General features: G+C 40.0%; 1 long non-coding RNA gene across 2 annotated transcripts; it reads right to left on the bottom strand.

Annotated features, from left to right (window-relative positions):
• Positions 1-13361: 13361 nt before the first annotated feature.
• On the bottom strand, positions 13362-71041 carry LOC118250301 (uncharacterized). Of its 2 annotated transcripts, XR_004779411.2 has the most exons (11): positions 70896-71041; positions 50672-50794; positions 49464-49511; positions 42496-42670; positions 42319-42397; positions 27595-27699; positions 25902-25995; positions 24492-24618; positions 15863-15999; positions 13998-14087; positions 13362-13719 (listed from the first exon to the last, which is right to left on the bottom strand). It is a non-coding gene; the product is annotated as an uncharacterized LOC118250301 (long non-coding RNA). The 2 variants fall into 2 exon arrangements; XR_004779410.2 differs by having other exon boundaries at positions 13362-14087.
• Between the last annotated feature and the right edge of the window lie 1048 nt (positions 71042-72089).

The raw sequence follows: 72089 nt of genomic DNA, 5'->3' as shown, positions 1-72089 counted from the left end.
CCCTCAGAAAGTGGTCAAATCACAGGGGACTAACTGCTCGTCAGCACGCCCAGGGTGAGGATCCCCCCTCCAGCCCAAATCTGGGGCCACCTGCTCTTGGTAGGGCAGGACATAGACCTGTGCTCCAGGTGTTGTTCCCTCCTAGTCCCTTTCCCCTCCTTCACCTGATCTCTTCAGGTGATTCCAACTTCATATTTGCAACCCTCCTCCAATTCACTTCTACCACTTCTATTTGTTTTTCCTTTGCTCTAATGTGGAAAGTAAGCAGGCTTTGAAACCTCATGGTTGTCCTCTGATCAGGTTGAGCTGGGATGCTAATGTGCACCCCTTACAATACTGGGAGAGATCAGAAAAGCACCCCAAAATGTGGACTGTTTATTCTAAGCTCTCATTGCTAAAACTAAGCTGGAAGCACAACAAAACCAGGTTCTCACAACAAAGATTATGAGAGAGATTTCTGTATTTGCAGCTTTTTAACGGACTATAAAAAACAAGAGTTCAGCCTCTCCTGTGGCTTCAGAGCATCAGTGTCCAGGTCTGCCAGAGACCTGGGCAATCTGAATAAGCAAGGGGAGAGAATTAATGAAGCTAAAACTGTTCTGAATCTAATTTTATATTCAACACACTACTAGCTTTCCTTGTTTTGGCAAGGAGTGCTGTGTGTGTGTGCATGTGTATTTGTGTACACTTATGTGTGTTTACCTTGCAGTGGTTTCACTTGTGGTGGGAATTGTAAATGTGCTTGCTCATTCCTCATAGTTTCACTGTGCAAGACGAATGCAATTGATTTAGAAGGAAAAAGCCTTGCCAAGGACAGTAGTAATGGCTTTGTGCTAAGTAAATTTAATACAGTATGCTTTAGCCAACAGCTGCAGCTTTGGAAAGAAGTGATTCACCTTCTCCCAAAATAACCATGAGAAGCTAAGTAGCTGGCTGAGAAGCTAGTTTGTGCACAAAAAGAAGTGAAGGCCCGCAGTGGTAGCTAATCATATCAAACAGCTATCAAAAATCATGGCCAGCTGAACGGGTGAGCCCCAGGAGGGAGGAGGAGAAAGGGGGAGAGATGAAAAGTTGTAGGAGTGGTTTTCTCTGTATATTGGATATATACTCTTTTATTCTGGGAAAGAGAAAATGAAATAAAAGTGTCAGAGACTGCTGGCTTTAGATATTAAAATATTTAAAGAAATAATCATTATGATATTATTCCAGAAAGTATTATTTCATCTAGCAGAGGTTAATATATTTCATGGATTCTAAGGCCAGAAAAGGCTATTAGGATCACCTAGATTAATATAATTCAGGTTCAGAAATAGATGCAGAGAACTATTCTGCCAGGCATGTCTGGAGACATGAAGTTATTTTATGACTCCAACAGCTTCCCTGAAGCAGTGAGGTCTGTTCTGCAGGACTGTCCTGACCCCTTTCAAGCAGAAGCCAGGCTTTGCTAAGGATGAATAGCACCTCCTCAAACCTCACCTATTTTCTTGCAGCATGCAGGGGGGGGGTCCTCCTTTCCTCTCATCTCCCCCACCCACCTCCAGGCCAGGTGGCTTTTGGACCAGTCACCACCAAGCAGAGTCCTCTGCAATCACTGTCCCACGCAGCCCTTGCCATTTCTTCTCCCCGTTGACCCCTCCGGAGGCTGCAAGGGGCTGCAGAGCAGCTGGGCTGGCTCTCCCACGGCTCCATCACACACAGCCGCCAGATAACTGAGCTGGATAGCACTGGTGGGTGGTCTGCCTGCAACCTGCGGCTCCTCGCAGCACGGAGCCAGATACGCGCTTCAAAAGGCGGTTGTGTAGGAAGCTGCCCCCGCCACTACCTGCTGCAGAGATGGGTAGATAGGACGCAAGCCCTATCCTCCCCTGGGCTCCGGCACCTCCCCTGAGGCTGTAGGGACGCACCGGGTATTTTTATTTCCACACCAAGCTTACCCTGTTCACCTCGGGCTTAAACAGAGGAGTGTGTATGTTTTCCAAATTTACTTTCAGGGCTGTTTGTTCTCTAAACCTGTCCCTGTTTTGGTAGAAGAGAAAAAGGGTTACAAAAAAGATGTGGCTGGGAAACTTGCCCCGGTTTATAAGTGGGGAAAAAAAAAAAAAAAAAAAGTAAATATACAAACAGAAAGAATCACTTTAATTTTCACCACAAAAGATGTTTCGCCATTCTTTTTCCCCAGCAGGTCGTTGCATTTACTACACAGACTACAGATTGCATTTACTGCACCAAGCTGCAGGTACTGCGGGTCTCTGCTCTTCCTCCTTTTGCCTTGGGGCAACACAGAAAGAGCAAAGGAGAGACAGCAAGGCCACTTCTGAGCCTTCTGTGTTTGTGTCTCACCCATGTGAGAGAGCTCAGGTGACTTTGTTCTCCAGCTTCATTTGTATGCTTGGAGCCAATCCTGCCATGGATCTAAACACCAATCATTCCTATTGATTTCATTGTGAATTGCCATGTGGAACAACAGTCATAGGAGAAAAGGTTGTCTTATAGGTAGAGCACACAAAAACAAGACCGAAAAAACAACCCACAACCCAATAATAAAAGAACCCAGAACTCTCCTTTGCTCTAAATAAGCATCTTGGCATGTTAAAATTACCTTTGAGCACCTCCCACTGAAAATTAAAAGAAAGCCTTGGTTTTGTCACCAAAGCTGAAAAATGTTATTATTTAACAATGGACTGTGGGCATTGTTGGTGTTATAATATATCTCATTTCAAATCATAACAGATGAGTGATCTCTAAACTGTAGGTTCAAATGAGATAATACTCTATGATGTTTTCCTTTGCAACACAAATCTACATAACTAGCACAGTACAAATACAATCCTGGCTGGTATAAAAGCTTAAAATACTATTTCAAATCCTACAAGTATGGCTGGCACTCAAATTGACAGCTCAATGCTCTGTCAGTTCCCACTGCCAATCTCATTATGGAAGTAAATGGCTCTATCTTATTTTATCCCGTTCTATACATGATGCACTTAAAGGGACTTAAAAAACCTAGTAAATGGAAATATATGGTACAATGAACAGTTAAAAATGTCAATTGAATTAGTTGGTTTCGTGATGTCTTTTCAGCATACAATGTGAACACAGATGCTGCCTTTTATAAAGGTTTATGCATACGAGGAACCTGAAGTGGAACAAATGAGATTTGAATTTTATTATTCTTTTATAGCATTGCATTGCAGATAGCTTTTTTTAATTAGCTCCTATCTCAACACCTTTGGCAACTCTAAATAATTCAGAGAATCCTGTCTTCTGTTGTTGTTGCTGTTGCGGCAGTTTCTTTCGCAGAGAAGTGGCCCTCGTGAATGGCAGGAAGCTTATCTATCACCTAGTTTAATAACGAGCCTCCAATTACACAATTAATCGCACAGGGAGTGTGTTATGGCCCACTCAGGTTCTTAAATCAGCCACTAGATGCATGGAGTGACCAATCTATCCCAAACCCTAGGAGGTGCCCAGATTGCTAAAAGTTTGCTCCACTTCCCTTGAGATTTCCTGCACGCTCCACCAAGTGGCAGGCACATAGACGTCGGTTTAACAGAGCAGGGCTGGGGGAGCCAGGTCCCCGTAACCCCACTCAGGTCACATACAGAGGGACAGGAGGGAGCCCGTGCCACCACACAGCTTCATGAACCTGTTGCTGCCTCCTGCCCTGGTGCTACACCCTTAGCAGTAAAACGAGAGCTGGATATAAAACAGGCACGAAACCCATCGCTCCCAGGACTTCAAAGCACCGGGTGGTATTTCAGTTCAAAATAACTAAGCAAATGCACATAGACAGAAGCTGATGTTTATGCTATGCTGCACAGTGTGTGCGTGTGTTGGGGGGGGGAGGCGGGGAGAAGTCTGCCCAGCTCAATTTCTAGACAGCACATCTTTGCACAACTTCTTTGTTGAAAAACTTCAGGGACACGGTGTCTTACAAGGATTCCCTCGGGCTCCCAGCCTCTCCCTCGCTTCACAATGTGTGGGCAGGATACAGCTGTTCAGCTTCACTGCATGGTCTTCTCATCCAAACTGTTCACATAATGCAAAAATTACGTCCCTCAAGGCACTATGGAAATTCACATCCTAACACAGTTTCAAATGCCTATTTATTTCACAGCCTAGTGCAAATATTACATCTGCTATGGAGTCCACTGTTTCAAACGATACCACAGTGCCTCAGATTAAGTCTGCGGAATTTCTTTTGTACCTAAAAGGGACAAGGAATTCTTTATTCTTTGCAGGGGAAAAAAAAAAAAAAAACATGCTGACATCATTTTCCTTCTGGTTTCTTTCAAGGTAAATCCAAAGTTGAGGAAATTTCTGAATTGCATGAAATATCATTCCGAGAGCTTGGCCCAGCTCTACCAAAAGGAGGATTTGGGGTTAGGTATTGCACTATAGTCTGCTCACCTACTGCAGCTGAGCAGCCTCCCACATCCAGAGGAGAAACAGAAAGGATTTCTGCTGCTCTACATCACAGAAATGCAACATGATATGAAATGTTTATAGGCCTGGATTTGAGAAATTTCAAACTTAAGCTTTCAGTGATGACATTAGCTTGAAAAAAATAGCCCTTTGGTATGTTTTTGGCATCCGTTTCAAGCCTGGGAAGCAAGCAGAGCAGAATGAGCTCTGCTCAGGGGATCTCAGGAACCTCAGTCCAGTATCAGCCCTGGCCCAATCCTTGTGTGGCCCCAGGGCAGTCACACAAGGCCACAGCCACAAATGAAGGGGCTCGCGTGTGCTCCCACTGACACCGAGAGCTTAGCTGAGCCCTGGTTTTAGGGGGTGATGAGGCAACTCACAGCTAGGAGTTAGGTGGTGTCCAAGTCTGTCCACAGTTCTGATGCTGCTCTCTTTAGGACACCTGAAGAGGACACCTTTTGCCATAAAGAGGACACCTTTTGCCATTGCCAAAAGCAACATGTTTGGCTAACTTGGGAGAAAACTACACAGGAAGCAGTCAGAAAGGGGGCTACAGCTTGTCAGGTTGAATTGCTTGGGTAGGTAAAAGCATATTTTCTGCACTACATAAGTTCATAAGATGGACTTATAATATGACTTATATTATGACTTATTATAAGTTCATAAGATGCACTACATAAGTGCTAAGATGGCTGCCTCTGTGACATTTCCCCCACATCCATGTGACACTCACATTTCCTGCTAGGCACAGCTACAAACCTTCACGACTTCTGGAAACTTCATCCTAAAGCTGGGGAAACAAAGGGAGACAGCCAAAGCTGGGACGAGCTTCACCTCTGTTTGCTCCTTACCCCCAGCAGTGTTGTTCATATGTGTCCTTCATGTGGCCACTGTGGAAGGAAAAACACACTTGCCAGGCTAAGAAATAGGGAGTATGGGAAAAAAAATGCAATCACAAATCAAAGCTACATGAAACAGTCAACAAATAGCCCTGGCACAGGCACCCTGTGTTAGGCCCAGAATGTAATTCAATCCAACAGGAAAAAAAAAAAAAAGGGTGGGGGGTGGGAGGGGTGGGAGGGAAGAGGATAAGAGGCTGGCATTCTGGCAGCATCTGCCTCTTCACAGGACAGCAGGTGCTGCCAAAATATTAAGCTCTCTCATCTGCTTTCCTCATTGCTTTTGTGATGGGGGGAATTAAATCCTATTGTTGCAAGTGAGTAAATGTGCCAAGGTTCCTTCGTGATAATTGGTGATTTTCTGTATCTCCTTTTCTGAACATGTCCTGTCCCCAGATGCCCATTGTCACTCCAATTAGATCCTGCAGGTTCTGCTTCTGTGGTGCTTTCCCTGCTACAAGTTTCATTTCCACTCCAGGTTTGTCTTTTCTTCAGGCTCCAGCCGTAGTTCAGAGGTTCACTGGTCGCTCACCTGAACTACCTTTTAATAGCGGTTGTTGTACCTGATGCCCAGTCCTCTGTGAATGGCTGCTTCACCTCTGCACCCATTGAGTGTTCTTGATGGCAGAGTGAGTATGAAACAGCAGCCCTGGGTTAGACCTGGAAAAGGAACTTGGACATCATGATACAGCGTAGAACGTAGGTACCTGGTTCTCAAGGAGTTGGAAAAACTTAAGGATTCACAGAAACACAGCACACTGCTGGAGATCAGCCATTAGCAAGCACTGCTGTGAGGTGAGCAAGGCACCACACTTCTACCAGGCAAAAGTACCTAGCCTCTGAGCTGGGGTTGGGACACCTCTATGACTTAAATCCTCCTCTTCTTTACATGTCCAAGTCATGCATTTAAGGTCACAGGAAACAGCATGGATATTTCATGCTATTGCCTACCTTGTGGTTAAGTCATTGCACAGGAGGACAAGTAAGAGGAACCCCAAGCCTGGTGCCTAGGGCAACCAGTTAAAAAGGGGGGAGCTGAATTTCCAGCTCCTGTGTTATGAATTTTCTAATGATTTTCTAATGTAAAGGACAAGGACTACAGCAGAAGCCTTCCCTCTCCCATATGACAGGCTTTCTCACTTGCCCAGAGTTGCGCTCTCTTTGGCTTGCTCTTGAGGTAGTCCCATAACTGTTTCCTACCTGGCTGCAAAGTTTCCTAGCATCAGCATGTTGTGCGAAAAGTGGTTTTGAATGCACTTGGCTCTCCCTAGCAGCGTGGTAGATGTGTTCTGAGCATGTTTAGTGAACCAAGGCCTGCAGGGCAGGAGATTTTGGAACTGAGAAGTCTCTACCTGTAAGTCCAAACACACACAGGTAGGAGGTAGACACCCTCTTCTCTTGGCCAGGATGCCAGTACTCCCACTCTGGAGTACACCAGCAGCAAAGGCATCTATAAAAGGACACTTACATTCTTTTAGGGTATGTCAGGTTCTGAGCTTCTAAGGTAGAGATTTGCTGGTTCACTAGGTTTGAGAGAGGCTCTAGAGAGGCTCTTCCTCCAGAGTAGTCAGAACGTGATGACAGACATGGTGCACGCTTTGTGAAGAGGCTGGAGAAGGTGCTGTAGACAGACTTCTCCGTGGGAAGTCTGAATAAAAGGTGGTACACTGTGAGGAGGATACTGCTTAGAACAACCCATATCAGATGTTAGCCATAAAATTCCCCTGCCCTGCAAGCTGCCAGCTGATTCCTAGGATCCTGTGATGGGGTTTGACATTTGCTGCTCTACTCCAGCCCTCAGCAAGGAGAGAAGTTTTTCTGCTGGCCAAGAGCCCCTCTGGAAATGCAGGCAGCTTCCCTTTTGACTTCCTTTCCCTGGTTCCCTGCCCTGTGTTTTCTGGCAGCAGACGTGGCAACTTTGAAGCAAGAGGTGGGAATGAACTTTTAAAAGGTAGGCACACAGTCGCAGCCACATTAGCAGCTGGCTATTTCAGAGAGCTTATTAAAAGAGAGGGGCCTCAGCAGCAAGGGATACATTAACAGCTACAGGGTACTTGCAGTGCGGAGAGAGCAGCCTGTTCTTTATTTATCAGCTGCCACGCTGGTAACTAGCTTTGGCAGAGTGGCAGACTAAGTCAGGAGTCTGGGGAACAAAAGAGGCAGATTTCTTTCTGCAGTGTTTAGATTCTGCATTTGCAGCCCATCTTGCTAAAGACACAAAGAGCAGAGAGATTATGGCTGTGATAATCTACAAAGTGATGCGAGGTCTGGGGAAGCTGGATTCCAGTTCAGCTGGGGCGAGGGAGGTGATCATAGAAAGTGTTTGGATAGCAAATACAGTGCCCAATTTTACTGCAAGTGCACAGGGATAGAGCGAGACAATGAGCCATAAAGTAGTGACAGATACTGTGGAGGGGACAGCACAGGAATAAGGACTTTTAACAGCTCTGGGTGCTCGGGGCACACCCAGCTTTTCTGAACCCATTCAGCATAGCTTCTAACACGATTATCATAGGCACATTTTCAAGCCAATGTTATGTCAGGAGCACTCAGTGTATGGAGCTCTTTGGAAAATTGGCTCCTACTTTTTGGCAGTAATTGAAAGCTGAGCTCTTAGGAAAATGGGAGGTCTAAATGCTTGGATGACATTTCTCAACTTTGCTCACAAATAGGAGAACCTGTAAGCCACAAAGGCAGTGCCATCAGCCTTCCTTTAAGGACATAAGCCTCAGACTGACTATTATTAAATCCATTCTTCTATTTCCTACTCATGAGAACTCTAAAGACAAAGTTAGCAGAGTGACAGACCGCTAAAGCATTCAGATTCTAACATCTCCTGCTTTAATACACAGCTATATCTAAACACTGATGTGCATGTAGGTAACCGTATGTGCAGTGCATGCCTGCTCCTTTAAATGAAAGTAAACGCAAGGCAGTTATCTCCATCAGATTTTATTATGTGACATAGGATGAACAATTACATACTGTGCAATAAGCTAAGTGAGGTTTTAATCGCTGCCGCATTTATGGATGGTTTATCTTGACCTTTCATAGCCTTAAAAACTAATAACTGAAGCAAAACGAAGTTTACCAGCTCCTCTCAGAAACTAGCCATGCGAGCATAATCAAATCCCAGGCATTAGTAAAGCCTGGATTCCTGAGCTGGTGAGGAACTGAGTCACCTCCCATGTCAGATGAGAGCACAGTAGCAATGTTTTTATGGTTAAGGCCAAATCATCACCTGAAGTAAATTGCAGGATTTTCAGCTTTCATTGTCTGCATACTTCATTTATAGGACAATCACAACTGGTGTGATATCCCTAAGGAAGATATTTTAAGATATGCAATGTAACTAAGAGTAGTTATAATTGAAATAATGCTGGATTAGATAAATGTTTTGCTGAAAAGGGAGGTCTGTGTCTCACACAGATACCAATTATATGGAAATATCCTGCTAGGCAAAGAGATTTGATGAGGTCCATGGGCAGGTTAGTAGCAGAGCTGTGAACAAAACCCAAAGTCCCACCTTTTTCTCCTTAGCCATTATACCACCATGGCTTTCCAGAGGGGTGAATGAAATGACAAAGTATGAGAGAGAGTATTTAATGCAGTTTTCAAATTCACATTTTTCACCTCATGTCCTGAAGACACGCCATTGTTGGGACTCTCATATAGATTTGCTCCATTCCAGAGAATTTGCAGAAAGAGTTGCCTTCCCTTCCCATGTCCGTTGCATGACATTGATTTACAGACTGTCATGATTCCTGCAATCGTTGTGCTTTGCAACCCCAATGAATCCAGAAGGTGATCATTTCAGGTAAAGAAATAAAGAAGCAGTACCACTAAGGTAACTAATGAAATCTCTTTTTTTCGCCATAGCCATGCTTGTAAACATAGGAATGCAAAGTTTCCCCATTTCAGCTTATTTCAGACATGAAGGAAACAAGATACTCTGACTCTCTTTTTCCTTTTTTAGTCTCTAAGAGGGAAGGCACATTTGCAAATCTTGCCTGCAGCAAGCCCTGTCTACTGTGGTCTACTTCAGAAGCGTGGCTTTTCAAGGCCTCTCGTAGGCTACCTCATTCCAGGCTTGGTGACAAAATTGCCTACAGCAACACTTAGCCATTTTATTTGCCTCCCTCAGCTGCAAATGCAAAGGAGCAGACATGCCTCAGATTAGACTTGCCACAAACATTCGGAGAAGTTAATTGTTATGATCCGACCCACAAAAGAGAGAGAAAATGCACATATCCGATGAGTTTGCCAGCATCGCTCCTTGCAGCTGCACAGCTGTCCTTCACACATGAAAGAAGTGGGACTGGCTACCAAACGTCTCTTTCAGTTTTTCCTTCTGTACAGCCACGTTCAGGTTTCTCCAAACCGCAGCCATGTACGACATTACAGCTGCCTGGGCCAGGTTCTCGGCAGTTGTAACCCAACCTGGCTCCCGGCTCCTGGATTTCAAATGCCTTTTCCACCCACTGAAGAATCCGTCTGCAAGTTGAAAGGACTTCCATCTCCTCCCTTCCCCGCCCGCCACACAAACATACACACGCACATCCACATGCATGGTAAATGGAATGAGTCCAAAAAGTTTTTCTCAACTCTGGTAGCATTTTTTTTTTAACTAACTTGGAAAGAAAACCTTGAACGCTTTCCAATGCAAGTGTTCCTGGGGCAAGAGGGCTGAATGTAAACAATAGCTAAGGCTTGGTTCTGCAAGAGCTTTTAACGTGGAGTCCTAAGTCAAACATCTCTTCTTCCTCCTCTTCTTTACCTCCTACAGCTCATGTGTACTGTACACACTTGTGCATCGCTCCATCAGACACTCCTCACAGCTGCCAGGTCAGTACATACATAGCAGCTTCTGCCAGGGAAGTACAAATGTGCTGGTCTGACATTTTTGATAATGATTTTCCCCCAGTGACTGGTGGGAAGATAGCCATTTTCCCTAGTTTGTGTGGTTTGCTGAGGAACAGGTAAGAGAAGCCAGAGAAGCATCTCCTCTTCGACTATGTGGACGTGCAAACTGCTGGGAAAACCAAAGAGAAAGGATCCTATCTTGCAGTAATTAGGGCGGGGGCTGGGGGTGGGGGGGAGAGAAATAGAAACTTTGGTCTCTGTTTCATAGTTTCTCTGGGCCTTGAAGTGGTCAAATCAAAGAGCTTCTGATTTTCAGAGTAGTACAATGGCAGCCCTCTCAGATCTAACATCATTACAGTGGGAGCGATCGCACGATAGGATGCTAGGCAAAGGGGTAAAAAGATAACCAAGGCTTCTGTTTTGGTTTGCTGAAGAAAGTTAATCACCAGAGTAGGATCTGATGAAGTCTCTCGGTTGTATAGACCTACCTTTACTCTGCAAATAGTGTAACTTTCCACTAGAGGAGCTCCTGTTGGGCTGTGTGAGATGAACATGCCATGAAGATTCCAGGCAAAGACCACGAACTTCAGCTACTCCATCAGTTGCTGCAAATTCAGAGCATCTCTGACCATTTAACGAGCTCTGTGTGACTGCCCGATAACCATTCCCAATGTGAACCCATACAGAGCCACCTTCTGAGCTCACACAGGTCTGGGGGCCACAGTAAGACCATTAATGAGACATTATCTTTTAAACTAATCTCCCCATTACAAATTTGTTGGGGATGGGCTATTGATGTATTTTAGATAACCATATTACCTGAGTATTTTCTGGGTAAATAAAACTCATGCAAAGTTAGTAGCTTTGATTTCATCATTCTCCTGCCTCTTTTCCCCTTTGCAAGGTTTTAGCACTTCTTGGCATATAGGTTGCTGTAGTTGCAAAACTTTTGTTGATTTTTTTTTTTATTGGTTGATCAATTGGATTTGAAGGCCCATAAGCTCATACAATCATTTAGGTTGGAACAGACCTCTGAGATCATCTAGTCCAACCTTAAATGTAAGGCTGCTGGATGAAAAATGTGCTCGTTTGACTAGATAGAGTTGTGAAATACACTAATGATCCCCAAAGACTGGGGTGAATCCTATTTTCATATAAAAGTAACTCCACCTGCAGAAAAGAAGATGGCCTGTTGGAAACTCCAGCCATCTGCAAGGCTGGCTTTATATGTGACTATTTCCTTTCTTCAATAAGCAACACAAGGATTGCCAGATCCAGCAATTCAGCATCTTCTTGTAAAGTGTGCACCAAATTTGTAACATACCACAGTCTGACTTTATTAGATTAATTAAAGAAACCTATTAATTTCCAAGTAAATGAAGAATATTTTTAATCATTGCCTGTGAACCACTTAGCACATTAACTTGTCCCTCTGAAGTCATTTACTTAAGTGTGCCCTCAGTTTGCTTAATCCATAACTGGTCAATAGTATATTAATATTACAGTCTCATTTTGGATCTAAGCATGTCTGAGCCTATTAAACTGTCACCCTGGATTTACTTGCAGGAAAAAATTATCTGCATTCAGAGATAGAGGGAGAAAAGTATTAAAGTGAATCAAGCACTAATGAAATTAATCATAATCATTGTAAGTACTTTCAACTGCTATCACCCAGTGGGAGATGCTGTTACAGGAAAGTCTTCCCGCTCTATTGTTTTTATGGCTGAGCTGTGAAGCATACTTCAGCTTTTGTTTGTTCCAAAGAGACCGATAATGCTATTGTGATTCTTTGGAATCATTCCGATTTTTTTTACTGAGAATCAACCTTACAGACAACCTTGAAATACAAGCCACTTCATGCAAAGCTTGTTCTACTGAACTAGTTTAATGTAGGTCAGACCTACTGTAGTTTGTGTTATAATTCATTCAAACTGTGAGACTCCATCTCTTGCTGTTTACTTTTACTGCGCTGCTTGTGAACCTAATATATATAATTTACGGGGGCAAGACAATAGGAAAGAGCAAGTCAGGAGAAAAATGATCTATTTCCCTGCAATGTAAGATACGTTTAGATATAAGGAGCCAGATCCTGAGCTGAGTAAATCAGAATAGGTATATGAAAGCCAATGAAGCGGTGCTGATTTATAATAGTGCTGTAAAATTATTCTTTACAGCACTACTCTTAATTCATGCAAAAATTTATTAATCCTTTAATAATACTTGAATTTTAAAAATGCTTTTTTTCTACTCTTAGAAATGCTGGGGTCTGTAGTGGCAAGACACTAATCCATATCCTGATTAATACTTCATGAAACTTTTGAAGGGTTCCCCCATATTTCTTCTTTGAATTCCTCAGTGGTCTAGAAACTCTGGTGTTGTATGGATTAAACAGTTGACAGAAACCTCTGATGAAGAGAAACATGACAATGGGATAGACAAAAAATAGTAGCAGATCAAAAGCAGTTATCTCTAAAAACAAATTCTGTGCTATCCACAATTAAGCATAATTTGACATTTTAAAAATATTTGATCAGTGTTTTGGCTTACCGAACTGCTTAAGGGGCACTGTGATGTGTAAATTAAATTCAAATGAAGGTTAAATATAGTTCTTTGGGAAAGACTGCATGGTTTAAATTACCTAATTATTTGGACAAAATCTGTTCTCCTGTAATTAAATGTATACAAAAGAATATGTCTTTTTACTAAGTACATTTGGAGAGGAGATGTTTATCAGCAAATGGTTACTTCCTCTTGAAGATTGTAGAGATACTGTCATCACTCAGAACCGTGAAAGGAGTGAAGTTAGTTTATACATTTATTAGAGCTCTGCTGAGGTTGGATGGAAGTGAGACAGCACTCCTGTATTTTCCTGTATGCAGCCCTCCTGCAGCTTCTGCAAATCCTTTTAACACATGCTTTGCTTTAAGTCTCTTCCTTGAGTTCATAACTATACAGGAAGGCATGTGCCAGTGCAGTGTGTCCGATGTGAAAAGAGCTGATCATTCATCTGATTCATGTCTGCTACGATGCAGGATCGCTCCTTGCAGCAACCGGGACCAGATTTCTGCCTTGCATCCAGATCAACCCCTCTCAGCCTGCAAGGATTCCCAGGCTTCAAAAGGACGACTGCTGGAGTGAGTTACGGCCCCATGTGAGTAAGAGGATGAGAGTCTGGCTCACTGGGGTTTGTTTAGTCTATTTTTAAATGTGTTGAGCGAAGGAATTTCAATATCTTTCTGAGGGAGACTCCTCCTGAGCCTAGCAGATGTCAACAGCAGGATACCTCTTCCATGGTATTGGTCATAAACTTTCTCTTAGTCTTGTCCATTTCTCTTCGTTATGTTCTGTTTTACTTTACTGCATCTCCACCTATATTCACACCCTTCAGTTTTCTGCTTCTTTCTACAGAGCCCACAAACTGTAGCTTTTTCATTCCATCTTTGGTATCACTCCATCTGGCTCCTTTCTGCTTTGGGAGGGCACCCTTTTCACCCATTTCTGCCTCACTCCAATTTGCCAACTCAGTTCAAATCTGTTGTATGTGGATGACAGACAGAAATGTCAGCCCTGCTTAGAGCTCTATGCCATCAATTTAATATGGCAATACAGGCATAATGCACTTAGATTGCTCAATTCCTGCTCATAAACCAAAGTCTTGCTCTCCAAAGCAAAGGAATTTAAGTCTGCACAGTATGCCTAAGCTTTACAATACCATTCACTTCAGGAGATATGTGACACGGAACAGAGGATTCCAAGAGAAAATAATAAGTAATGTTGTAGTGCTTAAATTCAGAAATATCCAATATATACCTGGAACAAAGCAAGTATCTGTAGTTTCCCAGGCTGGAAGAAAAGCATTGCTTTGCATGTCTGGTCCCCAGCTGTACCGTCATAATTGCACTGCGAAAGAAATTGCATGTTCATTAGAAGAAGTGCACTGGTGCACAAAACTTGTGTCTGGTGGACCCAGACCATCTGAACTGCATCTGGGAGGAATTGTTTGGGTTTGAGACATGTCAAGGAGGGATTTTCAGTGTGAGTGGGAAGTTAAAGGCAGCTTATCAAACTGTCCCACAAGTTATTTTACTGTCCACACTCTTTATTCAAATTAATTCTGCAGAACATGAGATTACTAAAGGAAAAGGAAAAGAAAAAGAGAAGGTGGGAAAAAAAAGAAATAGATTTATTGCTAATAGTCATAAAGGGAAATCATAAATCTACTGGGGCTGTGCAGTGAGTCTCATAGTGAGTAAGAACACATGTAATCAATATGAATGTATTCATTTTTATTTTCTCTCAGCCACAATCAATATGCATGGTATCTCACTGCTGAGTAGGAAGGCACAGCTTTTGCCCCAGTAAGTTTACAATAATTCAGCAAAACTCCTGCTGAGTTTTGATTGAATAATAAGTTTGACTCTGGCTAGACAAAAAGCAGAGGCAGGCAGGCAATATGCTGACAGGGAGCAAAACTGGGAGCCAGCACTTCTAGGAAAACCCAGGTGCGGGAAGGGAAAGGGAGGCACTGAGGAGCGGCTGCGAAGAACAAAGAGAGAAGTGCTGCCGTAGTTTCTCTGGATGGTGGAAAAGCTCCCTTACACAGAGCAAAAGGATGCTGTCCCCAGCCATTGCTGCAATCTGGATTAATAAATAAATAAATAAATAAAAATTTCAAAGGTGACCTTTGCAGCACTGCAGGAAGGAGTTGCTGTCACGCCAGGAGCTGACCTCTGCAGAGCTTCAGCCTCCACGTGACTCCTCCAAATATCCCTTTACTATGTCATTATTAAATGTGCCCATAACGTCCCATGGTTACGTGTACCCAAAGGGCATCAAACGGTACTGACGGAACTGCCAACAGCCAGGAGGAGGCTCAGCCCCCAGGGAAGCCTGGAAGAGAGCTGGCTCCTGCTGCTGGTCCCCGGGCAAACGTCTCTGTGAGCAGGCATGCACAGACGGGGCCAAGCCGCTCCGCTCCCTGCCACCAACCCTGCTGAGCAAGCAGCCTGTTGCACTCTCCACTGACTTTTAATTTGCAAATAGCCTTAAAGCATTGCAGAAAACAGCATGGGATTTTTTTTTTATTTTTTATTTTTTTATGATGGTAATGAAGACTTGGATGTCTGTGTAATGCCTGTAATGTAATCACTGAACAACCAAAGAGTACACAAAGTGTCATGCAGAAACAAAGGAAGGGGTCATCCTGACCAGAGCAGAGAAGGAAATCAGAAAGAAATATTCATTTTTATATTCATATATTCATATTGAATGAATGAATTGAATTCATATTGAAATATTCATATTGAATGAAGCTTCTGTACTATCGTGCTTGGACATTGAACCTACCTGGGGCACTAACAATAATCCACACAAATAACCAAAGCAGTTTAATGTGCTCCTGAGCTTACCTGCCAGAGCAGAAACTGTGTCCTTCTGTCCACTGCAAGCAGGCAGCCTGCAAACCAGTCAAAGGGCATTCAGGTATCCAACTTTCACTGACATTCAGGAGAGCTGACCATTTAGCTGCACTTTACCCTTTGAAGACACACACTCAAGCACACACTACTCTGTGTGCAAAGCAAGTTTCTCAATGGTCCTCTCTCTTTTCCTGTGAGAAGTCCCAGAAAAATCCCCCTCGATGAGCTCTCCAGGACTAATGTCTGTGCACTGCTTACCTATTCACTTCCAAGTCTGGTGAGACTCCAGGCACTCCACTGTGTCCTGTCACACCTTTAGTTTGTTAGCCTCCAATGAAAAGACCTAATTCCTTCTCTGATCACATTTGACTGGCGGGGAGGCTTGGCTAATGGTGCTGTGCAAATGAAGAAGACAGTTATTACTGTGATTACGAGTGTTACATTAATAATAACCAGGAACTGTGGTCAGGTATTTCAGATATACAGGAAATGAGAGAAAATACCTAATTTAAAAACAGGTTAAAGAAACAACTGCTTTTTATGAACTAAAGAGAGATTTGCATGTGAAACAGAACATGTTGAGCTCTGAGAAAAAATAGCTATTAGCATTAACTCCAATTTAAAACTGATTTAATTTTGCCATGCATTTTAGCCCAGAGAACATTGGCTTCCTGCAGGCTCATGAATTGCTCATGGGAATACGTGCAGGAAGGGAATGTTGAGCTCATACATTTGGTGTCCGCATCCAGCGAGAACTACACTACCCTGGACTGAGTGGAGGATTCAAGGACAGAGCTCCTCTCCTGTGCCGGAGAGACCAATGACTGAGGGAATAAGTAAAAGGCAAGTTAAGGATGGTCTTCCTCTCCTGCATTCTCACAAGTTTCAGCAGTCAAGTTTTCATCTCCCTGAAAGAGCTGCAGATGCACTTAGACTAATGTGTTGATGGTCCCATTAAAGGACCTGTCCCGTATGACCCTGTCTCACCTGTTTTGTTTGTCTATCTGTACTTTTGACCGTCCCTCAATGTCCAATTGCAGTGAGGTCCCCATTTTAACCATGTGATGTATGTAACAAAAATCAAACTCCCTTTTGCCTTTTTTAAGGATGATCATTTCAGTGAGCAGCCCCAGAATTTGTGTTAAAAGAAACGGGAAAGAGTTATTTTTTATTCACTTTCTCAAAGCTGTTATGTTACTACAGACCTCAAGCATCTCCCCTCTCCCATTTTCAGCCTCAGGACTGAAGACTACTAAGATCAATCACATTATTTCCATCCAACTGACACTGGAGCAAGCAGATGACTTGCAGAAGGACAAGGAGAGCCAAGCCACAGCGCCAGCCAGAGGCCAAATTAATGGGCTGCTCATCTTCCTTCGCTCTTGAGCTATGGTGTACCTGTGCAGCAGGGCCAGATGCAGCCATATTTCATACACAAGAGTAAGGGGAAAAGCAGTAGTGTAAGCCCCACCTGTAGTCCTGGGTACAGTTCTCCATGGTGGAGATACCAGGGTAGCTGCCAGGTAGAGTTAGGTCCAATTTCACTCAACAAGGAGGGCTTTGGATGGTAGTGATGCAGTTATCTCCTCACAAGTGAACTGCAGGCCCCAAGTATTTAAAACGTGACATGGCAAATACTTTTCAAATAGGTATGTGTTCACAACAGCTTGCTTGCAAAGTAAGAGGCAATATCTTTCTCCAGTGAATGATTCCTTTTAAGTCATGCACCAAACCCTAAGCCAAAAAAAAAAAAAAAAAAGAAAAGAAAGAAAAAGAAAAAATAGCCCACTTATGCCATGGAAAACTCCTTACCAGCTGCAAGGGGCTACATGTAAGGTCCTTGCCAAACAGCAAGCTAATGCAATCACTGCATATTAAGGACCAATCCAGACTAACCCATTCCTTCAAATCCCCAACACACCAAAAAGATGCAAGTCAGAGAAATTCTGCTGTGTCCAAATTAAACATGGCTGGGGAAAAAAATGCAACAGCAAACATATCAAATCAACCATTTATTGTATTGACTTGTTTATTGTTTTTAATTCTGATGCTCATCCAAAAACCTCATGGTAATCTATCTATACCCTAAACACTGCCTGACATATTTTTCCAGAGAAAACCAGGAAGCTCATTAGCTTTCTTTAGAAGATACAAATCTGCAGCTCAACATAAACTTCAAGAAAACATACTTGATTTCCTGTACTGGAAGGTAATTTTTGCAAAACTAACAGCAGAGTAGTTGATACATCTTCAAGACTGTTGTTTGCTCACAATCTGTGCATGGGACACCCCAAATATCTGAATGTAGCTCTACTTCATCTCCTCTGCAAAGCCTCAGAGGAAAAAAATACAGGAAGTGGTGGAAAAGGAAGATAAAATTATATAGAGTAGCAAGAAAAGCATAGGAATTATTTCAATTAAACAGGCAAATTAAATAAATAAATAAATAAAAAGTTAGTGTAGTTTCTTCATATTTTTACAGTTGGATAAAGTTTTAACAGTGGCAATTCGGTGCTTGTACAAAAGCATCTCCACAAACAGTTGCATTTTCCTTGTGTAAAACATGCTGCATGCAGCAGCGAATTTGCTTGAACTGGCTTTCACAGACAGCCTGTTCTAACAAAGGAATGGTTAATGATTTCTGCTAAATAATGGAAAGCATCAGAAACGTGGCAGTGTAGGATGCGCCCTTCTCTCCCTTTGTCTAGAAGCACATCTGAAACCTTGCACAACCTCGAATCTCATCTTGGGGGAGCATAATGGACAGGCCATGAAGAGAAACCTTTATTCATTTTGCATAGATGTGGAGTAGACCACATGGTTTATTTTTTTATTTATGTTTATTCTTCTCTGAGTATTTGTGTTAAAAAAAAATAATATGCCCATCAAAAAGATTTATGAGTAATTGTCTTGATGCTCATCTTGAAACTGATGTTGGGTGGCATACCAGTGTGTTCAATTTAAGTTTCTATATAGGGCAGCACCCAGTAGAAGCTACTAAAAACTGAAAAACGTGTACATTATTCAGTTTCTCTGTTGTTTCTTCTTTTGTTTCCCTTTCTTCCTTTTTTCCTTTCTTCCTTTTTTTCTTTCTTCCTTTTTTCCTTATTTCCTTTTTTTTTTTTTTCTTTCGTTCTTTATTGTTATTTCCTTCTGCAGAGAAAAGGTGGAACATTTCTGGACCTGATTAAGACCAGTTGGTGGAGATTTATTGAAAAGTGTTGCCCTGTGGTTTTGGTATTAACCTCTTAGATCACAGCAAGTGACTTTTGAAGTTGGCTGGGGGCTGGAGGAAACTTCTTCAGTGAGGGACCTACCACACCTGCCTCCTTCCACAGTGGAGCTGTAGGGGGAGGAGAAAAGTGGGAAGGTCACTCTATTCTGCCGGCCACATCATGCAATAAATATTAACCAGTGATGATTATTGAATGCAAAGAAATAAATAATAAAGAGCTCTTACAAGCCTTACAGTTTGTATGTATCTTGCTAGATGATTAAAGAAAAGCAAGTTTGGGATGAATGATTTTGCCAAATGAAATTTCACTCATTTCCTTTCTAGCTGGGTTGCAAACAAAGTGAAATGATTTAGGGCTTTATCTGCCCTTACTTCTCCCTTTCCTTCCGACTCCTCCTGATCCCTTCCAGCATCTCGGTAGCCCTGTTCCTGGAACCATGCTGCCAGGTCCCCCACCAGCAGCAACTGGTTTTCCTCCCTCCTGGGTGGTGCACAGAGCATCAGCACTTTCACGGTGGGAGTGTGCAGCAGTGCCACTTCTGCTGGAAGGGGACATGAAAGCGAGTCCTCTCCATCCCACCAGCCAGGTGAAGGGGGACTTGCACAAGTTGTCCCACAAGGTGAAACCTGGCTGCTGCCACTGGAACTGAAAGAGCACATTAAGCCTGTGGCGTTTCAATTTCCCTGATTAAATTTCCCTATTAAAACAAAAAGAGGAAGAAAAAGAAAAAGAGGTTGGGATCAGACCATGGACTTCATCCCAGAGGGCACATTCTTTCCAGGCAAGGAGCAAAAAGACCTGCAGCTTTACTTTTACCATTATTAAGACAAGGGCAAATTGACAAAATTCACATCTTTGTTCAGTTTCAGGTAATGAATGTGCAATAAGATGCATGTTTAATTGACAAATTGTCTAATTCTATTACTTTTAATGCTGGAACAAACAATCAGAGAAACTATTTGTAAGCATCTAGAAGATAACGAGGAGATGAGTTACAGCCAGCATGGATTTGTCAAGAACAAATTGTGTCACACTAATGTAATTTCCTTCCCCCACAGGATAATAGACCTTTCAGACATGGAAGAAGCAGTAGGTGTCATATATCTTGACCCTAGTAAGGTTTCTGACACTGTCTCATATAACATTCTGATAAATAAGAGAAGAAAATGTGGACTAGGGGAAACTAGTAAAGAGTGAGTATAAAACTGGTTAGAAAGCCGTACTGAAGAAAATAATTACCAATGGTTTGCTGTCAAAGGCTGCAGCAAGTGGACTGCACACAGGTCTCTCCTGGCCTGATACTATTCATTGCTAATGAACTGGATGATACAAGAGAACGTGGTGTTATCACATTGCACATTGTTGGGAAGGGTTCCACATCTGCTGCAGAACAGAAGAAGCACTGCAGAGGCTCTTGACTGTTCTGGAATAGTCTCAAAAAATAGGATTCAAGTCAAGCGAGTCAGCAATAGTTTGTTATATGAATTAAGAATAATTGGCTTGGTACTACTTTGTAGGTAAAGATCTGGGTGCTACAGTTGGTCAAAAGATGAACACAAAGGTGTAAGAAAAATAGAAGTTTTTCCTTTACTCAATACCTGCAAGACCTCAAGGTATTATATCCAGACGACGTTTTGCACAACTAACTCTAAGGAACATGTAGGCCAATGAGGTCCAAAGAAGAGCAACATGAATGACCAGAAATTTGGACATTTATGAGAAAGAGGTAGACTTGCATAGTGTAGGGAGAAAAAAAGACTAATGCAAAACACAACAGGGATCTTTGAATTTGTAAATGATTTTTTAAAAGAGACAGCAGTCTCCTCTGTAACCTTGCTACACAGGACAAGAAAGAAATGGTTCATAATTCAGCAAAACTGTTTTTGGTTAGGAAAAATTTTCCAGCACGATAGAGAGTTGAACAATCAAACAGGCTCCTTTGGGATGCTGTGGAGGAGATATCACTGAGAGAAGATACATTTACAACTTGATGTTTTCCTGCAGTGGGGAATGGACTAGGTGACCTCCCAACCCACTTTTCTATAATCCCATGAATTCCATGAACACTACAATCCATCTATGTTTAATAAATTAAACTGTAAAGGAGAAAAATAATCTCCTAGACCCAGAGCTAGGCCTGAAAACACTAAACATGTTGTAGTAATAGGCCATAAATTTGCTTCCATTCCCTAAGGAGATTTTATAGCCACAAAGACTAACATACCAGAAGCCTCCTCTAATAGTCAAGTAACTCCAGCACACTGGCAGGTTCTTTGATTCATATTCTGAAAGAAGTAGTTTATGTTTATAGAAACAAATTGGTTGCATCAGAAATACAGGTTAGGTCAATCTTCTGAGCTCTATATGTCTCCAAAATGTCTCTTTGTAAATCTTCATGTGTCTCGAACAGCAAACACACAACTCCAGACCATTATTAAAGGGCACTTTGAATTATTTTCATCCTATTCCAATACTCACTGCTTCTCACTATAACATTCAAATACCCTACCACCAGAACGAAGACAAGCATAAAGCAGACAAGATGCAGTACAGCCTCAGCAGCTAATCAGAAAACACCACAAAACTGTACCTTTCTTCAGTGCCAGGCATCCATATTTTATAAAAAGCAGAAAGCACTTCATCTGTTAGTCAATGGAAGGGACCCTGAGAGGTTTCCTTTTGTCATCATGAGTATGACAGAAAGAAAGAAACTTTCTAATTAAAATAGTCCCAAGAAAGTGTGGTTTCACAGAAAGAAGCAATTATTGCTGTAAAATGTTATTCCAGTAAAGCAATCCAAGTTATCAACCAAGGTGTTAATTTTCTTTTTGCATCACCAGGCAGATTCCACAATCCAGTTTCAGATAAATGCCTAGGTTTTATTCTTTTTCACTTGGGCTCACTATGACGTTACAGGGGAATAAGCCCTCTTTTGCTCATTTTGATGTGCAAAACCTGACGGAGGGAAAACAGAAGCCACCAACCACTTTTTGTCAGGAGTGAAACTCAACAATTCACTCAATGAGATTGAGTTTAAGAGAAAAAAAGGTCAGAATGAACCTCGCTTGTAAAATCCTGCCCCCCAGAAGCTCATGGGGTTCATACAAGCTGCATTTGTTCAGAGCAGTCCCAAGAGGACAATGCAAGTCCTGTTTTACTACCACGGGATATGAGGTGGTATCAAATAATGAACCCAAGCATTTCCTTTCTGAACTCAGCCCAAAGCACTTTTAAAGTTTTAAAGTTTTCTAATATAAAATAATACACCGTGAAGTGGAAATCTTTCTGATATTTTGTCATTTTAAGCGGTGGTAATATATTTTCCTTTGGAAAATATAACACTGTGCTCATTGTGTGCTTTTTGTTTTCTGTTTAATCTGTGATGCATATCTGAATGGAATTTTTGCCTATAATTCTATAAAATTTACTCTGAAGTGCTGCTTATGCTCTACTGATCACAACTCTGTTTTAAGGATTGGCTCTTATTTTTTAATCTTCTTTTCACTGCCCTTTTGTTGTATTACAATATGAGGAGTAAGAGGGAAGGAATTTTTGCGCATTTAACACTTTGTTTCCCTTTTACTTCTGTCTAGGGCTATGAGGCTCTTGCTACCTCACATGAACAAACAGGAAATTATACCACTGAAATGACAGACTTGCATAAATCTGATAGACACACACACTTATAGATAATTTTGCTTTCCAAAAATTTCAAGAGTTATCTGCTATGTTTCAGTTGTGACAGTTATGGCAAATATTATAAAAGAAGGAGGCTAGACCTTCAGCTGGTGTAAATCTACCTAACTGAAATCTTGAGTTATGGTTTACATACCTGTATGTCAGGCCAGACTTAATGACGGTGCTAAGACCATAACCTCTGGCCATTGCCCTCCAACAGCTGCTGGTTCTAATGAGCTTATCAAAATGACATTGATTGACGAAGCCCCACGTCATTTCATTCAGCTTCTGCAGGAAATGGCTTGATTTGTTTTCCGTCCAAATGAAGCCTACAATCTCATCGGGACCATAAACTGGAAAGTATGACAATTACACCAAGGCTAAATTTGACCCTGCACTTACAATCACTTAGCAGCTTCCCAGGTGCAAAAGTATAGGATTTCATTAGGTGCTAAGATGATGGTGTTCCCTGTGGAAGTTTAACTGTTTACACAGTCTGTTGAAGCTGCCTCAACTGGGGACACTTTAAAAGCTCAGAAGTCATAGGAAATGCCCTGCTTCATCCATCTTGAATAAAGTAAACCTTTAATCATCTCAGGCAGAAAAGTGATGTTCAAAGATGCCACAGAAGAAGGGACTGGCATGGACTTCGAGCTCCTCTGTGTCTAAACCCAGAGCCCTTGTGATGTGCAGAGAAGGTGAAGAAAGACTGGGAACTAAGAGGAAAGGTGACTGAGGTAAGGATAGGTTGGGGAAAGTAATCTCAGAAAGAGTTGTGAGCTTCAAGTGGGGCATTTCATGGGCAGAATTAATGCCTGGAAGCTCCTCGCTGCTCCATACATGGGACGAGAACAAAACAGATGTCTGAAGTCCCCTGCCAGAAGTAAACGGAGGACATCTGAAGTCCCTCTGCCTTTGAAGTAAACATGGCTTTAAACATGAATACATAAAACAGAGCACAGCTATTTATAAGAAATCAAATGTAAGTGAAAAGGGACTGGACCTCTATGAAACAGCAAGAAAACAAAGAACACAAAGCAAACAAACGTGAATGTAAGGAAAACACAGTCAGCATTTGTAAGATGGTCATTAACCATACTTTGTACTTCTGAACGCCCTTCATTTGCTGGCCTCAGTCTGCAAACATTAGGATTTGCCTGCAGAGACATTGTGGTGGTATACAATTTGTTTGTTCTGCTGCCACTTCTGTCTCTGATTATCCTTCTGCTGTATCAAGGCACAACTCTATGGATGTAGTGTGGTGTAATGTGTGCGTATGCAGAACAAAACAAGGACTGTCCCAGAGCATGCCCATTCATAAGCAAACGGGCTCTATCTGTGCGACGTACTGAAGGCACATCCACACCCAGCACTGCAACACAGCACCAACCCCACAAGCTGACTAATGACAAACTCCAGTTACCAATCACCACACCAGCACCAAATCCTGCTTCACACAGGTTTTTCTAGAGACCATCCCTCTTGAGCATCCATCAAGCTGCCTGGGGAATCTGGGAAGATCTGCCCCAAACCCTCCCGCTGGGAGCTGCCAAGTTCTGCAAAGCTCTACGTCCTGCGTTTGCGTCTTTTCAAAAAGTCTGGGCTCTGTGCCTAGTGCTGTGGATCTGAGATGGTGGAGAGCTCTCCCAGCCTCCAGTTCCCCACTTGTGCAGAGACACCATATTTATTACTTTCTGAGCATTAGGAGCTACTGTGAGGATTACTGGTACATAACTGCACTGGAAAAGAACAATTCTAAGTGATACCGGAAGGAAAACCTTTTATTTGTGTTGGCAGGGTTTTTGTTGTTGTTTTGTTTTTTGTTTGTTTGTTTATTTTTCTCCTTTTGTGCCTATAAGAAGGGCTCAGGTATCCTGTTTTTGTAAAAAGCAGTTTGAAGAAATCAAGTATTGGTATCATGGTACAGTCAATCCCAATAGGTCACAAAAGCCTTGTCACTTTACATTACATACCCTGATGAGACACAAGCTGAAAGATCTGTATCTACATGGCTTCATGGGCGGTAAGAGGGTCACACTTGAAAGTAGTCCCTCTCCCTGCAAGGCAGCAGGTTCTCCCAGGAGATAATCAGGTTTCTTCCTGAAACAGTCAGCAGATCACTCTGGTTAACAGCCCAACACACACAGGAAAAAAACAGGGACACATTTTTCAGATTTGATCACTGTGAGAGATCAGGAAAAATCAGAGGACTTAGGAGACTGGATGCACGGGAACCTATATTCTGATATTTCTATTTTGCCACTACCTTTATATTTGTGCTTCCTCTCCAACAGTGATGGATTCATTACACTGTACCACCTGCTTTAGGCATTCTGCAGCTGCCACAGCAGAAAATGGACAGATATTACATTGTCACAGAACCTACCCAGCTATTGCTTACTGCTTCCTTCCTACAAAGGGGAAGACGATAGACTCGTTTCCCCCAGCACATATCTTACATTGAGATGGTGCTTTGTTAATAAGCCAAACCCAGTATTTTAACAACTGCAAGGTGAAGGGTTGAAGCAGTAATATGCCTTAGGGTCATGTGGCACACGGTCATATTTTAATTACCACTGCCTGAGGCTATCTCCACAGGTATGTTTCCTTCCTGCATAAAACATGAAGCCAGGAGTGATTTCAAAACACCCTGTCAAATAGTCTGTGGCTCCAACAGGATGTACACAGTATTAGACTTTAATCCAAGGGCAAATTTTATTTCAGTATTTTATCTTGGAGGCTCAGAGGGGCAAGAGAAAGAAACACTTGTCTGTTGGTAAACTAATAATGTTTAGCAACACAAGGCGTATCATATGTTCTAGAGATCTTTCATTTCCTTAATAAATATCCAAGCATAGCAAGCTCTCAACACCAATATCCTTTCAATAAAAGGTAACCTTATATGGTCACTACATGATACATGATTTATAAGATGTCATGTTAAAGTAAACTCAAACTCGCCAAACACACTGAAGGAAGGAAATGGTTGTCTGGCTCCATATGGTGTTTTCATGTTTCTATTAAAACCAGACTATTCAAACGCTGTGGATACCGACACAGGTTTTAGCTCTAAAGGAAGGATAAAGAGAATCTTATCCATACCATCTGTATCAATAGCATAAAATTTGCTGGCAGCACATGAATGTGGTTAAAACACTTAGGGTCACCTTACTGATGGGGATTAAAAAGACATTGCTCCCGCAGACTAGTTTTGCACAGAGCTATCTTGAAAGCGAATCACTGAAACCCTTTGCTAGCCAAATATCATGGGGAAAAAAAGAAAAAAAAGAAAAAAAAAGAAAAAAAAAGAAAAAAAAAGCAAAGAGACAACCTCCTTAGGATATAGCATTGCAGAAACTGAAACCTAATCTTTGTTAGCATACCTGACACTTAAACTCAGGGTCCAGATTTTTGTGAAGTCATGCTCTCAGCTGTTCGGACTACACATATTGTGCTGCTATTGCAAACATCTTCAATCTACAAAGATATCATATTAAATAAATAAAAGGTTACTTATTTATTATGGATGACCAAAAAAAAAAATATCTAGGGCACTGAAATCGTTTTTTTTCCCTGGCTGTTCCCTCTGTTCTCATTCCCTGGTGGATCCTACAAGGCATGCTACTGCAACAGGCCACTTCTGGGAGTCCCAGGCTCAGCTTCTGCCAGTCTCCTCCCAGAAATCAGCAGAAGAAACCTTATGTAAATGAAGGAGGTGCCTGAATTATATTTTTCCTTCCCTATAGGGGGCAACCCTTCACCACAGCAGTGATTAAGGGGCCACAGAAAGTCTCAGATCAGGCCCTGGAACATGCTGCATCACAGCAGCGTAAATGAAATCAAGGAGGGGAACAGATTTCAGTGCACATCACAGCAGGTCATTGCATCTGCTTGGTAGCGTACTGCATGAAGTTCACATAGTTGCCTTTTAAGCTATTTTTGAAATCGCTCCCAAACCATGCTGTTGTAAAGCCCAGCCGAGCTGAGAATCTGCAATAAACTCAGTGAAGTACTGGACCTCCTGTCTTTTGCAGGGGGACTCATCCCACATATTTTCAAGGTGGCCTTTCACACAGCACCTCAAGTTACACTAACACTTTCAAGCATTTCTCTTTGCTTAGAGATTAATGTATTTGTCATGTACTTTTGACTCCACAAGAGTTTTGGCTCATTCACTTCAATAAATTAGTCTTTAGCCTTGGTCATTAGCCTTTTGTGTCTACTACTACTTCTACTTTATTAACACAAGCACCTTCAAGAACTTCTGTTAATGAGAATGGCGAAGACCCAGAAAATGCTCTTGATTCTTTGAACCTCACATCATATCACAAGGCTAATAATGTCACTGCTCCATTAAAATTTTAAGTATTACAGCCTTCAGAGCCAGCAGCACTTAACGACTTAAACACCTCCTCCTCCCCTTTTTTCTTCCTACATCAAACACTATAGTATGTGGCAGCTTTTCTTTGAGCAGAAAACGCCATCCATGTTTCTAGTGTGTAATGATCCAAATGGTTTCCATTTACCTTTCCACAAACAGGACAAGTTACGTGCTCACTCAGAGCTCGCTCAGAAGGCAACACATCTCCATTCTCACTGTTATCTATAGCATAGAGGCAGGGGAGCTGAGTGTATGTTGATGTATGAGCTGCAGCAGGCCCAGTAAAACTAGCTGCCTTCTTACTATATTATATTACAGGACCTCCAGCTTTTTAGTTCCTACACCATTTTACAAATCTTTAGAGTTTCAGCAAGAAGTTGGAAGAGACTCTGAGATGTATCTTAAGCATCTCCAATTTTGATAGTGCAGTATCTGAAGTGAGACTCCAACAGGATGATTTAAGGGAATGGAGATCAGCGCATGGAACATATCATAAAACCAATGAAGAGAGCTGGAAACATCCCCAGTGTGGTTCACAGTGTGCAGGGGGAGTCAGAAGGTCAGTGAACAGAGCTATGTGTGGAGCTGGAGCTGCCTGGTGCTGGCAATAGGAAGTGCTGATCCCAGGGTATATCTGAGCTCCTGCTGTTTATCAGGAGCACTGGTATCCCTGTCCACAGGATTAGGATACATACCTGGGAACTAGGACAGCTTTTATTCAAACTCCTCGGAAGACCACAGGCCATAGAAAAGTCCTCCTGTTACAGATGAGTCCTCAGGCCAAGCACAGGATTCCTGGGCTAAAAAACATCAAGCAAGAGGGCCCTGGGCTGTAATTCATGGATTAAAGGCGGGAAAAACTGATCTCACTCAAGTGACAGAAATTTAACACTGGTGAAGATGTGGCCCTGAGTCTTCCTAACTAGGTTTGTGAAAGGGTGTACCAGGAGCTAGGGCACATACTGGCATGTTAACGTTGAAATCTCTATGACTGGGTGAGCCTAGGTCTGCTTCAATTGCCAGCATAATTTCCTTTTTTTTTTTTTTTTTTAAATTATCCTGTGTTCTGACTGATGGGGCTGCTGCTACAGAGATGGGCATTTTAGGTGGGCATTGGTTTTTCAGGCTAACTGCTGTGGTTTGTTGCTGCTGTTTTGTCTATAGGCTTCTTGTGCAAGAATACTTTCCCTTCTTTTTTAAACAAGTGGCATAAGTGGGGCAACAGAAATCTCTATGAGCTGCTGACAGGGTCCTTTATCACTTGTTCTGGACAGGACATGAGTGTGCTGTGAGCTACATTTGCAGCCACACTCACCCACCCATTATGTAAGTCAGACTAATAAATTTCAGCGCAAATGAATATGTTCATCTGAACTTCACACCAATTTCATCGCAATGACACAGAAATGGAGTGACAGAGGCGCCTGCCAGCAGTCTCAAGCACAGGGTAACAGTATGCAGAAGCATTTGGAAGAGTTTCTAAAGAATAGTATTATTCCTTAGCTTATTATCTTGCTGTTTACTACATTGGAACCAAGATCAAAATGCTTTAGTGTTTACTGAAGCAGCATATATAGTATCTAACAGCATGTTATTTTGTGCACACTGTTTAACATTCTTTATTGCTCCAACTCATAAGGTTTATTTGAAATCAGTGGAGGAATTCATCCCATCTACTATTTACTCAGCTATTATCAGCTACTGCAAAAGTGTCATTTGGAGGGGAATAAACACCAGTTATTTACGAGCTTTTGCAAGCATGCAAACTCCTGACAGAAAATTACATTTTTAAGATCCATTATTATTTATGGCACACGTATGTCCCTAAATACAGTTGCATTCTGCATATATGTTGCTCCAGAGCTAACCCTGAGAAGAACCATATCTACCTGGTTTTACTGTGCATTCTGATTGTTTAATGCTTGATTCAACCCCCCCTTTTCCTCTTGTAGCAAAAACCCTTTTTGCTACCCTTGTAGCAGCCTTTTTCTTTGCTGGTAGCTACAACGAACATGGAGCTGATGGAGGATGACACTCTACCTAATGTTTTGATCAAATCTTAGCCATGTCAATGGGAAATCTTCCTGTCAGAGGGGAAGACTGAGCATGGAAAAATACTCCCAAAAGCCAATTCTTCCAGACCAGATTCATAAAATGTTTGGCAGAGGCTGGTCAGGAATAATTTAGAGCCCATTTACACAGCCGTGACTGAGAGGAGAGGTTCCCACTCAGTGGAACATGAGCCACTTGACATGGGGACACTGCTTGACTCGATCTGAGCCACAGACAAATGCTCACCTGCAGGCAATTCCTGACTGCCAACACAGTGAAATAAACTCTTAAAAATTCTCAAGTTAAATATGGGAACTTCTGACCTCACTACTCTATATTTTTCCTATATTTCCACTTATTCCACCTGACTTTTTAAGTTTGCATTTTCCTCCTCCATCTTTCTGAATTTTTTTCTGGTCTTGCTACCCAGCTAGAGACAACTGTGCATTTAATAGCTAGTGATTGCTTCAGATAAGCAATTTAAGTGTAAATGTTTAGCACAGCTTCGTGTTTCATCTTCCCAGAACCTTAGTGACATCTAGTCTGGAATACGTGGTTTGCATCATGCCTCTGTATGCGTATTCCTTGGTTTGATTATCTGAACTCTCAGAGAAAACAAATGCCAAGAGCTATGTACCTTTGCTAACTAGCATTCTTGTGCTGGTTTTGCATAATCAAGCAGCACCTTTCATCCAATAATGTATTTAAAATATCTTTTAGACAAAGCTCAATTTGATGAGGCTGACTCTGCAGCAGCAGGGAACATGCATGGTACATTGGGCATTAGAGTAATGGTTTAGATCTCTCTACAGCATGTAGCACACATAAGCTTTGAAGCATAAAAATCATAAATGATTAACCTACTTGATTTCACATAAATGACAGAAATATGCTCTTCATGGTTTATTTTAATGTCTAAAAACAAAGGCATTATGTCACCATGTGATGGGGTCTTTTTATGATCTTCAGCTATGCTAGTCCACTTTGTTTTAATTGCCAATTTTTCACTGTATTAATTGCTAATTATTATATATTTGTATACATGACACTTCAATTATCATCATGTGATCATAACTGTTTGGACTGGATATTGTGTTATCTCCATGAGCTATTTTCATTATAAGCTAGGAAGCCTTAAAAATTTAGCATCCAAACATTTCTCTTTTTTTGGATTAAAAACACTTTTCAAATAAAAAAACAAACTCACTAAAACATTCATTTTGCAAGAAAACAACAAGCACCTTTGTAAGAAAATCTAAAACAGTATTTGTTAACTTTTCATTAAAGCAACTGTTCAAATCAAAATTTGAACATGATTCAAATTGTTTCAGATCATAATCAGATACAATATTACTAACGGAAAAAAAAAAACTAAAAAAAACACAGTAAAATAAAAGGTTAATGCATGCCAATGTAAACATTTCCTATAGCAATAAAAAAAACTAAATTACCACCCACTTCCCAAGAACTTCTCTGAGATGTACATGTATCTTAAAATAAAGCAGTGCATATTTTTATATTTACCCGTTTTAAAAGTGGTCAAGAAGCTTCAGGTCGAGGAGCTTCAGGTAATGTTTGAAAAGAGGAGCAATCTTATGGACTGATGTTTTTCACAGGAACTACTGGCTTGTAAGACATGTCAGGAGTACACTACAGGTTGGGCTCAAAAAGGAAACAGCATTTGCGTTTTTTTTTTTGTTTGTTGTTTTTGTTTGGTTTGGTTTGTTTTTTTTTTCAACTTGACTACATAGTTCTCACATTGCAATAAAATTAATTTCAGAGAACAATGAAATTCCTGAGGAATTTTTGAAGCTTTACTGCAGTTGATCTTAATCCCAGTTGCAAATTGGATTCAGTGACTACAGGAATGCTGAAGCTAAACTGACCATTTAAGGCCTAGTTTTAAACACCTGTGTATGGTTCATCTCCCTGCCAGACCAGAAAACAGGTTGAAGATGGCCAAGACAATCATGGGACTCTGGAGACAACCCAAAGATGGCATAGTGTCACAAACACATGAACTCACCCAGACAAACTACAGCAGCGTCACCTACAAGACAAGTTTACTCATACATAGGACCCAAGGGAATGGCATGGATCTGGGACAGGGGAGGCTCAGGATGGGTGTTAGGGAAAGGTTCTGCACCCAGCAGGTGGTCGGGCACTCGGACAGGCTCCCCAGGGACATGGTCACAGCACTGAGCCTGCTGGCACTCAAGCAGCGTTTGGACACCGCTCTCAGACATATGGTCTAGTTTTGGGTGGTCCTGTGTGGAGCCAGGAGTTGGACTTGATGACCCTTGTGGGTCCCTGCCAACTTGGGATATTCTGTGATTCTATGATTCTATTATATGTTGGTATACCTGAGCCTCATCTGGAGGCATAATCTAAAATACACAAGTCTCCTGCAAAATAAGAGGCAAAGATAAATTCCTCCACTTTGTTTAAAATGCTGTTGTTCTTGACCTCTGGGATACAGAAAGATTTATATAAATAAAATTTCTATTTCTGCTTGCTTCCCTGTCCTGGAGAAATATGTATAAATAAGAGATCAAAGATCCTGCACAAACATTAAACATAAAGCTGACAGGCTGCAAAAGCAGAGCTTCTTCCTCAGTGTCTCAGAGAACGGTGACTAAGTAAGCCCCTGGGACTTGGCAGGGCTGCTTCCTCCACTATGCCCTGTGAGAGGGGCCCTTTTTAATTTTATTTTCCTTTCAGTGGTACCTTTGAAAATATAAATACGTCAGAATGGTTAGGTGGTAAATGGTTTGTATTAGTTGCTGCAAGATATTTTTGCAGCCTATTTGGAAACACACAAACTATCTGCTACCTGATCTTGTCATCTTTATGGAGGCTGCTTAAATCCCACAAAGAAGACAGTGGACTGCAAAACTTTGGCTTTGGCTAGCCCCACAGAAAACACACCAAACTTTTCATTCGATTGTTTTTTTTTAAGTTAAAATATATTCCGTCAGTCAACATGACTTTTCCTGGTTTATTTTATTTTGTTTGAACCTCTCATCAGTTACCTCCTGATATCCCAGCCAGCTGTGCAGATTCAACTGAGCAAATAAGGTCCGGTAGGAAGTTATTGATGGCTTTATCAGTATGAAATAGTCACAATGCATCACCTGCATGCTTAGGAGTGTAATGTTGACAATAAATATGATAATAGTTGTCACACATCAGTGAGAGAAATGTTGAGCTTCCAAAGCACTGAATAAATTGCATTTCCTTTTATTTATTCAGTGCAATAGATGGCACAAAGATGGTAGAACCAACCATCCATTTTGACATGTTTACAAGGCTTTTAAATCATGGAATGGATTATTGCAGTGCTGAAAATATTTGGCAAATGCATTTTATGCACAGCACATTCTGCTTGAAGAGGCAGGCTTTTTAATTTACATTTGTTAGAAGTGCCCGTGAGGAAGAAGGATTGTATGTCAAAGAAGCTGCACTTCTTCTGGTACTAAGCAAAGTAACCTGCACTGTTGCACCTATGCTTCTTCAGACACAGTCACAGAGCAAAGCAGAGAGGATATAAAAGAGTTAATTTTGGACACCCAGCTCAACCTACAGTGGGATTCAGGTGCCACAGCTGTAGAGTGCTACAACAACTTCCTTAGGTATCAGAGCTACAGGACAGCCAGCCCATCTCACAGCACCTTTCTGGGACGGCAGTTGCAAGGTAGGCAGCCACAGGCACCTATAACACCACCATATCCTTTTGTCAGGGCAACAGTCCTACCCTGGATGTCTAAGGTTTGATACAGATGGAGTGAATCCCTTTGCAGTATCTCTGCCCAGCACTTGGGATCCTATCCCTTACAGGGCTGCAGTTCTTTAAATGCTTCTGCCTGAAAACTCACTGAATCCCACTGGTGTTATTTGTGGCAAAATCTGCTGAGCAGTCTCTAAAGAAAACAGTTTTCCTTCAACCATTTCTTTTTCCCTTCAATTTCTGGATCAAATAAACCGGATCTTCAGCAGCTGTAAGTCAAACCCATTTCATTTCTGCTGGTTTAGAGCAGCTGATGTTGTGGTCAAAGCTTCTAAATCAGCATTTTGGTTTTATTTACTTTTTGCTCCCCTAAATATGGTGTTCAGCCATGGGAGCAGTTAACTTAAATGTGAATTGTTTGAGGAATTAAGAGGCAGAAAACAAACCTAATAAGAAACAAAGGGAACATTGTAAGCTCTTGGAAGAGTTCAGTTGTGCTTACAGGCTAAGTAACAGTGGCAATCTGCCAACCAGAAAGCTGTGGGTTTACAGAAGTCCCTTGGTTTTATTTGAAACAAAAAGTAAAATAATTAAAAAAAAATCAGAGCACCTTACAACAGGGGGAAATAAATTCAATATGAAATGGAATGAAAAGGACTGAAATCCCTAAAATTTAGTTTAACAAATGAACCAAGAGAGATAGAATGTTAGGGAGATAGGGATAGGTCAAAAATTATAAAAATAGCTAGTTCTTCATTCCTGTAAACCAGAAATTAAAAACCAGCATAAATTTAATATTTTCCGAGTTTAGGCATGGTACTGTTCATATTGAATTAGGCATGTATGCATTATTAACACACAAACTACATTAAAGTAAAATGGTCTGAATTAAAATCCAGGAATGCCTGGCAGTAATATATCTTCACATCAAGGAAAGAAGCGAGCAGAAACCTTTCCACAGGTTTCAAGTTCTGCTTAATAGCATTACATCCTTCGAATGATTTCAGGGCACACTAAAATGAATTTCTCTTCTAAGTATCTTTGAGATTATGACTATTTGCTTGGCCTTAGCTTTTAAGGAAAAGAGAAATACTACCAAGAGAGTTACTTAAGGCAATCTTAGAAACTACAGGCCATTGGCAGGACAGAGAAGAGGGGCTCTGAGCAAAGCCAGTGGCTGCTGAAGACCTTTCTTCCACTGACTCTTGATGCGGCAAGCAGTGAACATTTGAAAAAGCAATGTTGCACAGTCTGTGTACTCTGCTGCCTATGCACAGCAGGCCCTTACACTAAACGGTCCCAAGAGAATACTGTTTGTGCATATATTGTGCACATATTGTGCATATATTGTGCAAGTTTGAGATTTAGTGGGCTATATGAAGGTGCAGGCAACAATTCCCTTGTCCCTCTTTTTCTCCATGCTCGCTCTGCTGCATGTGCTAGGATGCAGCCTGCACTTCACTGCCTTTCTGTAGTCTATTCAGCTACTGATCCAGAACCAGAAAATTTTGTTTCCACTACAGGAAAAATTTCCAGAAATATGCTGATAAGAAGAGATTTTTTTTCATCCCTAATGCAGAGTGTGACAGTAACATTCAAGAGACACCATGGAAAAATCTTTTAAAGCAGGAATGTGCTAAATAATGGAATGAGATCCAAGAACTGTTTTCACGGGTTTCCAAAAGAATAGAAGCATATTTAATTATGTCATCTGCTTGTGTGTGCATAAATTTGTCTGTCTTTTCTGCACATTAAACTTGCTGGGCACCTTCAAGTAACTATGTCTGGGTGGTAGAGATCTCAAAGATATGCTTCTGCAGCTATGACAAACACAGGTACCCAGGTAAAGAAAGATCCCTTTTATGCTTCCACTGAAGAAATGACAGAAAGATAAACAAAACCCTTACTAAACAATAGAGGATGAACAAGGGAAAATGGTTTTAGTTATGCTCCAACGACAAAAGTCGTTTTTGTAGGTGATCATCTTGAAAAACAGTGGAGAATCCAGCACAACACTGCAGGAAACCATACTTTATCCATTCATCTCATGGCACTGCTTATTGTCTACTCAGAGAAATGTCCTTAAACTCATTTAGAACATTGCACAGGGGAGCTATTTTGCAAGTTTCAGTCTACTGAAACAATAGCAACACACTCTTGGAAAACACAGAAACCACAATCTGCTATTCACATACTGATCTTCGGATTTTCTGTGTTTGCTTGCAGTACCCAGATATAAAGTTTACCATTGCCCCTTTTGGTTTAAACTAGCATAATTTCAGGAAAATGGATACAAATCCACTTGCCTACATTAAGCAAGGCTCTAAGCTTCAGTTTGAGATATTTGGCAAGCAATCACTCGAAGCAGTATTAGCAGAAGGTCCTTGACCTACTGGAGCTCATGTGTTAGTGGCTTCTTTTGCTTTAAAATTTAAATTATGTATATTATTTATATTTTATTCTTAATTTAAATTATTAAAAATACCCCCGAAATAAAGAACAATTTGAAAAAAATAAAATTAAGAGCAACCCGCATTGCTGATAAAGTACATAGGAAACATTCTGCATTCTGCCTCTCTCCTAGCACATTCCCCTGAGGGCAAGGGCGATGGCTGTCCTTCTAAACCCTAGTTTCTCCTGAACAGCTTCTTGCAGCAACAGAGAATCAATTCCTTATGTGCAGTTTCTTCAAGTTTTGATTTAACACAGATGCCTGATTTTCCATTGTTTTAAATTCTTCTTCCCCCTTGGACACATATTTCTTTTCCTTGCCTTCTATGGTATATCTTGAAGGATCTTCTCTTTTTTTTTTTTTTTTTCAGTAGCTTTATCCCGTTGCTTAATTCATTGCTTTTTTCAAGTCACATTAAACTTTTCCATCACCTGTCTGTCCAGGTTCTTTGACAAGACAGCAATAACCACCTGAGGGAGTCTAGATATCTGGATAGCTGCCTCAGGTAGGAACTTGAAGATGTCTTGAGGTTCCTTCCAGCTTTACATTTCTGACATTTCCATTATCTTTCTTTCCTTGGCCTTGTTGTATTTATTTTATTTCGCCATGGATGACATGACCCCAAATTCAGCAAAGCTCTTAAGTACATGTCCACATTCATCCTGTCTAGAAAAACAATCAGGAATAAACTTGGATCCCACTGGAATGACTTCCCAAGAACCTAGGTAAAGCCTTTTCTGCCAGTTCCCCCTTTTCCTCCTGTTGCTTCAGAGCGTCTCTCATCCCCATATCAGTTTGTGTGTCATACTTTCCAACCTTGTTCACAGCCACTTTCTACCTCCTCCTTTTCCTTAGACCTCCTCTCCAAGTCCCAGGATTATCTGTTTTTACCCTGAATTACTTCACTTATGTTCTCATTATCCAGGCTCTGTTGTGCCCATACTCAGAACCTACAGGTGAGGGATTAGTGAGGATTAATGCAGTTCCAGCTGTGCAATCTCTACCAATCTTCACTTTCAGCTTTCTCACTCCTCCACTGCTCCTAACAACAGGTTTGGTTGTTAGTGCCCAAGAAGAGAAAGAAGCTGAAGAGATCTTCAAGCCAAATGTAAGCAAAGACTATGAAGGCCAAAAAAGGGGCAGGAAAAAACTGAGGACCAAAAACAAAAGACTGTGGTATAGGTTTCCCTGTACGGCTGCAGTAAAAAAGCAATCTTCCGTAGTTACCTGCCTCTGTCTCAAGTGATGTGTGGCAATGTTTTTTTCTTTTCTTTTAAAGCATTTAACATGATAGGAACCCAAATCTAGTAATAGTAAATAATATTCCTGTCCTAAGCCATTACATAGTAAGTATGTCACCCCAGAATATGTTTTTATGGTTCATTTTGAGATGCCTGGCAATAAGATTTATAATTTAAAAGGTAGAGATGGGAATGGCACTATTGATCATTGTTATAATAACGAGGCTTGTGCTTGCAGGTTAAATCGTTTTGTGCTAGGGAACAAAGACTTACCGAAGAACCTCTATTGCCAGCATAAACACAAGGACATTACACTGACGCCAGGAAGGACTGAAATCTGGAAATACTTTTCAGAATTCGTGGGTTAATTTTGCTGCACCTGTGGGTTTAAGCTTTCAGTTTTAAATTATTATCATTAGATTCTTTTTGTGTGTGTTTTTTCTTTATCTGAGATGAACAATTAGTGATCCTTCCATCTAGCAAAAATGGGCTCATAATACCAAAATATCAGGAAGATGATAACATGTTATAGTAAGTGACTGATTTACCCTTCTTCATGGGGGCCAATTGCTTGTAATTAAAGATTGCCACTTTAGCACAAAGGTCAAAGACTAGGGCTTGTACAATCATTTTCTAAAGAAATTCTGAAGAGATGGGAGAATGGGCTCTCTGCTCCCTCCATCATTTTTGTTCTGCCTCTGCATTGTTAGCAAAGCTTGTGGCTAAAATGCATGATTTGCATGCACACAAGGAGCTTAATTCTGAACTCAGTTATAGATTTGTTATTACATCCAGAGTGAATAAAAGCTGCTTTATGTAACCAAAGTTTGAACTGAGTCCTGAGGGCCAGTCCTTCAAGATGCTCCTCATATGCATTTAAATTAAGCTGACCTATTTGCAATGGAAGACAATAGTACAGACAGGGTCATATAGAATTGTCTGCACAATTGATGCTAAAGTGCCAAGTATTCTGCTTGGTTTCAGCCCTTACCTGCAGGAATTACTCACTACCATACCTACAAGGAAACTAACTCTGAGGCACAGCTCACAGTATCCTGGCCTTTGCTTAGCATTGTGTCAACATTATTTGCTGATGTTGTCAACGCTATCCCATGCTGATGGGAGTAAAGAGGGATGGTATTTAGGAATATAATTCTTTGAAACCATCAGCTCAGTGTGCAGCAGCAGAAAAAAAATAAAAATAAAAAAATGGCAACTTGGGCATCTTGAAGCAGGTTATTGAGAACAAGACAAAGGGAATCATTTTTCTTGGGTTGGAACCACATCTTGAGGACCAGTTGCTGGTCTAGTCTTGCATCTCCAGAAGGGTATAATGGAGTTAAGGAAAAGGTACAGACAGGCAGATAAATGATCAAGGGAGTGGAGCAGCCTCATGAAGAGAGATGGAAAAAGCTCAGATTCTGGTTTGAGGAGGGGAAAGCCAAGGGATGTAATCAAGGTTGTCAAAGTCTTGAAAGTATAAAACTGAAGGATAAGCTGAATGCAGAACTCATTCACCCATATCTGCAGTATGAGGGACAGGGGTCATTCAGTGAAACTAATGGTATCAGTTTAAAAGAGGTGAAAGAAAGCAAGTACTTCTTTGCACTGGGGTAGTGAACTTGTGGAACCTGCTGACACAGGAGGTTGTGGAGGCTGAGAGTATCTGCAGGGTCAGAGAGGGATTAGACATATTCATGTACGACAGGTCCAGGAGTGGATACAAAAAGCTCCAGGCAAGGACATACAAACAGAACAAACCTGGATGCTGGTAGAGCAGGGGGGCAGACCGCAGAAGGTAGCAGATGCCAGTGCTCATCCTATACAGCATCTCCAGCCTGCACTGCTGGAGGGACAGCCTTGGGCAAGATGAACTGCAGCTCAGATCTATTTCTTATGTACTTAAAAATCAACTCAAAAGGCATATGGACAGCAGTCTTAGAAATCAAAATTTTTAGCTAGAGAGGAAGCAATAACTGCCAAAGTCAGTCTGAGTCAGGGCAAGAAATGCAAAAGGAAAACAAACTGTTCTTGCTATTCCTAACAACGAAGCAGCTCTACAGAAATTTAAATGGAGTGGTTTATCCTGAGGATTACTGTATCAGCCACAAATGTGACAGTGTATAATAAGTCCCATAAAAAGGATGGTGTTTCCAGAAGATGCAGTACTACCATAGGAAGCACTGGTCAAACCTTCCTACAGCTCTCCTCAACCTTAAGTTAAAAAAAAGTTACTTCAGTGGGTACAACAGAGAATGGAGAGTCTAAATTAGGGGATGAAAACAAAGTAGTGTTGGTCAGCCCAGCCAAACAAAGCCTGAGAGGTGAGATAATTTGTTCTCTATAAACATATTAGTGAGGTAAATGTCAGAGGAGGAAGATGAGGTAATTAAGCTAAAGGAAAATGTTGTCACAAAAACTAATGAGCAGACTAACCAGAAATATCCTCCAGCTGGATTTGCTAATCTTCAGAAGAGTTCAATTCTGGAAGAGCTTTCTGTTTGGAGCAGAAGGGGGAAAAGAAGTAGTTTTAAACTGGTCCTTGATCAGCTAGTGAAAGGAATAACACAGGGGTGGTCTGCAATAGCAGAAGACTGGACTTGATGACTCAAGAGACCCCTTCCATTGCTCTCTGTGTCCCTTAATTGTTGAGCACAGACATCAAATAAGAGTGGTGAGCCCTCTGGGATTCGTTGTGTCAGGGACCTTGAGGAAGGGGAGGAGCAGCTGCCCATTATTTTGCACAGCCCCACCATCAGGTCAGCAGCACTTCATGATCAGCAGTGTGAAAGGCGACAGACTAATCATGCATGAGGCTTTGAATGGCTCTACCTATTGCAAGCTAAAATGGGGCTCATTAGCAGGAGACTGTAGCACAGAGGGTGTGGTATGGATGGAGGACAGCAAAAGCACTGGACATCACATTGTATTCTTTTTTCTAGACCCAAGGTCACAAATCTTATTGAAAATCTGTACTGTATTTTCCACTGGCTATTTCACTGTTGTCCTTTCTATTGTTTTGGGATTTTCTTCATTCAAAACCTTCTATCTATTCAGTGCTTTCTCTTTCTCTATTCTCTTCTGCCTGAACCACTGTCCCCCCTTTTTGTCCCTACCAGTTCTGCATCCAGAGGTAAGCAGAGATGCACTGAAGCAGCCACGTCCTGCTTTGGTTCACAAACTTCCTAAGCCTTACATGTCGAGAAACAGGTGGGGAATCTGCTGGGGAGGTGCTTTAAGCTCACATTGCTAAAAACAGAAAGCAAAATATATGGAATATTGGCAATATTTAAAATGATAATAATTAAAACTTCACTGCTGTCTCCTGTGTTCTGCATCCCCTTTACAGGAAACCGGAGTTAATAAAGTTACCTTGAATATGGAAGTTCCCATATTTCCAAGTCACTGAACGTAGTCCTTTGATTACTGCTGTTTAAATACATTCTAATGTAGACCATTAAAAATCGACGGGACCATTATCAATTTAATCCACACAATAGTACTTTGAACACCAAAGTGATAGAAAATAACAAAAAGACCACTAATTAATTTTAGGAGTCTACTAAATCTGTTTAATATTACATTATATTAAGAAATATATAAGAAATCTGTTTAATATCGTATTACAACATTATATATTTAATAGGATAGCCAAAATTTGAAAAGACAAATTTTCACTGATAATGTGTCAGCCTTTACAATATTCCTGTGACCTGTTACAGTCCCAAGAATGACATCTGCCCAAGTCTGTCTAAGGTGTCACTCCAAACAGAAGATGTGCAGAAGATATTCCAGCTAAGTCATTCCTCTGCAGTCCTATCTGCAAGGCCATTTCTGCTCCACACCTCCCAGGAAGGAAATGAACAGCCTAAGGAATGATGTAATGTATCTATCACTGATGCAACCTGTCAAAACAAATGGAGGGCTGAAAGTTTGCATCTGCTGCCATCATTGCTATTCAGACTGTGTGCATGTGGTCAGAAAAGAAATGGAGCAAGTATTGACATGTAAAGGTTGTGAGTACCTCCAGCCCCTAATAAAAAAATGGTGTTAGCAAAGGTGTTGGTAGATGTATGGATCTAAAAATGGAAAAGCCTTGTACAGTGTGCGAGTATAGCAGATACTGGAAAACTACCAAGAGGGTAGAAGGGCTAATTCTTTTGCCTGACTTCATAAATGAACAGATCTGTGATGCAGCTGTTTTCAGCTCCCTGTCTCCCCATCAAATTGTAAAACCAAAGTTGTCATACCTTTAGGGATAAGGAGAATAACAGCCTTTTAAACTCTACTCAGTGTCAGGGCCTTCCCCCCCTATCCACTCCCCACCCACCCTACCTTTAAATCAACACTAAAAGGTTCACTGATTTCCAGGGTAATAGGTATTTGCTCTTATTTGAATGTGACATTAACATGGATATACTGTTCTCAGGAGAACTGACTGCTATGGGCCAGAGCTGGCCATTGATTTCACACCAAATTCTCCATTGATCAGGCATGGTAGGAAGTCTATTCATTGAATTGATAGCAGGATATAGCTATACAGTATTTGTTTTCCTTTTAATATACAGCTTCAACAGCAAGCCATGCATGAATTTAATAAAAGAAGGTAATAATCTATCCATTCTAGGAGCTATAGTCTGAACCTGGGTGGTTATCAGACCTGCCCTCACTGCTATAAATCATGTCAAATAGGAGACTCATTTTAGCTTTGCGAATGAAAAGAATTCTCCTTTTTTCAATATATGGAATCTGTGCTTTCTTCTCACTCACATTCAGTAAATCAGTAATTGTATTCAGTTATGGTTTATCAATGTAAAACCATCAACAGAAGAGAATCAGACCTATTGTACTGCTAGACGCCAAGCATTTGAGGGCAACAAAGTAGCTCTAAATAGTGCATAAAGGTATTCGTACGATCTGTTGCAATCATCCTCAGTTGTTCAGTATACTCCTTCAGTTGTTTCTTCATGTTTAAGACTGGAGATTTTGTTAAGGTCATTTTACAAAACGATAGAAGAAGATGCTTTGAATATGCTAATGCCTCCCACAGAAGGAGAGCAGACACTGGTAATAGAGAAAACGGGCTGATGTAAAAGCCACTGACAACTATAAGGAAAACTGAATGGGCGGTAACAATTATTAGCAGACTGCTGTGTCCACAGTTCAATCTGTGAATAGATCTTCAGAACTCATTTTCTGCTAGACACATGCTTGTAAATGATGGAAGATAGGCCGGGTGAATTGCACTGATAGTGCTTTCCAGAAGAAATGATCTGTACTTTTAAACATAGGTGGAAAGTTACATTTGAGATGCAGAAGTGGTGCAAATTCAACTCTTACTCCATTCGCTAAGCATCAGTAAAGCCGAGAAAGGGACACTGGGTGCAGAATAGCATAAATGAGATCAAATGCTGGACTGGCACATGTGAAGAGTGCTGCCTGGCAGACAGCATTCTCATTTCATAGCACAACAGCACGGCACAGCTGTTCCTACTACCAAAAATTAAAACATCAGAGTTTTGGTAAATTACATCATTTCATTTTTCTCCTTTACCAACTCATGTGGAAAGAATTAAAGATTTGCTTTCTACTTTACCTGACCCAGCAAGTGTGATGCAGGTTTGCATAATGAACCTCTCAGAATAATACTGAATGGCATCAGACAGATGTTAAAAGTTAACTGTGGAGCTTTAAAGGCTGCTTGCTCTTATCCTAGGACATGGCACTCCAGAAACTCTACAGTAACAAAAGTAGCTTGGAAACCTGATTATGAGCTTTGCTGAGCTATCTAAAGTAATCTATGAGCAAGGTAAAGGAACAAAAGTCTTTCTAACTTTCTCTTAATCATGGAGTTTTAGTAATCCTTCACAATTATTTCAAACCATAAAAGATAGAAACGTTTGAGGAAAAAATTCAAACTCACTCACAGATTCATATATTCCCTCACCTTTAGCAGATGACTGCTGTTGGTTACATGCAGTGCATTCCCCTAGTCAGCAAAAAGCACAGGACAAGATGTTAACAGCCTAAAAAGAAGGAACAACAAGTGAACAGAAATGATACAGGATGGCAGAGCACAGGACACTGGGACAAACTTACCAGTTTCAGTGCTGTTCATCCTCACCTGGAGTAACTCCAAGAATAGCTGAGACTTTGGAGAAGGTGAGGTAGGGCTCTTTGAAAAACATTTAATTGAAAGAAACAGTAGAGGCAACGGAAGTCCTGCCCCAAAGCTGAATGGCTGGGTAGAGCAGAGAACAGGTCAACAGCATCGTGGGTGATAGCACAACTCGGAGAGTCTGAAAGATGAAAGGACAGCAAGGGAAAATCCTCTAAGTGAGATATAAGACAGAAAAGACCCTCGAGACAAAGGGGAACAAAAAAAAAATGGAAAGAAAGAAAAAAAAAAAAAAAACAGAAAATATTTCTTAGTACAGAATAGAAAACCAGTTGCTGTAGGAATAAAAATGCTTGTTTGAGACCAATACATATCAGCAGCACCTATGGTTACCAGTGTTTGCCAGACAAAATCAAAAGACATTTGTAAAACTACCTGTGTCCTAACCCATGTAATAGCTTTAATCTATACAGCTCTAAGTGCTACTTTTTCAAAGACTCCTAGTGTTTGAGGCTGGAAGGGATCATTACATGACTTGACTATCCCATTAAGTTTTATCTAGTTACTAAGCCAAATATCTAGTGACTGTGTAAGAAATAACTTGTACTCAGCTAAAACAGAAATTCTCAAAAGATCTCTTACCTTGGACTGAAAACCTTGGGAAATGGAGAATCTGTCTGTCCTGGGGGCATTTAATCATTCTGACAGTTAAAAAATTACTCTTAATCTAAATTCGCCTAACTATAGTTTCCAGCAATTGATTCTTCTCAGGCTTGTCTCAGATTGGCTAAAGAGTTCTTTAGTATCTTAACTTTCTACTTGTGAAGGTACTTAAACACTGCAATGAAGTCATCTTTATCCTACTCTAATAAGATTCAGCTCTTGAAGATCTATTATTACAAGTAGGGCTGACTGGAAATGAGACCTGTGTTTTATTAAGTGTTCAGAATTCAGGTATTTTTTCCCTACTATGAAGTAAAACAGGATCTCTGTCAGTCACACACTCCCTCTGTCACTCTAAAAGAAGGATTTTTTTCTTATTCCCAAATTATGGTTTAACTGTTTGATAGCATTAGAACTACCAGGAATATCTACATCCCTAAAAACTTCCATTTACCATACTTTCCCTTTGATGACTGTCATTGAAGATGAGCTGTCTGTGCACAAAACTGACAATGTATTTTTTAGCTTTGCAAAAACGTATCACCCTCTCCTTTTGCCAAATAAAGGGATTGAGGTACAATGTGATAATGTACCAGTGGCAGGAATTTAATAGTAATCCTCCAATCCATTTGGCCTCTTGCAACACATTAACATCGCTGGTTCCTCCAAATCTCTTCCTCATTAGTCCTCTTTCTCTCTTCCCATTTTGTATGCTGACATGTGCCATTGTTCTTTATCAAGTGCTACTAAGTTCTTCTATGGAGCAGTTGTAAAATGGTTATAGTTAGGGGCTAGTTCTAAGGGAACAAAGGAACAAAGATTAAGATTAATATAAAAATCTGGAATTTAGATATGCATCTTCTATGAACATCAGTGGGAATGCAATGGGATGGTTGAAATATTCTGAATATCCAATTTTCAGTGGATTTTCTTCCCCCAAGAGTATGATTTTGCCTGAAAAAAGAACTCTAGTATTTCTTAAATGATATAGGAGTGCAGAATATTAGACTGTTTCAGCAGCTCATTAATTCCTTATTATTTTCAAAATAACAGTTCTTATCATAATGTTGATTCTATTAAATTCTTATAAGCTTTCAGAAGAGTTTGAAAAATTCCCACCAGTTTATTTTCTGAATTTTTCAGAATGTTTCAGAATTCCTTCTGCAACTCAATGCCAACAGGGAATCATTAAAATAAATAAATCTGCACAACTGTTCTGAACACAGAAACAGAACAGGAACTGAATTCTTCTTCTCATGGATTTCAGCAAATTCAACTCTCAATCATTTTTGTCAAATTAAAGTACCAAAATATTAGGATGACTAAATATCAAATGACTTCATTATTGACCTTTAAACAAGAGTGCAGAATGGGAAATTAAACCACACAATGGGAACTGATAAACATCAAAATGTCTTTTTAAAAGAAGAAGTATTTTTTCTGTTGATAATTGAGGTGACTTATGAGCCCTGAACAAAAAACAAGCTAATGCCTAAAAGCTGTTCTTACTCACTTGGCAAAATGACCCAGAATAATAAACAAATCACAATATTTTCAGTGCTGTGACACTTCACTGGGGGAAAAAAAAAAAAAAGGAAAAAAAAAAAAAGAAAGGAAAGGAAAATGTTAAGTGTATTAATACCCGTACTTTATACCTAGTGAAAAAGTCAGACATACTTAGGCAGGAGAAAAATGTCTTCATTTCAGATTTGGGTTCATACTCAAATGCAAAAGAATTTATCCTCTAGAATTTGGTTCCAAATCATCAATATTAAAAGTAAAACAAACTAACCATATTGAAGACATACAGACAAAATCATTTGAAACCCTGTTTCTCTTCAATACTCAGTCCCAGACATTAGCACTACTAGAAATCACAGTACCCAGCGGCATCAAAGAAATAGACAGAAAGAAAAAGTTTATAGACAGAAAAACATAAGATCCCTCCAGAGACAAGAGAAAGGGAACAGGAAGCAATTGTAGCATGCAAAAACCTTGGCCCATGTCAGCAGATGCTGAGAACCAGAAGCAGTTTTCAGGGGTATGATGGAGAACAAGCTCAGGGCAATGTGTTTACCAGCTAGATTTTTGCTTTCTCCCTGCACTACAAACTAGGATAAATTTCTGTAAACATCATTAAAAAGCGTAGAAATCGTACGATTGAAACTTGAACACTACCTTTTACTACTAGTCTTTTTCTATCTATTGCTATATTGGTTATGGTTAAACCAGGAAGGCACAGTTCTGGATCCATGCTGTTGTTGACTTCAGTTGGTGCAGAACCTAATCAAAAAGGCTGGACTTTAGAAGTTCTTAGTACCCTAAATAAAATACATCAGTATTTAACATCTCCCATTTCCAATGAGAGTTTGGCACCTTTGAATATCATCCTTGCCATTTATCTGTATCTTTGTAATGCAAAATTTCTTTTAAAAACCTAGTCCAATAAAAAAAAAAGGGTGGGGGGGGAGGGAAGCGGAGAGAGTTAAATGATACTTCAAAATGAATGTTTAGAGGAATTTATAATCCTGCCACACATTGTCATATGTAATTCTCTATATCCTGGGCAACTATGGCTCACCACAAGCAGGTCTTCTGCTGCCTGACAAGGGTTTTCTGCCCCAAAAACTCTTCCTTTCCTGAGCTGCCTGGGCTTTAGAGACTACTTGTGCATGGCAAAAGGAGTACAGCTCCTTTTTTTTTTTTTAATTATTATTATTTTTGTTCTCTGGGGACACAAGAAGAGTATCCTGTCTCATGCTTCTCATGAGAAAAAAATAAATAAATTGAAAACAAAATTTTGCTTTGTCAAAAAGGGCTATGAAGAACTCTATCTTGTTTCCTATCTGTGCAGTATAGAGAATTCTTCTACTCAAAAATTAGAAACTCTTCCCTAGTTCTGCTAACTTGTAGCTCTTGTATGCTAGCAGAGTTCAGTCCAGCAGGAGTTATTAAGAGTTGATATAAAACAGAATCTTAGGATCCTTAGTGAAATATAATTCCTATTAGTGAAATATAATTTTCCCACTGTGTAACTGTTTTCCCCAAAGAAAGCATCTATTTTATCAAAATAATTGCTGGATAATACCAACCAGTGTCCACATTTCATAATTCATGGTATATGCGCTGAACTCAAGTATTCAGTAATCTCAGGAGAGCACCTTATCCATCTTCTGCTTCTCGTGTGTTGGGTCATTTTTATGATTGATAAATCTCATTCCTCAACATTTCTGTATCGTATAAAACCTTTCATCCCAGCCCCCTGCTTTCTTCCTGAGAAATTAGCACAGCATACACTTCTTGCAAGGAAGGACACCTAATATTCCTTTAAACGTCACTGAGGATGGAGTTAAGGTTTTGCAACATAAGACCTATGGGATTATAGCTGGCCACATCAAACTCTTAGCTTTTATTTTTTCTTATTTTTTTTCCTTAGTTTTCTGCTGCTTGCAGAGAATGCAATTAAGCAAGTAGTGGGGTACTTCAGCTTATGTAAAAAACACGCCGAATAATGGAGTTGCTCAAAAACTTCTCTGAAAGTCTTATGTCCCAACAGCTATAGCTTATGAACAACTCCTACTGCATAAGTTTCTTACATGAAAACAGGAACATCATTTTTCCAAGTGACGATCACACAAAACAACTTTACAGTCTACCAGGGCTGTTTCTCAGCAAAAGCATCCTGGTCAGACTACATTAATTTAACTGCTAATGAAGGCAGCAGTCAGTGGATCAGCATGTGCTATGAGAGGAGAAAAATAGAGAAAATAAATGAAAAATACTTGAAGAAGAAACTTGTTAAAGCGTGGATTTTTTTAGAGTGCCTCCTTTTAATTATTCTTACAGAAAGCAATCAGGTTTACTCATCTTTTATACTCAACCTATATTAAGTCTTTCATTTTCCTCACTGACTTAAAGCAATGTTCTTTATTCTTCTCACTTCAAATGAAATATCCACATCATTTGTTAATGCAGGTTGTTGGTTGTCAAAGCTTGTAAGGGTCCTTCAGTTTTGGGCAACTCACTTACAGAGCCTTAGGCTTCAATCCATGAGATGTAATAAGGCAAACTGTAATATACAAGCCATGAACAGACTCATATCTATGGAAAAAAGGTTTCACTTTCTAATGCTCATATAGCTCAGGGTAAATTCAGCTAAAATCCCGTCTGACTCCGACATAGCATGAAAGTAATTCTTATTCATTGGAAATTAGATGGTAGAAGGAAAAAAAATCCTTATTTTATATAAGAGTTTCCTCCAAAGTGGTTTTCATTTTTGTCCTGGGGGAAAGGAAGGGAAGGAGTTTTAGGGGGATCCTATTCCATGATTTTTTCTTTGTGCATTCATGTTACTAAGTTTTTTTCCTGTAATTTAGGGAAGGGGAAAATTGTTCCATGACAGTGTTTTACCTAACTTTACACCCTGATCTCAAAGGATAAACTAGTGTTCATGGTTTACTATTTCTGCTTCTATTTCTAAAATTACAAATCTATGGAAAGAGGTTTCATGAACACTGAGTCTCATACATCCTGATAAAGAATTCAGCCTTAAATTCACTTCTATGTCATTATTTCTGCGTGCTTTTTAACCTACTGTTCAAAGAAATACTAACCTTCTCCTAGTCACCAGTGCTAACGTACAAATTAAATCCAAGTTCCTGTTACCTGAGTTGAAAAAAGGCAATTTCCCACTGTCAATTTTCATAACAAATTATTTTCCTAATCTTTCTTGAATAAATATTGATCTTTTAATTGCCATGTTCTTAAATCTCCCTACTGTGATTTATTTCTCATATCAGGTATTATACTCTGCCTTTAAATGTCCCAAGCCATCACAAAGGCTTGCCTGGTTGTTCAGCAAGAAAAGAAATTCCCCAGAAAATCAGTTCTTCCCAGATGTCTCGACAGTATGCTGCTGTCCCATATTGCATCCAATATGGAAGAAAGACACATTGTCCCTTATATTACAGAATAGACAGTAAAACATAGGTTTCTAAAATCAGAAATAAATCTAAGATAACTTTAAAGTCCTCATAGCTTTGGATTATCTAGACGAATGAATGCCGACACTTAAATGTTGATGAACTGGGAAAAGATTTGGGTTTAAGGAAGTGACAGAACTAGTTTCAAAGCATACAGCAAGTAGTAAAACTGGTTGAAAGACATACTTGCTATTATATTTCCAGAAAAAGAAAAAAAAAATACATTTCTTGGAAATTAATCAATCTTGACCAAACTCTCTTGACTCTTAACTGAAATTCACTCGAAAGAGAGTCCTGCCAAACCTAGGATAGCCTTGTCAGTAATGAATTAATAAAATGACATGGATGGCAACACCCTGAGTTAGGAGTATGACTGTACTCAACGGTGAAGTGAGCCACCCCAGCTTTTTTGGGAGCCATTCCACTTCGTTACACAGCCAGATACCCACCATCCACAGCCAGCAGCTGCCTCCATAGCCCTGCCACAACAGCTCTGACCTGGGCCAGCAGAGATGTGTGTTTGACTTTATTCTAAATCCAAAAGAGCAGAGACCTGGTCCTGCCTCTTCACCGCCATTTAAAGAGTCATTATCACCACTTGAAGACATTACATAAAGTAAGGTTTTGTTTTCAAAAAGAATTTTTAAGCAATAGTAGAATCTTCTCAACAGCAAACTGAACTCACAGTCAAGAAGTGCATGGGAAAATATGGCTGTGAGCTCAGAGAATACTCCTCAGTGGTAAGACACACATATCTGTGAAATACTATGAATATTCCCCAAAATCAAGCGCTACAGCAGGAGAGAGTTGGCTACACCCTGCTGGATTCATTCACATGAATAATCCCAGGTCTGTCCATGTGGCTGTTTGTGTCAATAAGACAAACAAGTTTCAGCCTGTCCTGAATATTGTTCACTACAGATTGCAACAGAGAAGATGTAATTATGTAAGTGAGAGAAAGGCAGCAGGAGCAATTCCTAAAGGCAGGACATCATTAAGATTTCACAACAAGCTTGTTTTCCCAAGGGATCCAGAGGAAACTAGAGCCATGGATTTCCTGAGGCCAGACTCTATGTTTGGATTCATACATCCAAGTGCATTCTTAATTACTGCATGCACTTAAGCATAAAGTTCCTTGGGAAGTGAACCAGAGTCAAAACAGGTCCTAAAAGCATGTCCAGTCTGCCATCCTACGCAACCTGAAGCATGCACTGGAAAAGAAAATCCCAGCATCTAGAATGGCCAGCACTGGAGATTTGCCATACACATTTTCTCCAGATAATAGACAAATAAATGTGTGCATTGCAAGGGGAAGCAGTTGCTGCATACCTTCAAGACCAGGGCACTGCCAATGAGAAGAACCAAGTCTGCAGGTCTCTGAAACAAGTCAAGAGACATTAAGAGTGAAAGCAATCAGAGTTGGTCTAAGAGCTTAACACATCCAGCAGGAACAGAAAAAGGTACAGGCTGGGCTTGGGTTCACATTCATTATAAGATGAAGAGTAAACAAAATACTTCATTTTGTCTCAACATTATAGCAAATTCTATATTGCAGGTTGGCATTGGCACTCAAAGTTAGCTCCTCACACCTCTGGGTGAGGAAAGTTAACGTATACACTCAGTCCAGGTCTGGGCTGGGTTTATTTTTTTCTTTTTTTCTAGTGAAAACTGATTTAGACATTTAGAAAAATCACATGGTGACTGGCTCTAATTAAAAAGAATGCTTTAGAACTTACTCCTTGAAGAAGGAAACTTCCTGCTGGAAATAAACCTTGAGCAAAATTGCTGTGTTGCATGTCTATGTTGTGGTAACTAAAATTGTTCATATATCACAATGTAACACTACCACAATGCCAACCGAGTTGCTTTGCAATAGGCAAATCAATGTTTTACCTTTGTATGAAACTGTGCTATATAGCTTTATAAACACACACACCACGCATATATATAAGACAAATACAGTCCAGGAGCTAGAGCCCAGTTCTGGTGTGATAAAGAGAGAGCAGCTCTCTTTGGATTTAATGTGGCAGAACTCTGTGTGTGAATCTTGCTTAGCTCTGTAAGGTGGTACTACTATTTCTGAATTGCTCCACTTCAAATTTTAATCAAATCCACTCCTTTGTGACTATAATACACTGCTTCATAAATAATGAAGCTTAATGAACAGAATTAAAAGTTGATTAACTGTAAGCACAGTTAAACACAGAAATGCTTTGCTTCTTTGCCATAAAATCTGTCTACTGTAAAAACTTGTCACTTTCTGTACTCTCTGTCTTTGGATTTTTAAACAGGTTTTACAGAGTTTTTAATTCCCGCCTACAGTTCAAATACACTTTCATTTTTGTCCTCCTTGGCCCTTCTACATCACAGACAGTGAGCAGATAAATGGCTGAGGAAGCTAAAATATTTACAAAGGACGATAATGATCAACTTTGAAGGAAAAAAATGTTGAAAAAAAAAAAGCATGTAGGAAATTTTATGCAGGGGTGTGTGTACATACATTTGTGTCTGATCTAATCTCTCTTCAGTGGCCTTACCTGGACCCTGTCCTTCTCCTGGTCCTATAAGCACCAATGCATCCAAAGTTTCCACAGAAGCTTATTGAGCAGACCTCTCTCTCAAAAACAGCTGTTCTGAGACATCCGAGTGTATGTACATGCCTAGAGGCAGAAGAGTTGAAGTTAGGCAAATGCTACTAAAGCCCTCTTATATACTTAAGAATCCTCATTTTCAAAACACTACCCCTTGAATGCTAACTACATTTGACCATTTAAAAATGATATTTAAAGTTCCTAAGTCACACAGCCAATCAGGAAAAGGGCTATTTTTCCTTTATAGACAGAAATCAGCAATTGTATGTTCTACTGTCTTTTTTTCAGGAGAGAAATAAGATTGCCCAAATAATTTCAGTGTCCAGGCATCAAACAGAGAACTATTAATTTTAAGTAAACTATTTTTATTCTTCTTACCAGATCTTCACACATAGTCAAAAAGATTCAAAAGGATTTAAAAAGATCCAAAAACGTAACCAGTAGAATTAAATAGTTTTAAGTTTAAAATGATATATTAAAATAGACATTGCTGAGATGTTTTGTATCTCATTTATGTACTTCTCAAAGCTGTGAAAATAGATGATATGAAGTCTTACCAAAAACTTTAATGTAGCGTGCCAAGTGAAAAATAACAGTGACTAGCTTAACAGCATCTTCAGTATGTATCTTTCATAACACATGATGTATTGAGAGTGTGTTTTACTCGGGCTACAGAATTAAACTAGTAGGAGGTCTAGTTTGAATTAATATCCCAGTTCACTGGGAAATATTGATAGACTTAAGTATGATTCCCAGTAATATGCGGTTCTATACATCTACAGTTTGGTCGATAGGGAAAATGAGCTGCCTACACTAAACATATACAGTATTCTTGAAACATTTTAAAGATGTTTTGAAGAAATCACAATACAACATTCGCTTTCATAAATCCAGACCTCAGTTCACGTGGCACATGAAATCGCTGTGATTTTCCTTACTGTGCGCTGTATCTTTACAAGTCTTGGAGGTGCCTGTCATTTTTCAAGACAGATTCAATGGTATGCGCTGCATTGTCTCCTGCAAATTTGCTTTTGTTCTTGTTTTGTTGCTTTTATCTCTGATATACGTTATGCATCTCCCAGGAGAGGGGGGCTTTCAGGGCAGCGAGGACAAACAGACCACACTGGTGGCAAAGCTGAGGCTATCCAATAAATGTCATGCAGTTCCCACATCATTGACAAGGATATCCACCTAGAGCACCATGTATTTCTAGGTAACATGAATCCATCTGTCATGAAACAAACCTAGAGTGACCATGAAGGCTGATAGATTGCACATTGACCCTCAACCACCACAGAGGAGCAGGAGCCCTTGCAGCACGGGAGTAGACTGCAGTCTAATTATTGGTAGCTCTTTCCTGCAAACTGTCCAGGCCTCCTCTTCCCTTTGCTCTCTGACCTCAGTAGCACATTTTGAAGCTATGAACTTGAGGATTTAGCTAAACAGCTCTGAAACCTGGTTACCTCTGAAGGTTGGTTACATCGCCACAACAGTGCTGAAATACATCTTTCCATCCCAGAGATCACATTCCTTTCACAGTTGAAATACCGAATATTAACACCCACCCACCTACTGGCACTGAATACCAAAAGGGCTTAAAAATCAGACCCCTAAATTGAGATGGAAACAGCAGCAGCCATTACTCCGTAAAACACTTTTAATCGTCTAATTATCGGGAACAAAAGAACACAGGGATAGCACTGAGCTCTCGTCAGCCCGAGTGCCAGGTTGGAGTCAATCTGCAGCTATAGAGAAATACTGCAAATTTGCTCTAACAAAATGTCCTGCTTGCCATTAGACAGTCTGGCTGAGTGTTTCCTGTTCGGTTCCTGTCCTTACACTTGTGAATGCCATTGTTATTTGGTGAAGAAAAAAAAAATGAATTCATGTTAAGTGCACAAGTGAAATGACAAGTATCTCACTGTTCTCTAAAAACCCTCCCTGATTGCATGTCGCTCACTTTAAATTCTGATTAAAAGAGGGCATTGAGAATCTCAGCTGGGAATGCAAAAGGATAAATAGACTTATCATCAGCTAGATTTTGCACAAACTACCAGGCTGGGTAGCATTCATTTCAGAGCAAAGTACTGAGGACCACCACTACCCAGATGTTAGTGTATGGTCTCACATAGCATTCTTTACAGCAAAGCATTATTTATTTTTATTTTTTTAAAGAAAACCCACCTCTCATGCAAATTAAAGTTCTTTATAAAAAACTAGTGGCAATATCACCACACAGCAGTAGGGACAGCTTCATATATACCCTTGAGATGGTGAAACAACAATAAACATGGAAAACTGAGAAGTGTAGTCAGTACTGAGAGGCTAAAAGCAGAAAGACAATGTGAGTCCTGTCTTGGCATAACTTTGAAAATATCTTGTTAAAGCTTGGAGTTAGACACTAAAGAGCAATGGAGGACCAACTGTGGACAAAAGAGGAAAAAGTAGGACACAGACATGCTAATAATCAGTGTGACTGGGTATCTGCTGTTTTTCATTTTCAGATGGTTTGGAGAAGATGACATCATTTATCTACAGAGACCAAAATGCAAGCCTTCAATGTGGTGAAGGCCAACATGAGAAGATTCATCAGCCAATATGAGCTTGGCCAAAAACTGAAAATAAACCTGCTATTGAACAAGTGTTAATCATGACTGAGGTGCAAAAGTAAATACTGAATGACTACAGAGGGTTTTGAAGGTGAGAAGAAATGCAGATTATCTTCTTAAATGTTCAGATCATGCAACAATGCTTAAGCAGTTTGTTACTAAAGGGTAGAATAAGGCTCTCCAGGATGCCATTAATTGTTACTGTTATCCTGGAGCAAGTGCTTCTACATATTCACTTGATCTCAATCTCTTTCTATGCGTTATGTTACTACACTGACACCCCAGCTGTATTTGGTGTTCATTGTCATTTTCTTGTAGTGAGCTAATGACACTACTATAAAACAACTAGCAGCTGGTGGCACAGTACAAATAACTATTATTCAACATGAATTATGAATAGCACGGAAGCACTAAAGAAAACTTCTTGAAATACATGTGATAATGCATCCTAACTCTTTTCCCCTTCCCAGCTGCTAACTCATCTCTGAATGCTGCTGTAGTTCAGATGCATCTCCACAATGTGTGTACATGGCACTCTGGAGCAGTTCACTGAAGCACCAGCTTGACAATACACCACCTCAAAAGACTGATATTTCTCACTCTGCTTAGTCTGTGTGCCACTGGAGCTTTTTACTAATATTGCACCTGCTTGTATTTGGGAGTAGGTCCGTATCTCAAGCACCTCTTCTACCTAAAACTGTAGAGTCCCTAGACTATTCCAGAGTCAAAAGTAAGGGAGCCATTCAGGGTTGCCCCACACAAACAGGCCCACCAGGGAAACACTGGCAGAACCTGAGGCATTGGCCTTTGAGCAGGATGAAAAGGGAAATTTAAATCCACCATTGCCATGGAAGCAGGCATGAGAAACAACAGGCACGTTAGAGTACAGTCACAACTGATCTCTTGAGATTGGTTTCAGAAGAGCTTTGGTTAGCATTGTGGGATTCACTCTACTGTACTACATTTGCCATTCAAAGTTAAGAATGGGCATTTGAAGAGGGGGAGAGCCCCATCTGCTTTTATGTTGGCAAATGCCACAGAGAGGAGTAAAGAAAACCTTGTCTGTATAAACTGTTGAACAAGGATGTGTTTAATTTCAGTAGCTACTAATGATATTTAGGGAAAACTAAATGCACCTACCTATTTGTAGCATGCCATCAGGTCTTTACACCTGGCAATTTCTTTGAAAGGCTTTAGGTTTGCATTTTGTAAAATAAATAAATAACCAAACAAACAAACAAATAAATAAGGTTCCCAAGCAATTTACAGTTTGTTAACCTCTAGACAATGGGCTTTTCATGATGCATAGGGTTTTTGGTTCTTTTTTTTAAATGAAATTCTGTTTTAGAAAGATGGAGAGAATTCAGGGAAAAAAAGCACTTTATTGATACAGTCAGAATACAGCCTCAGTTAAGTCTTCAAAATGGAGCCTTTAAGTTACACACTAAGGCCTTCAGCCTGCAAGGACTTCATGTGTATGCTTGTCTTTATGCACTGCAGTTAACCCCACTGATGTCACCGCAATTACTTTCATGGATATAGTTAGTTATCTTCCATTTCTCTCAATGGATCATAGCCTGCACGTGTACACAAATACTGCATCACAATCTCACTTACATATACAAATGGTAAAACAATTCCCTGTTCACACATACAGCCAGCTCAGATGAGCAAAGATTTGATTCAAGAAAAGCCAAGAGTGAATGGGGTCTTTTACAAGTGTACATCTTCCAAACAGAAATCAACTTATAATTGAAGTTGAAATGAGAACTGCTATTCAATTTGATAGCACATAGAGGGTTTCCTAGGAGAAAAGAGGGGTTTTTTGGGTTTGTTTCTTTGTTTTCCAGATAACCAGGTATAGAATTACCTCCCATGACAGTTCTCTCGAGCAGAGATTCAGTAAGCAGCTATAGAGGAGGCATGCTACCTTCATCTGCAGATACAGGACCTTCCCGAAGGCAGAACGAAGTATGGGTGCCCCCCATTCCCCAAGACGTCAGTATGAGCTCAGAAACCTTCATAAAACAAAGCAAATCTTGATTACCACATAGATAACACCAGGCTGCCACTGACTTTAATGCAGTTTTTGTTATTTTTACTGGACCGCTGGGGTACCCAGAAGTCAGGGAATTTCAATACCCACACATCCTCATTGAATATTAATGCCAGAACCATAACAATAGTGGCTAATAATGAAGCTTTTCACTGCCATGTGAATTACACATCAATATTAATGAAGCCTTTGTTAACATTCAGTGTTCTTCCCTCTCTGCGTCTCTGCCAGGATTTTGGACTGGTTTATGCCAACAACACAGACTTAGATGTCAACCCTGAGTGGGTCCCAGACACTCAGAAAGGGCTTGCTTTTGCAAATATACATTTAAATTAAGAAGTATGCCATATCAAGGTTGCTTTAAATTGATGGTTGCTTAGTTTTTTTCTGCATACACAGGGCAGATATGGCTTTATATGTTTGCATATCCTAAAAGTAACACACAGAGGACTGTCTTTTTATCTCAAAATGTTATTACAACAGCCTTTGTACACAAAGTCTGACACAACCATTTACAATCATTTATGATTCTCGTTCTTCCCAGAATCAGACGTATCAAGAAAAGGCAATGGTTCAGTGATGAGAAATGAAGACAAGTAGTTTTCAGTTCTGTAACAAGTCCATGATACAGATCACTAAGCAAGTTCACCCTGAATTCTGCTCTTCTGCACAAGAAATTGTTCCAGTGCTTTGAACCTTCATATGAAATTTAAATGTAATTGCCAGAAGCATTACCTTATTAATAAAAGTAGAAAAGCATCATTACTAATTATTGTGAGCTTCATTTGCATTTTCTAAACATTTACATTATCTAATCTAAGTATGTAACAGATGCTTGCATGATTTCTAACTCAGCTCTTTCCCAAAATGAATATCCGACACCAGTAAATAATAAGGGTTACTTTGGACTACTCCTGTCAGATGCAGTGTCTTACTCAAAAAGGAATTTCATCAGCCACAGAAGCAGTCCATTTTTAATGAATACCAAACCACTAACTTCATTTCAGTACAGCTGATCAACCTTGTTGAATGCTGTATCAACTGATCCCATTTCAATAGTAGATCCTGCAAGATATCTGCAACAAATTACCTCTTTGAAAGAAAGATCCAATTGATTTGCACTAATCTAATTTAGAGGAGGCTAGAATAAAGTCATACTGGGACTTAATCTCATCTGAATAAAAACAGTACAAAAATGCTGCTGATAAGTAGCTGATGTAATGCTCTAACACACCATGGGGCTGATGTACCAACCCTGCTCCCATTGAGGAGAGCACTCTGCAATTCCCAATGGTGCCACTCAGATTAAGACTTGAAATTGCATGTTTAGCATAGAATATCTGGAACTTAATATCACTAGATAAAGAAGGGAAAGAGAGGAGAGGAGAGAAAAAGCAGACTATTCTTTGCAACACTTGTCACGAAAGGGACACGGGTGCATTGAACACAGCATATCCAGTCAGTCCAAAGAGAATATTCTCCCACTACATTTAGCATTGGTGCAGCCTCACCTTGAGTATTGTGTGCAGCTCTGGGCTCCACACTATAGAAGGGGTGTTAAGGTCCTTGAAAGCGTCCAGACAAGGGCAACAAGCTGGTAAGAGGGCAGGAAGGCATGTCCTGTGAGGAGAGGCTGAGGACACTGGGGCTGTCCGGGCTGGAGAGGAGGAGGCTGAGAGGCGGCCTCACTGCTCTGCACCTCCCTGAGGAGGGGGAGAGGGAAGTGCCAGTTGCTGCTCGTGGTCAGCAATGGCAGGAACAGCACAAATCATAATGCCCTTAATAACAACTTTTTTTTGCTTTAACTTTTGGTTAGCCCTAAAGTGGTCAGGCAGTTGGAATTGATCATCTCTGTAGCTCCCTTCCAACTGAATCATTCTATTCTATTCTATTCTATTCTACTCACCAACTCCCATCTAGATCCGCAATACAAAGCGCCAGGCCTTTGGCAAAATAATGTCCAGGAAGAAATCAAAGCTCTACTCCTCACAGTCTAGCAAAGGAGCCATAAGTAGTGCAAGGAACCAAACCTAACAAATCACAGGTGGTTCTTAAGCTTATTGTTGCAAGCTTAAGGTGAGAGTGATCTGGTGTCATTACTAGCAATCATCAAAAGCAAATGAAACCACTAGTGTTGCTTTTCCTTCCTTTAAAATAAGCCCTCCAGATTTTGGTAGACAGGCAGCCGAATTTCAACAAAACCACCATTTTGACCCGTGCCATCAAGTCCACTGCAGAAAAGAATGGAACCAATTTTACAGCACAGAATAGGATGCTCTAAAAGCCTATACCAGGAGTAACTGGACTTTGAGTCAACAGATTTCATTTACAGACTTATTTGCTGATTTACTGCGTAGATTTAGGGTAATTCAACCCACCATCTGACTGTGTCTGTAAAATGGTGATAACAATCCCACCTCCCTGGGAAGCCCTAGGTTAAACTTACTAATATTTGCAAAACACTCTGAGGTGCTGCAATTCAGGCAGTAATACGAATATAAAACATCACTATACTGCCGCTATTATATTTAAATTCATCAGCTTCAATCAGAAATATACTTATCTAAGGGGAAATACAATAATTCCTCCTTATTCTACGCTACATAAATAACTATGTAATTATAAGGGAGCAATTATAAATGAAAATAATTGTAGCAAACTTGGAGAACTTAGAACTTGTAATAAATTCTGGTCATCTGGGACAGGAAACAAGAATAAATGGATGAAAAGACAAATAGATACAGGGATGCATACGTAATCAAATTATGCAAGTGGAAAGGATCTTTGGATCCAGCCTCCAACCACAAAAAAAAGTTTTGTTTGTGATTGACTTTCTGGTTGTTCACTGTTCCGTTACTTCCATAAAATATGCCAAGAAAACAAAATTAAGTCGGTAATATCTGCAAGTCTGGGGACAGAGTGTGTGAAACCATTAACCACTGAAATCCTCTTCCAACTCTAAACACACATATTCCCCCAGACCTTTGCAAATAAATGTCTCAGCTATCCTATTTCTATGTTTGGACTCCATTGTCCCTAAGTTAGTGTAAAGTTTCCTGGATGACCTGAAATCTTAAACTATGTTTCACGTCAAATCCCTGGAATGAAGCAAAATAGTAGATTAGCTTTCTACACAGACAAGAAGAAGAATGGAAACAAAAACCCTCATCTCTATAGCTCAAAAATGAAAAGCTATAACATTTGTCATTACTATGGCTGCAATTCAGTTAGTTTTCCTGAGTAGGAAGTCAATATGGTCTCTGACAACAGGCACTGTTTTGGCATTAACAGCTGTCCAAAACCAATTCCAGTTATAAGCTCTTCATAAATGTCTGTCTTCCTGGAGTGCTCACATTTGAAATCTGTATTTTACCTTCAACGTGATTTCAGTAGCTGTTTGGAAGTATACACTCAACAGACCAACTTCCTGCTTTTATTCAGTATTCATGTATTTGAAATATGCTACTGGAGAAAAAAGGATTTGTGTATTAAAGTGTTTACCTTATTTTCATTTCTATTTTCATTGCCTCAAATAGAAAGCAGAATTTCCTGATAAACAATCCCCAACATGGGCTAAAACAATTCCCACTTATTATTCACAGCAGAGGTAAAACAGGATTTCAAAGGCTAAAAGATGCCCTCAATTTGCATCCTGCTTCATTTGTCAGTAAATCTGTTTGCTGTTGGGAAGGCGTTTGCCATTCTGTTCTATTAGTCATTCCGTTAAAGCAAGGCTTGTAATTAACACTTGTGATAATTAGGCGTTGGTTTGGTTTGGTTAGGAATCAACCTCTGAGTTTTAATTAAATCTCAGGAATTGACAAAAATGGATGTGGGTTTTTGTTTAGCCAAATGATTAAGCAGTATTTTCTTTATCATCTTTTTGTAGAAGCCATACTATTTTCTACCCCAACCAAGCAGGGCTGTTTCATTGTGGGTTTAAATGAGCAGTTTACTAATAATTACTATTTCTCTATTTAATGTTAATAGGAAACTCATTCTAAAAACAAATCACTAACCTCACACAGAATGCTTCCCTCAACGGACGCATTATCTTTATGACAACGCTAGGTCAGCCAACAGTACCATATATTACACATGACTTATTCTTTATTGGAAGATAGGGAAAAAATATCCTCACATTGAGTTAAAGCTATCCCAGTAAACCTGTTACGTGAACATTTTGTCCACCAGCAAACAGACAACCCAACCTGCCATGACAGATTCCAATTACAAGAAAATATATATCTTAAACAAATGAAACCCTTGTGTATCTAATGGTGCAATACAATAATTACAAAGACGATTGGACCATCTGTGCATCAGATTTATGACCTTATCATGTACAGTCAGACCTTCCTAAAGTAGCTTGTCAAAGGAGTAGAACTTAAAAGGAAAGAGCTGTATGTATGGCTACATTTTTAAGTAGCTTCTAAACAAACAAAGACATTGTCTTGCTGATCAGTTTTCAGAAGATGAAAATTCTAGGTCAAAATTGATATGGAACTAAGAATCTAGTATTGAAACCATTTTTTATCTGGCAAAAACCTGGTGGTTAAAGATGAGTGGCAGGGATGAGGGGATGCACCCTGCAGGCTTTCTAAGAATACCCTGCAGGACGGCATAGGGGCTCCAAGCATCGCCTCTCCTGTGGGTGAGGATGCCCTGGGGAAACTATCATCCATAGAAGAGGAGTTGAAGGAGGCAGAGAAACAGAGCAGATAGCTGATTTGCAGTTGTTGTTATTGATGTGGTTGGAGGAGCTGGAGTTTAGGAAAAGCCCAAATATCTCCTGATCACTGACTGCAAGGGGGAACCTGGCTACAGGTGACTCACATTATGGAATGAGCAATGTGGGGAGCAAGGTTTTGTTTGAACAAAGTAATAGTACGGCGTAGATTACTTCCTAGGACCCAGCCCGGGTCTTTGTTCTCAAGCAGAATGTTCTTGGGAGCTGCACAAGTGCAAGCAGAATTAAAAATCTCAAAATACATTTTGAAAAAGTCACCAAGCTGCACCTTGCTTCCAGAATTTGGCCAGGACTGGCAGCATTTTATACTCAAAGTTTTTCTTTTTAAACTCCAAAGGCAATAGAATACTCATTGCTTTAGTGCAAGAACATTATAAAACAATGGGCTGCTGCAAGAAGGGGTATACACAAGGTCCTTCCTCAGAGATGCAACTTGCCCAATTAAGAGCTAGCTTGGAAATCTGTATTTCAAAACCAACCAGTGCCACATGGAGGAAAGCCAGAGCAGCAGAGCCCATCAAGCCCTTACAGCAAGTTCATACTCTAAGATTCATTACAGTGCCTCTCTAAATGGTATTATGGTGAAGACAAGGAGCCCGCATAGAAAGCTGAGGAAAAGATATTCTTCAGAAGGGCTATTCTGCAGCATTGAGGAGTCCTGTTCTCTTCCCTCACCGTCCCCTCCCTCCCCCCCGAAAGAAGAGATTAAATAGTGATGTTTCAAATGCATACTACTGTTTCTTGTTAAGTAATTTTAACTCAGAAGTTATAAATATGCCAATGGATTAAGGGACGCATGGGACAGCAGAAAAATGAAAGCTAATCTGTGCACAGAAAAATGAATAAAGGCAGTTTAAATTCATTGGAAAAAGATAAAGCAAGCAGAACCATCCCAGCCTCCATTGCAAATCGTTTATAGATGCATAATGAGCATAACTATTAGAGGGAGACAAGTTTTTAGAAAACTCAGTTGAGTTTGCTGTAAACTCCTTTTACTTCTCTCAGTACAGTTATCAATGAATTGGAGCTTTGAAAGACGAGAAAAAGAGAGGAGACTGTGAGAAAACTAGGAGCAGAGGAAAAGAGCTAATACTGAGAAATAAAATAAAAGCAAGGAAAATATAGGAAAATCGAAATACCAAGAAAATGTACAGAAAAGCAGATAAGAAATTGGAGATAAGAAGAATGAGGGAACAGAAGTCAGAGTCAGAAATAAAGCATGAAAAATGGAGAAAAAGGTAGAAAAGATTTGAATAAGATAGGAGAAGACAAAGTCCAAAACACTACACTAAGGCTGACAATACTCCCCCCTCCCCCCACAAAAAAATATCCAAACATAAAATCATAATATAGGAAAGAAAGAAAGAAGGAAGAAAGGAAGGAAGGAAGGAAGGAAGGAAGGAAGGAAGGAAGGAAGGAAGGAAGGAAGGAAGGCAATTTAAAAAAGAATAGAAGTTACAAGCATCACACCCAGAAAATGCCATCTTTCTCCAGCATGCAAGTCCTGTTTTGCATAGGCACACTGTGGCAACCAACAGTGAGGAGGCTTGCCAGTGTCTTGCAGTAGTGCAAAAAATGAGACTTTTTGCTAACAAGTCCCAGTCCAGCTGCTGCCAGCCTGCCTTTGGCTGGGACTTGCTAAGAGGATATCATTCTACGACAAACTCTTATCTAAAAGCGAGAGGGACAACCACCAGCTGCTATGTGAAAATGAACCCACCCAAAGGTGGAAATGACTTAATGCCTTCTAACTTCAGGCTGGTCATGAGCTCAGCAATAGCCTTACTCAAGAAGAAAAATGAAATAAATGCCAACATTTTGTAATACGTAGAATCTATTTTCTCACCTGCCATCTCCAGTAAGGAAACTGAATTCCAGGAATTTAACTTTGGGTACAGGTATTTGTCATTCTTCTTTGCTGCACTCAAGGGCTCGATGCTGAGGACAGATGGGTTTCACCAACTGTTCCTTACTGTGACAAAGCTAGCTTGGATTTCTGAGCTTGCCCCCTCAATTAGACAGCCATAGTCTTCCTCATGGATGAGGTCATTTTTTTAATCATCTTTTTCTCTAAAGGACAAGCCTGTTTTATTATGTATGAGAAAATAAAGACACCCTGAAAAACCACAGGAGGCTGACAGAAGTGGGTGGCTTTTATATTAGATGACGTCCCACATACAAAATAAACCTCCCACTGACTGTACCAGGAGCAGGACTTCAGATAAGGTTCATCTCTGCTTTACCTTTTTTATCTCCCACTTCCTCCTTTGTGTTTGATACTCAGATGCCCAATACAGCTAAACCTCAAATGACATCTTTGCTCTATAGCCACACTGAGATACATACATGCAGAGAGACACAAAAGAAAAAGCCCTATACACATTAGGGGAGTTTTGTGTATACTGCATAAGAACTGCAGCATGGTATCCCCAAGGTCCTGTGCAAAAGGCGATGAATTCAATGAGACTTTTTTGCTTGCCTTTGAAGTGCTTTCAGACGAGGCTTTAGAAGAACTGTAACATTGCCAGCTCTGCATGCTCAGTGTACCTACAGCAAGAGACAGTAACTTTTCCATCTCTGAGTTTGTCTTAACTTTCATACAAAGCAGAGGGGAAGCAATTACAATCTTGAAATCAAGCATAGGGTAGTGCCACACATGCCACCATTTGGGTCTTTTCAAACAGAGGCACGTGAAAATGGATATTAAAATATTTTGGAGGTGTTTTCCTCTCAATCACATTCCAACCTGTTTTTGGATAAGAATCTGAAATGTTTAATTAATATAATTTTTTTCACTCCCAATTGGAGAGAAATCTTTAGAAACATGAGTTAATCATGGCATGCATCTCCAGAAGGCAAAAAGACTTGAAATGACTGATATTTTAATAGCTCCTTTGTTTAAAGTCAGCTGCAAGAATTTTTGTGGCTTTTATACTAAATAATACTATGGAGAAATGACAGCCCTTTTCCCTTTCTCCTCGTATGGGTTCCAGGCCACAGCTTATCGCTGCAGAGGCTGCAGAAATGGGGGCATTTTTTAACTTGCTTTTAGGGACCAGTAGGGCAGAAAGATGCTATTGGTGTAAGAAGTGAGCAGAGCCTTGGTGCCAGTCCTCAGCTGTGCCCAATAGCACTGACTGAAAGGAGACCAAAAAGATCGGGGGAAAAGTTCTGTCTGCAGGGAGCAAAGAGAAAAGGGTGGGGAAACCAAGTCAGAGATGTCTCCCTCAGCATCTCCCTGCCTTCTGAAATATCTGTTTCTAGCCTCAGTCATTTGAACCTACAGAAACAAACCCACAGCACGTGGTTCTTTGTTACTTGAAGACCAACTGGAAGGCAGTACTGTGTTCTGGGTAAGGTTGAGGTGACATCCATCACCTCACTTGTCAGAAATCGGCTGAAATTGCTGGATGGGCATGTGGATACAGTGGGGTAGGATGAATGGAGAAGAATTTTCCCACTCTGGGAACAAGTTTTAGACAGAAAGCTTCATAAAGCAGAGCAAAAAATCGTAAATTAATATTTAAAAAAATATAAAAGTATCTCTGAGGATATAGTCTTTGGACCATGTTGTAACTTTTTCTTCCTAGCTATTATTTCTTAAACTGGAGTTCAGGGTTGCTGCACCCACTTCACACCAGCTAGGCATAGCAGCTGTTCTCTTCAGCTATGCCAGTTGGTTTAACAGAAGATACTAACTTTTTATATGTACCTTGTCTCACCACCATGATCAAAGTATTTTTTCTTTGGGTATTCTTATTTTTTTTTTTAAATGTTCTGACAAAATAACTTAAAATACCATGATCAGTTTATATTTCAAAGCCAAAAGTTATTCCAAAAAAATGTCATACTAGAGTAACTTCACAAATCTGTAAAATTTTCCCAAAATACTCTTAAAACAGGATGCCTTCTAATAGCCACCGCTTTCTGATATGGAATGAATTGACATAAAAAAACAATCAAACATTAAAATGAGCAATTTCAACAAAGGGATTTTTTGTCTGAATAGAGAAGGAAGTAGAGAAGGATGGAAAGAAATCCTGCATCATCCTGGGAAGTAACAAAAGGAAAGGAAAATAGGGACGAGGAATCTCCAAAACTTGTGCTTGTCCAAGGGAAAAGCACATAAAACCTACATGTTAATGAATAACCAGATGTTTCTAAAAGCCAGGAAATCTACTATTCCCCTTGGCCAATTTCAAATTAGCATGAACTCCCTTTCTTGCTCCCAGTTCATCAGTGAACACTGGATACTCAGATGCTTTCTTTATTTGTGCCTCCTGCAATACTCACTAAATCCAAGGAAAGTCTTTGCACAGTCTGGTTTTGGACCAGTCTCTAAGCATAGCAATGCTGTGGTTAACGCAACACTTCAGTTTGCTCTGAGACGTGACACCAGATTTTCCATTACAATAAGCTTTCCCAATTGTCTTTCTTGTGGCAATTTTAATTATATACAGAATAAACTGTTCTTTTAGCTATTGAGCCAATGTTTCAGAAGATTCAAAACAGTATCCAGTATTCAGTCAGTCAGTTACTCTTCTAAATTAACGTCAGAGACTGATCAAATGATCACCCTACCATTTTTTGTTTATTTAACTATAGACTTTGGCAGGCCTGCCTGTGTAAGTTCACTTATCCCTAAGTGTTTTCAGATCAGAGCTTCTATTTATCATGAGACAGCAGTCTGAGGAATTAGCATCTTCTTCGTGGTGTTCAGCAGACAAGATGGGTCTGTAGTATAACATGTCAGAGAACTACAAAGTCCCTTTGGACAACCTTCTGTGAGAATTAGATCCTTAGGATAGCTTGACAAGCATTGTTACTTTTTCTTTTGTTCCTCCTGTTGTCCTCTATGGCAGGTAGAAAATGAGCAATTAAAAGGATCTTATGTCTTCCTGTATTCAATAAAAAGAGATGTGTAAGAGGCTGTCATTGTGTCAACCCATTTCTTCATCACTGCCTTAAAGACGTGCTTTCTCATCTCCCACCCCAGCCGTTAAAGGGGCAGAAACTAATTTCCTGCACAATTTCTTTGGCCAGGCCTAAGCAGCTTAAAGAGCAGTCCTGCAAATGTGCTCAGAAAGAAGTTCCATAGCTTCTGCCTAGAAAGGAGTTCAAATAAATTAGAGCTCATTGAGCATTATTACAGCTTGTTGCCTATGGTATTTCCTCCCCCCAGGGTAAAGGAAATAATCTTGATTAATGACACCCAAAAAAATCATTTTTCTCTTTAATTCACTAATTGGTTAATCTTTTGTGACATCAAAGAAGGCTGCAGCATTTGCAAAAAAATGGTCGATGCAAAAGCCAGATTTCCTGTGCATTTTCCATGTGTGCTTTGTTTCCTGATGTAATTTCTAACTGAAAAGGAATGAAAAATTGAAATCTCCAGTTTACATGAGAAATGGCAGTTTTGAGCTCCCTATCAGACACCTCATTTTCTCTACATTAGTCACAATCAGACAGACAAGGCTCTGTCTTGTTGAGCTACATTTAGTAGTCTGTCTGAACTGCAAATTTAGATGACATCCAAATTACACAGACTCAGCCAGTAGGTTACACTAATGCAAACTAGGAGAAAAAGAATCAAGACTATTGATTTTTTTGGTCCTTTCTCTGTCATATTCCCTTAAAGGCATTTACCAAGGCTTTTAAGATCTTCAGCATTTTCACAAAGGAAAAAATTACGTGCAAATAAAACGGCCTTAATCTATTCTTCCCTGCTTGGATTGTTCTTTCTGTACAGTCATTATGTGTTTTTTACGCTGCTGCTGCAGTTTACTTGATCCACTTTCATGCACCATGTGGTCAATATATATGTTGAAGAGTAACTGTGGAAAAGCACATCTCTTGCACCTGCCTATGATAATCAAAATCTTGTTTGTTAATTCCCTGCAATCCAAATACATCACACATCTCTCTGCTCTTTCTTGCAGCTGTTTCAGCAATTTGATGTCAGATTCTGCAGAAAGCTCTTCTGACCGCATTTCCATTCGCAGACAACCCGATTTTTTGCAATAAATATTTACAGGGGGGTTGTTAGAACCTCACAAATGTGAAAAGCAAAGACCACAGATTCTACTGACAAACAGAGCTGATTTTCAAAGTATCGAAGCTCTGTCAACTCTGTCAAAGCCAAACATCCCTGTCCCTCTGACTACTCAGGCTAACATGACTCTACTGAAGACACACCTAGCTCTACTGAACTCATACGGTAACATAATTAGCTGATGTGAATGGCTGAACTCCACTGAAGGCAACAAAAGTATGTATTATTTTTTGCCTACCAGTCTCTGCAGAGGAGCCATAGCCAATATCCAGCTCAACATAACTGTATATTACTGAGAAACTCTCAGACAACACACTCCTTGGAGCAGTCAACGCAGTTCAGTTCAGGAAAAACAGGCAGCACAATCAGCCAAAGACTTAAGTTTCCAGATGCTATGAAAAGTAATAGAAATAATAACAGCTTCAGAGAGTTTAAGTGCTTCCTTCTTTGAACCAGCTACCCACCGAGAGAATTAGGAAGAGCTTTTTCTATCTGATCTCACTAAGCAGCTGTATAAGCTTTTTTAGGCATAGTTAGCAAACTACAAACTCATTAGCCACTACATATGGTACTGTCACTTTCCATGAAATCTGAAGCTCACATACTTTCCTTTTAGGCTGTGCACATGCTTCCTGTCGGAGTTGAATGTATGTGCCATCAGGCAGTAATATGCCCCTTCTGCATTACCATTTGTGTTTGTTTGACTTTATTTTTCATAGGCTCCTAGGCTTCTGACATTATTTCAGCCTTCAAACTTACATGCCCTCTGCTTTTTTTCCTGCATCTAGGGAAAGAAATTGATACATTTGCCCTTTTTTCCTTTTTTTTTTTTTTTGATATGCCCACTAGGACTCCATCTTCCATCTTCTGTTCCCCCTCATATGTTATTAATTCAGACATAAACTGAAAGTTCATGACGTTTTTTGGTGCTTTTTTTTTTTTTTTTTTTTTTTTTTTACTCTTGCCAATTGCAGGGTTCAAGGTAAGTGAGTTTCTCACAAGCAGGTAAACTGGCCAAATGCTTTCCTAGTCCCTTTTTTTTTCCCTCCGGGAAGGTAAATCTCCCTTCAAAGCATTAAGAAAGGTCTCAGTTATTGCTCCAAGGCAGTTTACCATGTTTTTCTTCACCATGTAAAACACAGAGCTATTTCCACTCTTCAGACTCACATTTTCCCTATCATTGATTTTTTTTTCCCCTGACATTTCTGTACTATTATTTTGCTACTGGGTTGTCTCTTTGCTAACTCTAATGGAACAGAATTGAAGCAAAGCCCCAAAATTCCTCGACATTTGTCCCTCTTCCTTCCTTCTTTTGCGTGTATCTTCAACAGTCTTTTAAAAATTTTCCATTCCCACTGATTTTTTTCTTCTAGATCTCATTCAAATCACAGAAATAACCTGTTTAAAGTAACTGTAAATTTTGCTGGCTTCTTATCTTCCTTTTTAATCAAAACTTCAAGTTTATACCATTACTATGGGCTCATGTCATCTCAGAATCACCACGAGATAATGCAAAGATTGAACTGAATTTGTATAAGCCCTAAAAATTAATTAGAATTACAGAAGCATTCAGAGTCATCCTCTGAACATTTTTTGAACTTCTTTTTGTCTTTCCCAATATGTTTAGTCTGTGTATTTCCAATAGAAGAGAATTTGAGCAGTTGGAGAAGACATATGAAGAGAAAAGGGATGTTTAAGTAACTAGAAATGGAAAAGATGTGGCAGCTCCAGCATATTTGACTGGAGAAAGAATGAAAAAAAAAAAAAGAAGTTGCCTGCCTACAGTAACATTAGCATTCAGAGGACTACAGTAAGACCACTATGTTTTAATTCAAGAACTCAAACTAATGTACAGAACTACCACTTGCCACTGCCACCCTGGGAATTACTTAAGAGACTGGAAACAATGCTGCCATGGTGAAAAGCAAATCAGCTGGCAACAGGACTTCATAGAAACACAATTTAGTAGATGTGGACTGCCACACTATGGAGAAATTAGAAGTAAACCTTGCTTGGATAGGGGATCCCCTACCACTTGCCATGGAGATAGCAAGTGTCACAAATGGAAAAAGAAGGCATTTAATGAACTGCTGATAAGATGATAGCATTTTCTAGAGCACCATTTTGGGAGAGAGGATGGTCAGCAAATCCATTTCACTTCCAACTTAACACACTGCTAGCCATAAATGGTACGGATGGCTATTGTATAGGACTTTGATACTACCTATATCTGTTTAGCACCAAAGTCAGTGATAAACCTCCATTTCAATACCAGGTCACAGTTTAACTCCTGCTGAATCATGAAAAAAAAAGCCTCAATTCTTCAGTTCCTATAATAGTTCTTCAGCACTCACAGAATATCCCATTTTACACCTTCAAAGCTCTTTGGAAAAAATAAGTATATACTGATATGGATGTTCTCTGGAGACAATTAAACATTATCATCTTCTTTCTACCGGTGGAGACACCAAGACACAGAAAGGTGAAGTGACTCTCTGTGTACCAGAAGTTTTAAAGTTATCACAGCTGAAGATCCCAAGTGTCCAGAAAACTAGTTTAATTGCACATAATATACGTCCCAACACCACCAAAAAAAAAAAAAAAAAGGCATAATTTGGGGGTTATTTTGAGGCTTTCAGAAAAAGGGCTAACCATAAGCAGAATTTTACAAATTATTCCTTGCAAATTTTAGAGATTGCATGCCAAATCTAGTTCTGAAGCAAACAGCACAAGTCTTAGTTTCCGTTGTTTATATGTAACAGGAATCACCTTGCCATGAGTGAATGGGGGCAGGAAGAACAATGGAAACTTGTGAATGGAATATTATGTTTTAGATGTCCAAATGTGACAACTAAGTCTTCTGATGACACTAATTGATTAGCTACAGATCTGTACAAGAGACCCCTATTTCATGGAGTATACCAAGTCTCTGAATGGAACATCAGCCAAATTGAACACCAGACTTACAAAAAATGTATATGATTGATACTATATATGCTGTGGTACCTTGTGTGTGTCACTAAAATAACAGTTATTCATACTAAATTTAAAAAAAAAAAAGTTCTCTTCATTTTCTAAGGTGAAATAAAATCTGTAACTAAGTAAACATTCACATTTACACTTGATGGATGACCTTTAGTATTAAGAAGAGGTCACCTGAATCACATTATCCATATTTGAATGGTTATATAGGACTTACTTCACACAGAGGTCCCCAGGGTAATTATTTCATATCAGAACTAGGAAAGTTTAGTATCTGTATGCAGTATGTATTTACACTTCATGCCAATGCATTAAATAAAATTCTATCACATTCTGTCTTTGTCTTTGTATTTTCTTCTTTTCAAAGACAAAGTACGTGATCAGATAACCAATTCCTTCATCGTCTGAAAGGCCCTGTCCTGCTATTGTTAAAACAACTATGAAAAAGTTGGGAAAAAATGGAAAAAAAAAAGTCAATAAAGAAGCTGAAATTGTTTTAGAAGAGTGTACAACATCCTCTACAACCACTTTGTCATAAGTGAAAAGGCAAAAAAAGTACGAGAAAATGCACTATTATACCATTAATGGACACACATACTTACATATACATGAAAAATGGTAGAAAAGAAAACTTTAATGAAAACATTAGTTAAGAGAAACATCTGAACATGATTTAAAGGCCAAGTTCAAAACCCTTAGAAGCCAATGGATATTTTTCAAAGTAACTTACACAACACTCCAAGATGTACTCAGCACAAAAAGAGGCAAACACAAATTGAATAGCCTGAAACAGAGGGTGTTAAAGTCCTAATCAAGGGATTTAAATTCCACTGCTAGAGCCAAACCAAAAGGCCTAAGACTGACTTTGAATCCGGAGTGTTTGAAATCTAGATCCAGACACATCTGACTTCTGTGGCTAATGCGGACTCGGACTTGTTACAAGAGCTAGTTGAAGCTCAAGGCAATTTCTAAGGAGGCAGGCATGAGTTTCTTTTCAAAATTTTGACACCTGAAAATCCTGAAACCACACAGGAAATTATTCATAACAAAGCAGAGATGGTTAAAATATAAGAATCTCTTATCAAAACTCTGAGAAAGCATCTTCCTATGAAGCTTTATGGACAGGAAAAAATGTCTACTGTGAGAAATACTGAGATAAATATAGCATTTTCACATTTTCCAAATACTTTCTACGTTTCTTTCAGGCGGGAAGTAGTAAAACAGTGGTCAGGAGTTTACTTCTCCCTTCTTTCTGCTCCAGTTTTCTCACCAGTTCTCAGAAATGTCCACATGGAAATAAGATTTTTAAAATTAACTATTTTTTTTCTAGATTTTTTAACTCCTTTTCCAAAAGGAAATAAACGAGAAAAATAGAAAAAAAAATAACAATAAAAAAGAAGGAATGCGGAAAAACCTACTCTGTTCAAAACATGCTTATCCTGTTCACACAAAGACACTGAGCTTTGCATGGTGGCCATGCACAGCCACAAATCTGCTTCAATCCTCTCAAATTTCGGCAAGTGTTTAGCAATTGGGTCACAGCTTTTAGCAAAGGCAGTCTGCAGAGAAGGGGACAGTGGGTCTAGAGGCCCTGCAGGGCGTAATGCAGCCAAGCCATTTAGAAGGGCAGGGAACAGATTGCTGCTGCAGTGCTTCTACTACTTCAAAATGTAGGTGGTAACGTGTAAAACATGCAAAGTCCCCGTAAAAACAGAATTCACCTGAGGAAAGGCCATATTCCAAAATGCAGCTGCTTCCACTGTACAGTAGCAGAAGCAAGGCATCCCAGGCTTTGGAATCCAAACATCCTTTCCAACTTCATTCCAGCTGTTGTGTGCTTCAGAAAAACAGAAGTCCATTTGGCACAGGGCTGGTAGGATCTGTTCCAGAGAGATGGGAAATGGGAATAGAAAAGGTGCTGAGGGTCAGGACAGAGGTATGTTCACAATGTTGACATTTGCACAGTGCTTGCCAGCATTGTGCTTGTTCTAAGCCAATACCATTAATCATTCACTCAACTCACTTGAAAAAATTACAAATAAAAATAATTAAATAGCATCAAGGCTTTGTGTTTTTGTACCACAATCCACAAGCTTTGACCTTCATGTGCATATTACATGCAGACCATGACTGCTTAAATAAAGTTTTGTAGCAGACAGAACATCTGTTAAGTCTATTTCATATTCATGTTTAAGATGGGATTAGTCTCTAGGCTTTGTCAAATAATGAAGAAAAACAAAAAGGAAGAAAGAAATTAAAATCTTAATTCCCCTTTGATTTTGTGAAACAATTTGAATCTGAGCTAATTAGTACAAATGCTTATAGGAAATTCTGTAAGATCTTTGCTTGAAATCTTCCAACCTTTCAGAGATTAACAACCCATCTACAGCATAAGCCCCTTCAGAAATGCAGCACATGTACGACTCCGCAGAATTACAAGGAAAGGTACTTTTAAGTCCAAGTGCTTATGTGGTGTTAACTGGTACAGCTGTGTTGGAAGTAACATTGTTAGACCCATTTTGCACCAGACTAGGAGCCACCACCAGCTAAAATATTTTCTGTATGTTTTTTTTATTGGTGTGCAGAAAGCATTATAGCACTGTGTTTAGAAGTGATGCTGAATTACGGACCCCCTGATTTTAAAATAATAGCCTTGTAACTTCAAACTGCTAGTCAGAACTGCTAGTCAGTGCCTTAACACCCCCTCTGAAGGTTTCACATGGCTGAGGGCCTAGAGCAGAAGAATGCCTGACAGTTCAGTGGGGCTTTCAGCTCAGCGGCCACTTCAAAGCTGGTAGCAGGAAGCCAAGTGACAGGTGAGCCACTGACCATCACTCAGAGCCCACACAGGTGGCCAAACTTGGATGAGAAGCTGAGGAGTGTAGGTGCCAGGTAAATTGTATGGGCTCCCTGGA

Source organism: Cygnus atratus, chromosome 5 (assembly GCF_013377495.2).
Source record: "Cygnus atratus isolate AKBS03 ecotype Queensland, Australia chromosome 5, CAtr_DNAZoo_HiC_assembly, whole genome shotgun sequence".
Taxonomy (NCBI): Eukaryota; Metazoa; Chordata; class Aves; order Anseriformes; family Anatidae; genus Cygnus; species Cygnus atratus.
The sequence above is the reverse complement of the archived record's forward strand: the minus strand, read 5'-3'. Positions and strand labels throughout refer to the sequence as shown.